The 61,302-nt window shown below is 49.8% G+C and overlaps 2 protein-coding genes across 4 annotated transcripts in view; one reads left to right on the top strand and one right to left on the bottom strand.

Annotated features, from left to right (window-relative positions):
- The window catches only part of NATD1 (N-acetyltransferase domain containing 1), a 6,806-nt gene extending 6,447 nt beyond the window's left edge, over positions 1-359 (bottom strand). The window contains exon 1 of the mRNA XM_075565834.1: positions 194-359. Coding sequence (XP_075421949.1) covers positions 194-287 — 94 coding nt within the window. The 5' untranslated portion in view covers positions 288-359. The remainder of the gene's footprint in view (positions 1-193) is intronic.
- Positions 360-6,306: 5,947 nt separating this feature from the next.
- On the top strand, positions 6,307-47,022 carry MAP2K3 (mitogen-activated protein kinase kinase 3). 3 transcript variants are annotated; one of them, XM_075565832.1, is made up of 14 exons: positions 6,320-6,452; positions 26,881-27,058; positions 30,213-30,245; positions 33,138-33,195; positions 34,006-34,054; positions 35,516-35,629; positions 37,539-37,658; positions 38,731-38,847; positions 39,135-39,186; positions 41,985-42,112; positions 42,494-42,571; positions 42,981-43,120; positions 43,889-43,934; positions 45,119-47,022. In XM_075565832.1, the coding sequence occupies exons 2-14, from the start codon at positions 26,926-26,928 to the stop codon at positions 45,203-45,205; spliced, it is 1,155 nt and encodes a 384-aa protein (XP_075421947.1). In that variant the 5' UTR covers positions 6,320-6,452; positions 26,881-26,925; the 3' UTR covers positions 45,206-47,022. The 3 variants fall into 3 exon arrangements, with proteins under 3 accessions (XP_075421948.1, XP_075421947.1, XP_075421945.1); XM_075565833.1 differs by lacking the exon at positions 26,881-27,058 and having other exon boundaries at positions 6,307-6,452; XM_075565830.1 differs by lacking the exon at positions 6,320-6,452 and having other exon boundaries at positions 26,836-27,058.
- Positions 47,023-61,302: the final 14,280 nt, after the last annotated feature.

Below are 61,302 nucleotides of genomic sequence, written 5' to 3'. Positions count from 1 at the left end.
CCCACATTCTCCTCCCCATTGTCAGTCCCCATCCACTGTCAGTCCCCATCCACTCTCCCCCCCCCCAGGTGTCAGCCCCCCCCCCAGTGTCAGCCCCCCCCCACTCTCTCCCCCTTCTCCAGTGTCAGCCCCCCACTCCAGTGTCAGCCCCCCACTCCAGTGTCGGCCCCCCACTCTCTCCCCCATCTCGTACCGTTGAGCCGCACGGAGAACTGCCTCCTCTTCCTATCGTGCTCCACCCGGATGGGGCCAACCTGCTCCATACTGTCCGGGGCAGAGTGCGCCATGTGCGGGTGCGGGCTCCCCAAACACTGGCAGGATATCAGCTGTGAGCTCACGTGCAGTGCCCGGCCAATCACAGTGGAAGGATCTACATGGCCAATCACTGCGCAGGCTCAGCCAATCACAGCGCGGCATAGACCTGGGCCAACCAATTGCAGAACACAAACTAACCCTGACCAATCATTACGCGCGAGGAATCCAGCACAGCCAATCAGCGATCTGGGATCAGCGCTATACATTTCACCAGGACTTTTAACATGTTACATGTATCTAGTGGAGAGGAATATATTATATTATTGTATCATACTGTATAGTATGAGAGTATATTGTATGATATAGTATGAGATTATATTGTATGGTATGAGAGTATATTGTATGGTATGAGATTATATTATATAGTATGAGATTATATTATATAGTATGAGATTATATTATATAGTATGAGATTATATTGTATGGTATGAGATTATATTATATAGTATGAGATTATATTATATAGTATGAGATTATATTATATAGTATGAGATTATATTGTATTGTATGAGATTACTGTATATTATATTGTATGGTATGATATTATATTATATTGTATGGTATGAGATTATATGGATTGTATCGTATGAGATTATATTGTATGGTATGAGATTATATTATATTGTATGGTATGAGATTATATTATATTGTATGGTATGAGATTATATTATATTGTATGATATGAGATTATATTATATTGTATAGTACGAGATTATATGGATTGTATCGTATGAGATTATATTATATTGTATAGTACGAGATTATATTATATTGTATGGTATGAGATTATATTATATTGTATGGTATGAGATTATATTATATTGTATCGTATGAGATTATATTATATTGTATGGTATGAGATTATATTATATTGTATGGTATGAGATTATATGGTATTGTATGGTATGAGATTATATTATATTGTATGAGATTATATTATACTGTATGGCATGAGATTATATTATATTGTATGGTATGAGATTGTATTGTATTGTATAGTACGAGATTATATTATATTGTATGAGATTATATTATATTGTATAGTATGAGATTATATTATATTGTATGGTATGAGATTATATTGTATTGTATAGTACGAGATTATATTATATCGTATCGTATGAGATTATATTATATTGTAAAGTATGAGATTATATTGTATGGTATGAGAGTATATTATATTGTATGATATTGTGAAGTATGAGATTATATTGTATGGTATGAGATTATATTATATGAGATTATATTGTATGGTATGATATTATATGTTATGAGATTATATTATATGGTATGATATTATATTGTACAGTATGAGATTATATTGTTTGGTATGAGATTATATTGTATGTATAAAATGATATTGTATTGTATGAGATGATATAGTATCAGATTATATTGTTTGGTATAAAATTATATTGTATGGTATGAGATTATATTGTATTGTATGGGATTATATTGTATTGTATGGCATGGGATTATATTATATTGTATGGTGTTACAGTATATCATATTGTATTGTATGTTATGATGTTATAGTATATTATATTGTATGGTGTTATACTATAATATCAGACCATACAATATAGTATATTATCGTGTATGATGTTATAGTATATAATGTTATATGGTGTGATGTTATACTATAATCTATTATATTGTATGGTATATGATTAAAATATAATACACCAATAGTGTATTATATTTTATAATATAGCATTATTTTACATTAGTATAGTATAGTGTATGGTATGAGATCAAATTTACCTTTTCAAGGAAGTGTACCTGTTATATCCCTAACATCTAACACCACTTCCCCCCACACACCCCCAACTCTATTGGGACCAGCTGTGCGTCTGGACCAAACTCCGTGCTAACACCCACTAACATCCATACCCCCAGACCTTAATGGGATCAACTGTGGGGCTGGACCATACTCTAACATAAGACACACTCCATCCCACTATGAGCAGCCATTTTACCTTTTGTTTCAAATTGCCCTTATTCCCTCTAGAGTGTACGGTCCCACGAGCAGGGCCCTCGTTAGCTCACTGTATCTGTTTGGACTTGTTCTTATTTATAGCATGTTCTTATTTGGTATTTGGTATGTCATTCTGTTTATGCAATATAAATCTGTACTCCCATTGTACCGCACAGCTTTAGAAATGAACAATAATAATAATAATAATTAGACCGTGACATTTCCTAATAGTGTATCGTATTACATTATTATATTGCATTGTAGTATATATTTTCACAATACATACCACCCCCCTTGTGGAATCCTCTGAGAATTTCCAGTTTTAAGTGTATTCATTCCAGATAATATTATACGGTGTAAAACACACCCACTTGGTGATAAAGTCTGGCAGGATAAATACTGGTCTATGAAGTGGGAGACTCACAAGTGAGCTTCAGCCTCTTGTGACAACTTTATCTCCCTGCGCCAGAGTTAGGCTGCGTCCATACTCCGCACGACGGCGCTCGGGATGGTGCGAACAAAAGGCCGTACCGCTATGAGGCAGGCCATAGAGCGCAGTACTGCGTGCACGATGGCGCGGCCGATTTTTCGCAAGCCAACATTTTTTGTTTTTGTCGTGTGACGGCCGGGTCCGTGAGCGGTTCAGCCAATGAGGGCGAACCGCTCACATGAAGTCACAGCCACGCCTCCCCATCGCTGGGGATCAGAGGCCACAGATCGCTCGGCCGACAGGCGCACGCGACGCCATGCGCACAGTCGCGCGCTCCTACTATATCCACAGCCCTAAAATTGTAAACTCTTCAGGATTGTATCTTCATCGCGTTTGTTAGCATGATATAGCATTGCCCCTATTTGCCACTCACAGGCATTCTTTCAGCTAATTATTAGCAGCCATTAAAAGTCCAAAACAATTACAGTTTAATAAACATCTCACATTCCTGTCTCCTCCCACGTGTCACATTCCCCGAGGGACTAATACACAATGTGAGTGCCATGTGTCACACTCCTCTATGGGACTAATACACAATCTGAATGACATTTGCGTGACACTCTCCCCCAGTGACGTGTGTGTGTGTGACGTTCCTTGTTTTCATCAAACACATTTAAACAGTTTTATTTCCACTGCCTAGGTGTGCACAGGCTTATAAATTCAATTACCAAGTTTCCTTATTATTTAAACTCTCACAGACCTCCCTCCCTAGTCTGCAGTATATTGCTGGCTCATGTAATCCTGCCTAGGTCAAACCTTACACAGAGATGGGTCCTAGTGAGGGATGGTTAGGCCTTCACCACCCCTGGAATGTGGTTATTTCTGGTTCTGCTGCTGCTGTCCTCATGATTCACTAGGATGAGACCTTCTTATGGAATTTTGTTTACCTTATTATTGTATTACTCACATTAAAACATATGTTATGGTCACTGTTTCCCTCTTTAAACCCGAATTGCTTTGCAATGCTTTGCTCGCCCTTCTGTCAGCTGAGGATTAAATCTTTATCACAATGCATCCCGAGATTTCTATATTAAAGAGAATTCAAGAACATGGTCCATAATGTGTCTTCTCGTCCTGGAAGGGGGTCATATGGAGCAGCACCATTTAGCAAATATGGGCATATTTGTTTCTGCCTGCTCTGACCAGTGCAGAGATTAATATGTATATTGTGGTTCTTTATGCTGGACACAATGGTGAAAGGTGTGATGCGCTCAAGACACGCTCACACACACCCCTTACACCTCTCTCTGCTCCATGATGTTTACTCCTCTCCTTGGCCCCACCCCCAGGTTCCTGATACCTCCTCCTGATTGGTTGCATTGCCCAGCAGCAGCAAATCAGGATGGAGGAAGCTGCCCAGCCCCCTAGCAGCAGCCCTGCTCGGGGAAATCCCGCGGCCCCCCCAAGCTGGTCAGGTCACTGTGTCCAGAGAGGTAATACCGGTATGCACATACATGTCCAGTATTGCCTCTAATGTTTTACTGAACAGGGTCCAAATACAGCACAGTCCGGTTCAATACTGGACACCGGGCAACCCTAGCACTCAGACCCCCAGAAGTAAAAGGGTTAACGCTGCAGGTGGGTGACATTGTAACCTCAGCCTCACACACTCCTCCGTTTCTCATATTCTCTTGTTGCTGGGGAGAAAAAAGTGCAATTAGCCAGGAGCTGTGACCCGCTCTGTAAGCGACTTCATTTAATATTGAAACTCCCTGGTTGTTTGCAGAGGACTGAATTACGGTTATGTGGTCTACTGACCTCAAGTCTGTGGCAGGTTTATAAATCTCCCTGCAAGAAGCTGTCACATTGCCTGGTTTGGCTAAAAGATATCAGATTGCAAGCTCTGCGGGACAGGCTCCCTATGTTGTAAATTTACTGCTCCTCTTATCTGCTCTGTTTCTACTTTATTTTTCCTATAATGTAAGGTAGTAAAGCACTGCGTAAATAATAATACATGTAATAATAACCTTATTTCATATAACTTATATTTCATATAGTGCTTTTTGGCCAATGGAACACAAAGCGCTTCACAATTACAATATAGTGCACGGCCCTGTGCATAAGATTTTTTAGACACAGTCCCTGCCCCGTAGAGCTTAAAATCTATGTCTAATCCCCCTAAATGAGGTTACCAGGTTGCTATGAGAAGGTAATAACTGAGTAGTGTGACTTGGATCCCACCCTGTGTTAGCATGGGGATACTGATGTCAGAAAGGGTATAAAAGATAGGGAGAAGGGTCTTGAGGTCAAGTTCCCGGAGGACAAGAGGAGTGGAGCCTCGGGAGAGTAGATTGAGACGTTCATAAAGTAATAGCACAGACCAGGCTCCCCTGTTTTTATTATGTTGTAGATAGGGACAGTGCCCCTCAAAGAGAGGATCCCAGACGAAAGCTAAGGGAGTCCATCATATCTACGAGACAGGAACACAGCACGCCACAGACAGCCTCAGGAAAGATGGATCCGTGGTGCCGGAGGTTTCCGCTCTAACCGTGGATTCGCATTAATAGTCCTCTCAGTCTGTATGGAAGTGGCAGTTTCCAAACCGGCAAAAGGTATCGTGGTCACTCGTAAAGGACCCACCAGAATTCCTGTATAACCGGGGTAATACCGATAATGATCCCGAAGGAATAAAGGTTACATATATGATTTTGGTGCCTGAGGCACAGGGAGATAAAGTGACTTGGCCAAGGTCACAAGGAGCTGGCCCCAGGATTGCCACCTTCTACTGAAGGCTAACCCGGAGACGTTTTACAATAACGTGACGTCACGGCATCCAGTTGCCATGACAACGAGACGCCTTATGTCATGGCAACTGGGGGTCACGTGATGCTGTGACGTCACATAGCATCCCGCTGTTATGGCAACGCGGCACCATTTGACGTTGCGCAGCCATGTTGACAGGAGTTGCAGGAGGAAATGCCGCCGCCCGGAGATTACTCAGCTAAACCCACAGCCCGGAGATACGCAGCCGAAACCCAAACCCGGAGTCTGACACCAGCTTCCCCTGCGTCAAACTCTGATTCATTTTTTATAGCAGGGGTGCGGTGCAAGATTTTCTGGCGGGGGGCGTTGCTTACAGAGCATGTAAACTAAATGCCGCGGAGCGCGTGCGAGGCCTCTGTAACTTCCCTTACCTGGTCTCCGGCGGCTTCTGGCGACGCAGCGCCAAATGACTATGCAGGGTCACACAGCGCCGCGTTGCCAGAACGCAGGAGACAAGGTAAGGAGGGACGCACTAGAAAAAGTTTTATAGGGTCAGTCTCTACCCATTGAGCAACTTATAATAAAGTTACACATACAACTCCTCTAATAATGCTTCACTGGCTACATATCAATGTTTCAGAGCAGTATGACGTCACTACACAAGGCCGGAAAAGCCGTTGTATGACGTCACTGCACAAGGCCGGAGCAAGCTGCTGATTGGGTGAGTGCTTGCCGTCACTGAGTTCCTAAAGTGTCACTGTTGTCATGGTAACACCAGCAGCTGGGGCCCCACGTGCGCTCAACTTCCGGCACATGATGTCACCACACGACGAGCGGGGGCGCTGCCCCTCCCCGGGCGGGTGACGTCACGGAGTCCCCGCCCGCTCCCGGAAGCAGCGTGCGGTGGCGGAGCTGGGAGACAAGGAGGGGACCGGAGGAACGGAGCCACCATGTCCCTGCCCAGAGGTGAGAGCGGCCGCCGATCACATGCCCCTCTGCACCTTAGCCACACATGTCCCTCTGCACGTGGGCATGCCCCTCACATGTCCGTGTGTAAATTGGCATGCCCCTCACAGGTCTCTCTGCACATTGGCATGTTCCTCTGCACCTTGGCATGAGCCACACATGTCCCTCTGCACCTTGGCATGAGCCACACATGTCCCTCTGCACCTTGGCATGAGCCACACATGTCCCTCTGCACCTTGGCATGAGCCACACATGTCCCTCTGCACCTTGGCATGAGCCTCACATGTCCCTCTGCACCTTGGCATGAGCCACACATGTCCCTCTGCACCTTGGCATGAGCCACACATGTCCCTCTGCACCTTGGCATGCCCCTCACACGTCTCTCTGCACCTTGGCATGCCCCACACATGTCCCTCTGCACCTTGGCATGCCCCTCACATGTCCCTCTGCACCTTGGCATGCCCCTCACATGTCCCTCTGCACCTTGGCATGCCCCTCACATGTCCCTCTGCACCTTGGCATGCCCCACACATGTCCCTCTGCACCTTGGCATGCCCCACACATGTCCCTCTGCACCTTGGCATGCCCCTCACATGTCCCTCGGCACCTTGGCATGCCCCTCACATGTCCCTCTGCACCTTGGCATGCCCCTCACATGTCCCTCTGCACCTTGGCATGTCCCTCACATGCCCCACACATGTCCCTCTGCACCTTGGCATGTCCCTCTGCACCTTGGCATGCCCCTCACATGCCCGTCACATGTCCCTCTGCACCTTGGCATGCCCCACACATGTTCCTCTGCACCTTGGCATGAGCCTGGCATGTCCCTCTGCACCTTGGCATGCCCCACACATGTCCCTCTGCACCTTGGCATGCCCCTCACATGTCCCTCTGCACCTTAGCATGCCCCTCACATGTCCCTCCGCACCTTGGCATGCCCCTCACATGTCCCTCCGCACCTTGGCATGTCCCTCACATGTCCCTCTCCGCACCTTGGCATGCCCCTCACATGTCCCTCCACACCTTGGCATGCCCCACACATGTCCCTCTGCAGCTTGGCATGCCCCTCACATGTCCCTCTGCAACTTGGCATGCCCCACACATGTCCCTCTGCACCTTGGCATGCCCCTCACATGTCCCTCTGCACCTTGGCATGCCCCACACATGTCCCTCTGCACCTTGGCATGAGCCTGGCATGTCCCTCTGCACCTTGGCATGTCCCTCTGCACCTTGGCATGTCCCTCACACGTCCCTTTACATGTCACTGCGCATTGACATGTCAGACAGGATAATGATACAGAATAAGGCCAGACACCAAGATGCGTCAATTATCTACCAATAAAGGGATAAATAGTGCTAGGAACATTTAATTCACAAGCAAATGATCCCCCAACATACAGTATGGCAGAGCAGCCCAACTGTAACTTGCATTGCAGACCCCTTCCTGACAGTTTACTTTACAGTGGAGGTGTATATATGGGACACCCAGCCTGTTTGTGGCATTTAATGTGGGGTTTATCTGCCTTCAAAGAAATGCTTCTACTTCCCCAAAATGGTGATGTCTTTCTATTCTTGGTAATAATTAGCCAGCTTCCCCTCACCTGGTAGGTGCAGACCTGCGTCAGAGATAATCCTTTGTGTGAGATGTGGCGGGGTAATCATATCATTATATAGCTGAATATCTGGAAGTTCCGGGCAGACACTGCAGAATCCCAGGCAGGAAGTGCAGAGTTGGGTGTTTGCAAATAGATTCCTATCTTCTTGACCATTCTTGATGTGTGATCGCCACTTTTCTATGCACAAACGTTCGCTAAAGAAGAAACACTGACTTATTTTAGACTATACTTTTTATTGCATAGATATGACGTATTTCTTTCTCTAGTACGGTCACAATGTTATAGAAAATTAAAATGTTCTGAAAATGGTACCACTGTTTTTTAAATTCACTGGTGACCACTGCAAAAGTGCAAACAGGGGAATCCCCCAGTTCCATGCAAACATTGGGGTAAACAAAATGATGAATGATTTAGGTTGATTAGAGAAACGGCAATTACAATTTTATTGATGCACTTGGGTTGCGCACATCCAAAGGCAGAATATCCCGGATTAACGGTACAATGTCACCTACTATAAAGGAAAGGGACGTGGGAGTCATTATTTCAGCTGACCATGAAGTGGGCTAGCAATGTAACACAGCAATGGGGGAAGCCAGCAGGATGTATAGGGAGAGGTCCAGTATTAGCAGCGGGATGTTGGGTAACGCTTATAGTGCAGGCGATGCGACCGCGTGACGTTAGCTGTCTCCGTTGTAATAGCGATTCCTGCTTATGGTGCTGGAGACGAGAGGGCGACCGGGAGGCGTGGCCGTGAGCGGTTCGCCCTCATTGGCTGAACCGCTCACATGCCGCTGACGTCACGTGGCGATCGCCGGAAAAGTCAAAATTCTTTGACTATCGGCGATCGTGCCGTCACTCAACAGCGCCGTCACGTCCAACATGGGAACCCGTGACCGACTGCATGTACTTGCTACGGCGCTGCGCTACGTCGCAGTCCTTGTAGCCAGCACTGTAAGCGCAGCCTTAGGGTGTGTAGGGAGAGGTATTAGCAGCAGGATGTTAGGGTGTATAGGGAGAGGTATTAGCAGCAGGGTGTTAGGGTATATAGGGAGAGGTATTAGCAGCAGGATGTTAGGGTATATAGGGAGAGGTATTAGCAGCAGGATGTTGGGGTGTATAGGGAGAGGTATTAGTAGCGGGATGTTAGGGTATATAGGGAGAGGTATTAGCAGCAGGATGTTAGGGTGTGTAGGGAGAGGTATTAGCAGCAGGGTGTTAGGGTATATAGGGAGAGGTATTAGCAGTGGGGTGTTAGGGTGTATAGGGAGAGGTATTAGCAGCAGGGTGTTAGGGTGTATAGGGAGAGGTATTAGCAGTGGGGTGTTAGGGTGTATAGGGAGAGGTATTAGCAGCGGGGTGTTAGGGTGTATAGGGAGAGGTATTAGCAGCGGGGTGTTAGGGTGTATAGGGAGAGGTATTAGCAGCAGGATGTTAGGGTGTATAGGGAGAGGTATTAGCAGCGGGGTGTTAGGGTGTATAGGGAGAGGTATTAGCAGCGGGGTGTTAGGGTGTATAGGGAGAGGTATTAGCAGCGGGGTGTTAGGGTGTATAGGGAGAGGTATTAGCAGCGGGGTGTTAGGGTGTATAGGGAGAGGTATTAGCAGCAGGGTGTTAGGATGTATAGGGAGAGGTATTAGCAGCAGGATGTTAGGGTGTATAGGGAGAAGTATTAGCAGTGGGATGTTAGGGTGTATATGGAGAGGTATTAGCAATGGCATGTTGGGGTGTATAGGGAGAGGTATTAGCAGCGGGATGTTGGGGTGTATAGGGAGAGGTATTAGTAGCAGCAGAGAGAAGGGGGGTGGGGATGATGCCATGTTATAGATCATTGGTGAGACCTCCACTAGAGTTCTGTGTTCATTTCTGGAAACCATTTCTCCTGAAGGACGTAAATAAATTGGAGATTTGCTGCAGGTCATGCACACTTATCAGGAAAGACTACGGACCTTAATACATGCAGCTTATAGGAGAGAAAGGAGAAGGGGATATGATACAAACTGTCACATATATAAAGGTTAATATGTGAAGCTTAGGGTGCGGAATATGATAGAGACTTTCACATATATAAAGGGAATCAACAAGGTACAGGATGGAAGCATGTTTTGGAGAGAGAGAAGAGCTAGAGCATGAGGTCATTCTCTGATGCTGGAGGGTGGCAGCTCAGGGGAGATGTGAGGAAGTATTTCACGGATAGGGTGGTGGAGCCGTGGCATAACCTCCCAACAGAGATGGTAGGTGCTAATACATTAAGGGAATTGAAATGATGCTTGGGATAGACATGAAGTTAATCAAAATATAAAAGAGAGACAAGGATCAAACATGGTCTGCGGAAAATGGGCAGACACAGGGGCCACGTGATTCTTATCTGCCGTCAAGTCCATGTTTCATCTCTGTGTCGGTTCTGTGCTGTTGGGCAGGCAGTTAATCAGACTGCTATGGGCGAGGTTATATCTTGGTGGTGCGATGGTAAACGGCTGGCACTGTGCGTAGTGTGAGTTGTTACAGTGAGTTATACGTGTGTGTTGAAATGAATATATATACTGTATTTGCTGTGTTCAGCCCTCGTTCTACATTGCTATATCTGTAACAGGCGATGCACATTTTCCATGAGTGAGGATCCCGCCGATATGTTTAGAGCTGTATATTTCTGTGTACGATCTGTGCAGCTCTGCGGACGCCTTCCTCTTTGTCCGTGTGATTCAGCAGACGGAGCGCTTGCCTCTGATTCACAGGCGGTGTGCAAGTACTCGGGAGTAAATCTTCATATCCTTTCTGTGTAAATCAGGGGGTGCCAACTCCAGTCTTCAAAGGCCACCAACAGGTCAGGTTTTCAGGATATCCCTGCTTCAGCGCAGGGGGTGGCGCACTCAGCCCCTGCTTCAGCACAGGGGGGGCGCACTCAGACCCTGCTTCAGCGCAGGGGGGTGCTCTCAGCCGGTTGGTGGCCCTTGAGGACTGGAGTTGGCCACCCCTGGTGTTAACCCTTCACTGATCGAGCATTGATACTGCTCCTCTGCTCTACTTTATTCTGTTACTCATTTGTAATGAACTGGTACCTGGGGATCTTAAGCAAGTAAAACGGTCTCCGGCCAGCCCTGCAGCCTATTACACAACGGTCAGCGCCACCAAAATACCAGGCACCAGCAGTAGGAAGCAGTAGCTATCCTGAGGAGCTTCCAGTGCAGACCCAGAGTACAGATCGGGATACGGGTTTACAAATGCAGTGATACTGCCACAATGTGGCGTTGGCTGTGCAGCAGTGAGGGGGTAGCGTTGGCTGTGCAGCAGTGAGGGGGTAGCGTTGGCTGTGCAGCAGTCAGGGGGTAGCGTTGGCTGTGCAGCAGTGAGGGGGTAGCGTTGGCTGTGCAGCAGTGAGGGGGTAGCGTTGGCTGTGCAGCAGTGAGGGGGTAGCGTTGGCTGTGCAGCAGTGAGGGGGTAGCGTTGGCTGTGCAGCAGTGAGGGGGTAGCGTTGGCTGTGCAGCAGTGAGGGGGTAGCGTTGGCTGTGCAGCAGTGAGGGGGTAGCGTTGGCTGTGCAGCAGTGAGGGGGTAGCGTTGGCTGTGCAGCAGTGAGGGGGTAGCAATGGCTGTGCAGCAGTGAGGGGGTAGCAATGGCTGTGCAGCAGTGAGGGGGTAGCGTTGGCTGTGCAGCAGTGAGGGGGTAGCGTTGGCTGTGCAGCAGTGAGGGGGTAGCGTTGGCTGTGCAGCAGTGAGGGGGTAGCGTTGGCTGTGCAGCAGTGAGGGGGTAGAGTTGGCTGTGCAGCAGTGAGGGGGTAGCGTTGGCTGTGCAGCAGTGAGGGGGTAGCAATGGCTGTGCAGCAGTGAGGGGGTAGCAATGGCTGTGCAGCAGTGAGGGGGTAGCGTTGGCTGTGCAGCAGTGAGGGGGTAGAGTTGGCTGTGCAGCAGTGAGGGGGTAGAGTTGGCTGTGCAGCAGTGAGGGGGTAGCGTTGGCTGTGCAGCAGTGAGGGGGTAGCGTTGGCTGTGCAGCAGTGAGGGGGTAGAGTTGGCTGTGCAGCAGTGAGGGGGTAGAGTTGGCTGTGCAGCAGTGAGGGGGTAGAGTTGGCTGTGCAGCAGTGAGGGGGTAGCGTTGGCTGTGCAGCAGTGAGGGGGTAGAGTTGGCTGTGCAGCAGTGAGGGGGTAGAGTTGGCTGTGCAGCAGTGAGGGGGTAGAGTTGGCTGTGCAGCAGTGAGGGGGTAGAGTTGGCTGTGCAGCAGTGAGGGGGTAGCGTTGGCTGTGCAGCAGTGAGGGGGTAGCGTTGGCTGTGCAGCAGTGAGGGGGTAGAGTTGGCTGTGCAGCAGTGAGGGGGTAGCGTTGGCTGTGCAGCAGTGAGGGGGTAGCGTTGGCTGTGCAGCAGTGAGGGGGTAGCGTTGGCTGTGCAGCAGTGAGGGGGTAGAGTTGGCTGTGCAGCAGTGAGGGGGTAGCGTTGGCTGTGCAGCAGTGAGGGGGTAGCGTTGGCTGTGCAGTAGTGAGGGGGTAGCGTTGGCTGTGCAGCAGTGAGGGGGTAGCGTTGGCTGTGCAGTAGTGAGGGGGTAGCGTTGGCTGTGCAGCAGTGAGGGGGTAGAGTTGGCTGGGTTGGCCTAATGCTACATTATGCAAGAAAACTCATCAAGATTTGGTGTTGCAACCGGAACAGCCAGTTACGTAATATGTTAGTTACGGAGCCAGAAATACTGGCAGTTATTCACAAGAAATGCACTGAAAACAAACATTCTTTGTGCATATATGGCCTATCTGGCATAACCCTAAAATCTATCACCCCCTCCTCCATCCTGCCCTAATGGAATCAGCTGTGCGGCTGGACCACACTCCACACCAACACCCCGTAACATCTACACCCCCAGACCTTAATGGGATCAGCTGTGGGGCTGGACCATACTCCCCGCTACCTTAATGTATCTATGTCTTTATTTATATAGCGCCATTCATATACACAGCGCGCCACAGCAGTAATACACGTGACAATCATATAAATAACAAATAATACAGATAACACATAATGGGAAGAAGCAAGAATCAAAGTAACATTGTAGAAAAGGAGTCCCTGCTCCGAAGAGCTTACAATCTAATTGGTGGAGAGAACGTACAAAGACAGTAGGAGGGCTGTCAGCTGGGATCAGCTGTGTGGCTGGACCATACTCTAACCCAGGGGGGCGCAAACTTTTTTCCCTGCGCCCCCCTGCCGGCTGTCCCCTCACTCCCGCGCCCCCCTCCCAACCCCAACTTACCCGCGCTCCGGCGTAATGACGTCACGTTGCCATAGCAACGTGACGTCACATGACCTCGCAGCGTCATTTTGACGCCGCGTTGCCATGGCGACACAGGGAGGAAGCCGCCGGAGCCACGGTAAGTTAGGTTTACAGAGGCCCTGCAGCTCCCCCGGCACTTAATTTAAGTGCCTTCGGGAAGCGCGCGGGGCCTTTGTAAACCCCGCGTCCCCCGTCGGCTGTGTCGCGCCCCCCCTGGGGGTCGCGCCCCACAGTTTGCGCACCGCTGCTCTAACCTGAGGCATACTCCGTCCCACTATGAGCAGCCACTTTACCTTTTGGTTCACCATTGTCCCTCATTTCCTCTCGATTGTAAGCTCATATGACGAGCAGGGCCCTCGTTACCTTCTGCACGTGACCATCCTTATGTGGTATGTTATTCTGTATATGTAATATACATTATATACTCTTCTATAACCTTGAATGTTTTCTTCTTTTTTCCTTTATGTAACTTTGAAGCGCTTTGCGTCCCATTGGGAGGGAAAGCGCTATATAAATAAAGCTGTTGTTATTATAACGCTGTACACATATTGTACCGTGCTGTGGCACATGTTTGCGCGTTCAAATAAACGATAATATAAGATCAGTGAGGCAGATTTGGAAATATACGTTTCTGGTGTCATATTGTCATATAGCACAGAGTTGTATATAGATACATTACATATAGCTCTCTATATACTATAGTTCAGGAGCGGCCAACTCCAGTCCTTCAGGGCCACCAACAGGTCAGGTTTTCAGAATATCCCTGCTTCAGCACAGGAAGCTCAAGCAGCGGCTTTCTTTGACTGAGCCACCTGTGCTGAAGCAGGGGTTTCCTGAACCTGACCTATTGGTGGCCCTTTGAGGACCAGAGTTGGCTGCCCCACTATAGATACTATCGATTTATAACCCCCCCACACATGGAGTTACAATGTGGGATTCATTACCCCTGGAGACTGTGATGGCAGATACAATAGATTTATTTAAAAAAAACATTGGACACCTTTTTAGAAAGGAAAGGTATACAGGGATTTACCAAATAAGTAAACATGGGAAGGATGTTGATCCAGTGAGAAATCTGATTGCTAATGTTTGCAGTCAGGAAGGATTTTATTTTCTCCTTATGAGACATTGGATAGTGTCACTGGGGTTTTGTGTTTGCCGTCCTATGCATCAATATACTGTAAATACAAATATAGGATAAGTATCTGTCTACCTTTATCATAGGTTCAACTCAATGGACATACGGGCGGTTCTCGCTTACCGACAGCCCCGTTTCTGAAGGATGCGTTATCCGACGCCGGAGCCCGTTTTCCGACGGTTGCCGCCGATTTAACATGGGACCCGCAATCAGACGGTCCGTTAATCCAGTAGTGCGCAAACTTTTTGAGCTGCGGCCCCCTTCCTGGGAGCCGCAGTGTTTGCGCCCCCCCCCCTTCTCCCAATATCTCCCTGTCAAATGACGTCGTGGGTCATGTGACGTCACGTGGCCCCACCGCGTCATTTGACGCGCGGTCCCATGGCGACACGTGATGTCACATGACCCTATGACGCCGCATTGCCGCGGCGATGAAGACCCGGCTGGCAGCAGGTGAGCTGCAGAGGCCTCACGCCTCCCCCGGCATTTAATTTAAATGCTGTGGGGAAGAGCACGGGTCCTGTGTAATCGCCCTCGCCCCCCCTAGAAATTCTCCTGGGAAGTCAGTCCAAAAATTGATGCAGCAATTTCCAGAATTTCAAGAAAAACAACCATTCCAGTTGAAGATGCAGCATCACTCAAGGATGTAATGGCTAAGAGGATGGATAGTGTTTTGAAGAAGTAATATGTGACAGCAGGGTACAGCATGCAAACCGGCGATATCAACAACATCGGTATCGAGTGCAATGCGGACATGGATTGCTGATATAGAAGAAGCATTGGAAAAAGGAGGCAAGAGAACTTCTATTCTAAAGGCATTGTCAGAAATCAAGTGGGAAGCCGACTACGTAGCTGAAGCGTCGCTGGATGCAGTGAGACGGCAGCCAGATCAATGGCCTATGCAGTAACAGCAAGAAGAGCACTGTGGCGCAGACACTGGACGGCAGACGCAGCATCCAAGAACAGTTTATTTGCCCTTTGAAGGAGAATTTCTATTTGGGAATAAATTAGATGCAAAGCGTCAGGAGGTAAAAGCACATTTTTACCACAAGAAAGTAGAAAAAGAAGATATGTCCCTACATACCATCAGACAGAAGAACGCAGTATAGGGAAGCAAGAACATATCGTCCTGGAAGACCGTTTTCAAGACAGACATTATGGAGAGGCGGACAGAATAAGTTTATTCGTGGCTCCAGAGGGAGAGCGTCATTTCCCAGAGGCAAATTCTCATGAAGGTCAAGGGGTCCAGTGGCTTCCAGTTGGAGGAAGACAGAGCCAATTCGAAGCAGCATGGACTCAATCAATTAAAGACAGGTGGGTACTACAGATCCTTTCTTTCGGGTACCATCTGGAGTTCAAGAACATTCCAAGAAGGGGTATATTCATAAAGACAAGATATCTACACAGACAAAACAGAAAAGAAAACAAATGAGTTTTATCCTGAAAGAGTTATTACAGGCCAACGTAATAACAACGGTTCCTCGAAGACAGAGGAGAACAGGGATCTATTCCAAGATCTTTTTGGTGGAAAAAGCATCACGAGGTTGCAGAGTAGTATTGGACCTAAGGACCGTAAATACCTATTTACAGGTAAGAAAGTTCCAAATAATTTCACTTAACATCATCATCCAAGAAGTAAAACCAAACGATAGGATGATATCAATAGACCTAAAAGATGCCTATATACACATCCCGATAGCAAAGAGACATCAAAAATTCCTCAGATTTCCAATAAATCAGGAACACTACCAATATACGGCGCTGCCATTTGGACTAGCAGCATCGCACAGAACGTTTCCGAAAGTGTTGGCTCCAATGATAGCGGAATTAAGATAAAGGGGCGTAGAAATGTATCCATATCTAGACGATATTCTGATAAAGTCACAAAAAATAAAAACTGCTACAAGACGGAAACATGGTGGTGTCTTTCCTAGAACATCATGGCTGCATCGTAAACACAGACAAAAGCCAACTAGTACCAACACAGTCTTTACAATTATTGGGAGTAGAATGTCACACGGCAGAAGAGGTGCGATTAGCCTCCTCAAGGGTCCAAGACCCTGGAATCCAGACAAGAACGTATGAGACTCTTGGAAAATTTACATCAATGCTAAATGTAGTAAAATGGGCAGGTCTACACACAAGACCATTACAACAACATTTCTCACAGCAGTGGAACGGAGATCCCAAGGATCTAAAACAAGAAATATACATATACCCAGGACATGGGTTACATCAGGTGCAATGGGTAACGATCACCACAGACGCATGCAGTGCAGGTTGGGGAGCCCAGATGGGAGACCTACTGGTACAGGGTACTTGGATAACCAAAGAACAGCAGTTACCATCAAACCTGCTGGAACTCAAGGCAGTGTAGAAAGCACTAGAAGCATTCCAAAGCCAGGTCAAGGATGGAAATATACAAATAAAATCTGACAACAGGACCGTGGTAAAATATATAGCCACGCAAGGAGGAACAAGGAGCTGATGAAATTAACATCAGAGATTCTATTATGGACAGAAGCCTATGTTACAGATATAACAGCCATACATATACCAGGGCCAGAAAATATTACAGCAGATCTTCTCAGTCGCAACCTAATTCACCCGGGAGAATGGTCATTAGACAACCAAGTATTCCGCAAGTTGGTAAAACGTTGGGGGCAACCAGAAATGGATCCGATGGCTACTCGCCAAAACAGGTGGAAAATGATTGTGCAAGGCACACACAGGCCCTCCGTTTCAAGTTACAGTCCAAACTGGCATATCTTTTCCCTCCAATTCCTCTCATTTCAAAGATAGTGAGGAAGATCAGGAGCGATCAAGCAGAGGTGATGCTGGTGGTACCATATTGGCAGAGGAGACCATGGTTTGCCCATCTCATAAACATGGCAATATACACACCGTGGCATCTACCAAATATCCGGGGACTGATACAACAAGGACCAGTATATCACCCAGAGCCCAAACAATTGACTTGGCGGCTTAGAGATGGAGTGGAAGGTATTAAGAGAAAAGGGATGTTCATATAGAACAATAAAAACCCTGTTGGAAGCGAGAGAGAAATCTACATCAACGGTACACTACCGAATTTGGTTATGCTTCAGAGACTGGTGTGTTAAACAAAAACAGAAGTTTTTTTCTCTCCAAATACTGGGACACTATAAAATCCTTCTTGTAGGAATTCTACTAGAGGACTCAGCCTCAGTTCTTTGAAGGTGCAAGTTTCTGCATTGTCAGAATTGTTGGAGAAGAATCTAGCAACTGAAAGCTGTTATGCGGTTCTAGCAAGTGGTCAAGAGGTTAAGACCGCAAATCAAGAATAGAGTGCCAGCATGGGACCTGTCACTAGTACTGGATGTTCTCACCATGCAGCCTTTCGAACCTATAGATCAAATACCCTTGAAGTTATCATGTTAGGTTGCATTCCTGATAGCTATTACATCAGCAAGGAGAGTTACAAGCCTTGTCTTGTAAAGAACCGTTTCTGGTCATCCACCAGGATAAAGCAGTGATGCGACCAGTGTAACTTTTCTTACCGAAAGTAGTTTCTCAATTTCATATCAAACAAGAAATTGTAATTCCCTAATTTTGCCCAAATCCGGGTAATAAGAAGGAAGAAAGGTTGCATAATCTTGACATAGTGAGGTGCGTTAAAGCCTATATCGATAGTGTGTAAGAAATAAGAAAGTCAGGCTGTTTTATCCATCCAGAAGGACCAAAGACAGGGCATTCAGCGTCCCATCAACAATATCCAAATGGGTTGTATCATGTACTGTATCAGAAAATCGTACGAAAACAAAGGACAAAATCCGCCGTTGAACTTAAAGGCACACTCAACGAGAGCCATGGCCACTCTGTGGGCGTTCAAGGCCCAGGCATCACCGGCACAAATCTGCCAAGCAGCAGTGTGGTCTTCATTTAACACATTTATGAAGTGTTGCAGATTGGACATTCAGACATCAGCTGACGCAAGCTTTGGGAGGAAAGTACTACAGTCTGTAATAAAAGGGGTTGAATCTGATATTGGCATTTGCCCACTACCAGGGTGGACAGGAGAAAATGTAACCAACTTAGCGTAATTCTCTTTTCCTGGAACCATGGCAGTGGGCACATAGTTACCCTCCCTATGTATGCCCAATATATCAGTTGTATTTTTCAGCTATGGGAGAATCCAAAGACTATCTGCAGGTAGTGGGAGGGGCCTGCAGGTAGTGGGAGGGGCCTGCAGGTAGTGGGAGGGGCCTGCAGGTAGTGGGAGGGGCCTTTTATGGCTTACCTGCAAGAATTCATTTTCCTGTCCTACTCAGCTGGAGATAGACTTAACCCTACGGTGCCCGCTGCCATGGTTCCAGGAAAAGAAAATGACTGTAAGTTGGTTGCATGTTCTCTGTGTAGCCCGGCTTGTCTCCCGCAGAATCCCAGGGTGCAATGGGATGCAGGATGAAAACCATTGACCTAGAGCAGGGGTGGCCAACTTCAGTCCTCAAGGGCCCACCAACAGGTCGGGTGTTCACGATATCCCTGCTTCAGCACAGGTGACTCAATGTGCTGAAGCAGGGACTGATAGAGCTGCCTGTGCTGAAGCAGGGATATCCTGCAACCCTAACCTTTTGGTGGCCCTTGAGGTCGGGTGTTGGCCACCCCTGACCTAGAAGATGGCAGTCACCGTAGCTGTGAAGCTCTGTTGCACATCAGTGTGTATTTTCTCAGTACAGCGCTGTGTGTATCTGCAGTGCTAGTTACAGGTATACTCCCAGCCCGGGCCTCACGGGGGAAACTGGCAGAGAGCCGCTTCCTGGAATAGATTAAGTGGTCGGAAGCTGGAGAGGAAGCACAGGGGGAAAGGTCCAGGGGCAGATCGGGCGAAAAGAGGAAGGCAAAAATGTATCATGTTGCTCAACCACACATTAAGTTATGGTGGGTAAAAAAGTGCCAAATACCTCCACCGTACAGCAAATAACAATCCCACGTGTGAGCACATAAACGTCTTGGACAGGTCTGACTATTATCTCTTGGCATGTATTGCAGCCAGGGATTCTGGGTAATGGCATGCCAATGAGCACTCCGTGTCACCTTTTGCTTCAAATCCATTTTAAACTGGTTCACCCTATAAGCTTGTGCCTGCCGCACCACACAGCTTTTCAGCACAGACCTGGGTTACTGCACGGCCTGCAACCCTACGTATTGCTCAGAAATGATCTTTACGCTACCGGGCTCTGGAAGCAGTGGCGGGTCTTCAAATCCGCCGCGGTCTGACCGTGATGGCGTCTGTGCAGCGAGTGTCCGCTTACAACGCGGTCGCAAAGTGCCGCGTGGTGTGGCACGTGGTATCAGAGCGGATCATGCAGCCACCTCCGGGATGGAATCGTGATCCGATTGTTTTGCAGCTGTCCTTTTTTTTTTCTTCAAATCCCGAGTGAATCTCCCTGTGCAGAATGTGATGAAACTCGTCAGGGCGTGTCATTAGTGGGGAAATAATGGCACGGATAATTTCCGGCACGCGGCTCTCGCCTGCCGCCTGCAAGCACGCGATCCCAGCGCTACTCTGCTGTTAATGACACATTCCTGCGTGATGGTCTCACTGACTTGGCAGTGAAAGACCAGGCATGGTAGCTGCATAGCATCGTCACCCGCTGCCCTTGGCACAGATTGGGTGGATTTGGACGTCTGTGCCTTTTTCCTGCGCCCCTCTGGGTTTGGTCACGCTGCCACTTTTGCATGGCGGCAGTCTTGCTGTCCTAGTCGCTGTGCTGCAGGGGATGGGCTGTAAGGGGGTTTATAGCGCAGCTTGGTAACTCTGACCCTTGTGTTATGAGTGACGGTTGTCAGTGCATCGTGCCACACTTTTCTTTCAGTATAAAGCAGGGGTGGCCAACGCCAGTGCTCAAAGGCCACCAACAGGTCAGGTTTTCAGGATATCCCTGCCTCAGCAGAGGGAGCTCATCAGTCTCAGCTTCAGCACAGGGGGCTCAGTCTTTGACTGAGCCCCCTGTGCTGAAGCAGGGAGGTCCTAAAAACCTGGCCTGTTGGTGGCCCTTGAGGAGCCACCCCTGTTTTCCGTGCTACTTTTGGAAATGTAAACTTCCCCGCAGCCTGGATACATTGTATCTGTGTTGTGGTGACCGTTGTGTGGCCTCATCACGGTGATACCGAGGGGGGGGGACGGAATCCGATCCCGCTCCACTGACCCAAACCTGACGTCCTTGTCACCTGATGAGCACAGCCTTGTTGCCCCGCTCGCATGCGGGTGTCGGGATATCAATCCTTCCCCCGGAGTTTCCAGCCTCCCCTGCTCAGCAGCTGGCGCTAGGGGGTCTGCGAGGCGGGCTGGGGTGGGGGGGGGGGCCTCCTGTTTCACTTGACGTCATTTGCAGTATTCTGAGCCAGCCAAAAATAGACAGACTTCCTGATATTAACCCCTGCAATGCTGCGTGTCATTATAGTAATTGTATTTTTCTTATATAGTGGTACATTGGATTTTGCACAGTGAGTCTTTGTAAAAAATCCATGTTATTATATAGCATGGGATATATACCCCTGCATGTTATTATATAGCATGGGATATATACCTCTGCATGTTATTATATAGCATGGGATATATACCCCTGCATGTTATTATATAGCATGGAATATATACCCCTGCATGTTATTATATAGCATGGGATATATACCTCTGCATGTTATTATATAGCATGGGATATATACCTCTGCATGTTATATAGCATGGAATATATACCTCTGCATGTTATTATATAGCATGGGATATATACCTCTGCATGTTATATAGCATGGAATATATACCTCTGCATGTTATTATATAGCATGGGATATATACCCCTGCATGTTATTATATAGCAAGGGATATATACCCCTGCATGTTATTATATAGCATGGGATATATACCTCTGCATGATATTATATAGCAAGGGATATATACCCCTGCATGTTATTATATAGCAAGGGATATATACCTCTGCATGTTATTATATAGCATGGGATATATACCTCTGCATGTTATTGTATAGCATGGGATATATACCCCTGAATGTTATTATATAGCAAGGGATATATACCCCTGCATGTTATTATATAGCATGGGATATATACCTCTGCATGATATTATATAGCAAGGGATATATACCCCTGCATGTTATTATATAGCAAGGGATATATACCCCTGCATGTTATTATATAACAAGGGATATATACCTCTGCATGTTATTTTATAGCAAGGGATATATACCCCTGCATGTTATTATATAGCAAGGGATATATACCCCTGCATGTTATTATATAGCAAGGGATATATACCTCTGCATGTTATTTTATAGCATGGGATATATACCTCTGCATGTTATTATATAGCATGGGATATATACCCCTGCATGTTATTATATAGCAAGGGATATATACCCCTGCATGTTATTATATAGCATGGGATATATACCCCTGCATGTTATTATATAGCAAGGGATATATACCCCTGCATGTTATTATATAGCAAGGGATATATACCCCTGCATGTTATTATATAGCAAGGGATATATACCTCTGCATGTTATTTTATAGCATGGAATATATACCTCTGCATGTTATTATATAGCATGGAATATATACCTCTGCATGTTATTATATAGCAAGGGATATATACCCCTGCATGATATTATATAGCAAGGGATATATACCCCTGCATGTTATTATATAGCAAGGGATATATACCTCTGCATGTTATTTTATAGCATGGGATATATACCTCTGCATGATATTATATAGCAAGGGATATATACCCCTGCATGTTATTATATAGCAAGGGATATATACCTCTGCATGTTATTATATAGCATGGGATATATACCTCTGCATGTTATTATATAGCAAGGGATATATACCCCTGCATGTTATTATATAGCATGGGATATATACCTCTGCATGATATTATATAGCAAGGGATATATACCCCTGCATGTTATTATATAGCAAGGGATATATACCTCTGCATGTTATTTTATAGCATGGGATATATACCTCTGCATGATATTATATAGCAAGGGATATATACCTCTGCATGTTATATAGCATGGGATATATACCCCTGCATGTTATTATATAGCATGGGATATATACCTCTGCATGTTATTATATAGCATGGGATATATACCTCTGCATGTTATTGTATAGCATGGGATATATACCTCTGCATGTGATTGTATAGCATGGCATATATACCTCTGCATGTTATTGTATAGCATGGGATATATACCTCTGCATGTTATTGTATAGCATGGGATATATACCTCTGCATGTTATTATATAGCAAGGGATATATACCTCTGCATGTTATTGTATAGCATGGGATATATACCTCTGCATGTTATTATATAGCATGGGATATATACCTCTGCATGTTATTATATAGCATGGCATATATACCTCTGCATGTTATTATATAGCATGGGATATATACCTCTGCATGTTATTTTATAGCATGGGATATATACCTCTGCATGTTATTATATAGCATGGGATATATACCTCTGCATGTTATTGTATAGCATGGGATATATACCTCTGCATGTTATTATATAGCAAGGGATATATACCTCTGCATGTTATTTTATAGCATGGGATATATACCTCTGCATGTTATTATATAGCATGGGATATATACCTCTGCATGTTATTATATAGCAAGGGATATATACCTCTGCATGTTATTATATAGCAAGGGATATATACCTCTGCATGTTATTGTATAGCATGGGATATATACCTCTGCATGTTATTATATAGCAAGGGATATATACCTCTGCATGTTATTATATAGCAAGGGATATATACCTCTGCATGTTATTATATAGTATGGGATATATACCTCTGCATGTTATTATATAGCAAGGGATATATACCTCTGCATGTTATTGTATTGCATGGGATATATACCTCTGCATGTTATTATATAGCAAGGGATATATACTTCTGCATGTTATTGTATAGCATGGGATATATACCTCTGCATGTTATTATATAGCATGGGATATATACCTCTGCATGTTATTATATAGCAAGGGATATATACCTCTGCATGTTATTGTATAGCATGGGATATATACCTCTGCATGTTATTATATAGCAAGGGATATATACCTCTGCATGTTATTGTATAGCATGGGATATATACCTCTGCATGTTATTATATAGCATGGGATATATACCTCTGCATGTTATTGTATAGCATGGGATATATACCTCTGCATGTTATTATATAGCAAGGGATATATACCTCTGCATGTTATTATATAGCAAGGGATATATACCTCTGCATGTTATTATATAGCATGGGATATATACCTCTGCATGTTATTGTATAGTATGGGATATATACCTCTGCATGTTATTATATAGCAAGGGATATATACCTCTTCATGTTATTATATAGCAAGGGATATATACCTCTGCATGTTATTGTATAGCATGGGATATATACCTCTGCATGTTATTATATAGCAAGGGATATATACCTCTGCATGTTATTGTATAGCATGGGATATATACCTCTGCATGTTATTATATAGCAAGGGATATATAACTCTGCATGTTATTGTATAGCATGGGATATATACCTGTGCATGTTATTATATAGCAAGGGATATATACCTCTGCATGTTATTGTATAGCATGGGATATATACCTCTGCATGTTATTATATAGCAAGGGATATATACCTCTGCATGTTATTATATAGCAAGGGATATATACCTCTGCATGTTATTGTATAGCATGGGATATATACCTCTGCATGTTATTATATAGCAAGGGATATATAACTCTGCATGTTATTGTATAGCATGGGATATATACCTCTGCATGTTATTACAGGTATACCCCGCATTAACGTACGCAATGGGACCGGAGCATGTATGTAAAGCGAAAATGTGCTTAAAGTGAAGCACTAGCTTTTTTCCACTTATTGATGCATGTACTGTACTGCAATCGTCATATACGTGCATAACTGATGTAAATAACGCATTTGTAACAGACGCTATAGTCTCCCCGCTTGAGCACAGCTTCTGTACAGGTAGGGAGCCGGTATTGCTGTTCAGGACGTGCTGACAGGCGCATGCGCGAGCTGCTGTTTGCCTATTGGGCGATATGTCCTTACTCGCGAGTGTACTTAAAGTGAGTGTCCTTAAACCGGGGTATGCCTGTATATAGCATGGGATATATACCTCTGCATGTTATTATATAGCATGGGATATATACCTCTGCATGTTATTGTATAGCATGGCATATATACCTCTGCATGTTATTGTATAGCGTGGGATATATACCTCTGCATGTTATTATATAGCAAGGGATATATACCTCTGCATGTTATTATATAGCATGGAATATATACCTCTGCATGTTATTGTATAGCATGGCATATATACCTCTGCATGTTATTATATAGCAAGGGATATATACCTCTGCATGTTATTATATAGCATGGAATATATACCTCTGCATGTTATTGTATAGCATGGAATATATACCTCTGCATGTTATTGTATAGCATGGCATATATACCTCTGCATGTTATTGTATAGTATGGGATATATACCTCTGCATGTTATTGTATAGCATGGGATATATACCTCTGCATGTTATTATATAGCAAGGGATATATACCTCTGCATGTTATTATATAGCAAGGGATATATACCTCTGCATGTTATTGTATAGCATGGGATATATACCTCTGCATGTTATTATATAGCAAGGGATATATACCTCTGCATGTTATTGTATAGCATGGGATATATACCTCTGCATGTTATTATATAGCAAGGGATATATACCTCTGCATGTTATATAGCATGGTATATATACCTCTGCATGTTATTATATAGCATGGGATATATACCTCTGCATGTTATTATATAGCGTGGGATATATACCTCTGCATGTTATTGTATAGCGTGGGATATATACCTCTGCATGTTATTATATAGCATGGAATATATACCTCTGCATGTTATTGTATAGCATGGAATATATACCTCTGCATGTTATTGTATAGCATGGGATATATACCTCTGCATGTTATTGTATAGCATGGGATATATACCTCTGCATGTTATTATATAGCAAGGGATATATACCTCTGCATGTTATATAGCATGGGATATATACCTCTGCATGTTATTATATAGCAAGCGATATATACCTCTGCATGTTATTGTATAGCATGGGATATATACCTCTGCATGTTATTATATAGCAAGGGATATATACCTCTGCATGTTATTATATAGCAAGGGATATATACCTCTGCATGTTATTATATAGCATGGGATATATACCTCTGCATGTTATTGTATAGCGTGGGATATATACTTCTGCATGTTATTGTATAGCGTGGGATATATACCTCTGCATGTTATTGTATAGCATGGAATATATACCTCTGCATGTTATTGTATAGCAAGGGATATATACCTCTGCATGTTATTATATAGCATGGAATATATACCTCTGCATGTTATTGTATAGCAAGGGATATATACCTCTGCATGTTATTATATAGTATGGGATATATAGCTCTGCATGTTATATAGCGTGGAATATATAGCTCTGCATCTTATTATATAGCATGTGATGTATACACCTCTGCATGGGATTATATAGCATGGGATGTATACACCTCTGCATGGGATTATATAGCATGGGATGTATACATCTCTGCATGGGATTATATAGCATGGGATGTATACACCTCTGCATGGGATGTATACACCTCTGCATGTGATGTATATACCGCTGCATTTTACATCACTCTGCTATGTATGGCAGCGCCCCCTAGCAGCGGGAGGGGATACTCTGCATGGCTGACCCTCTTATTATGACCGCTACGATTTAGATTGCCAGACCTTCCCCGGGGCAGGGGTTCCCTTTCCTATCATGCTTTTACGTTTGATGCACTTGTGTAATAATTCGCTGTATATCAATGTCTGGCTTATAAAGCATTTCATGCGCTGTTGGCGCTATTTTTAAAAGACATACGCAGGGAATATATTTAATATGGCCGCCCTCGCAAAACACATTGTTTTCACTCCTTAATAAATTTCCCCGAAGAAATGAGGAAAACGCGAATAAAACGCTGGTGTTCTTGAGTTTGGCGTGTCCGGTGTTAATCTGGTTTCGGAAGGGTTGCCCCAGGCTGGAGCCCTGTGTGTGAAGCATGGGGCAGTTTGCCCCCCCTTGGCGCCCTCCGTGGGAGGTTTAAGCTTCCCCGTGGCTTAGTTCTGTTTCCTGATGTCACTGATGCAGCGCTTTACAACTTGGCTGTAACTGGAGCTGAGAACAGGGGAGGTTCCAGCAGGAGGCAGACGGGGTTAACACTTCCTCCTTTTATTCAGAGTCCCATCTTGCACGGTCTCTCCTCCTGCAGCGGGCTTGGAGCACAGAGAGGCGCCCTGCAGCCTGCAAGGAGCGCATGCCATGCATTCTTCATGAAACAAGTGCTGCTGGTCTGAGACCCCCCTCCCTCTCCCCTGATACGTACCCCCATCCCAGGGGGGGGGTCACTGCTCGGCTTCATTTCTTGGAAATCATGGACAAGAAGCAAGGTACTTTTGCAAGACCCTGCAAGTATGCCGCTGGCGTACCCTTGCAGCACCGTGCAGGCTTGATTGTGCAGCTAGGGTTTAAATGCTATTCTGTTTCTTTGCTGGTGTTGGGGATGTTGCAGTCTTACTCCTAGCTATTAATAGTGAACACGTCGAGTGCTAAGATTAGTTTGTGTTGCAGGATTTTGCAGGGGAAATCTTTGCAGCAAACGTTCTGCTTGCTGTGTGTTCAGGATGCATTGCATTTTCTTACAATCGTAGAAGGGTGCTCTGGGATTCATGCAGAGCTGGGTGCAGTCACTGCAAGATGGCTAAATAACCGCTTGTGTCCGTTTATGTGCGGCGGTGGTTGGGGGGGAGTCCGTGCATGTGCGGCGGTGGTTGGGGGGGAGTCCGTGCATGCGCGGCGGTTGTTGGGGGGAGTCCGTGCATGCGTGGCGGTGCTGGGGGGGAGTCGGTGCATGCGTGGCGGTGGCGGGGGAAGTCGGTGCATGCGTGGCGGTGGCGGGGACGTCGGTGCATGCGTGGCGGTGGCGGGGGAAGTCGGTGCATGTGTGGCGGTGGTGGGGGAAGTCGGTGCATGCGTGACGGCGGTGGTGGGGGAAGTCGGTGCATGCGTGACGGCGGTGGTGGGGGAAGTCGGTGCATGCGTGGCGGCGGTGGTGGGGGAAGTCGGTGCATGCGTGACGGCGGTGGTGGGGGAAGTCGGTGCATGCGTGACGGCGGTGGTGGGGGAAGTCGGTGCATGCGTGGCGGCGGTGGTGGGGGAAGTCGGTGCATGCGTGGCGGCGGTGGTGGGGGAAGTCGGTGCATGCGTGGGGGAGTCGGTGCATGTCTGGCGGCGGTGGTGGGGGAAGTCGGTGCATGCGTGGGGGAGTCGGTGCATGTCTGGCGGCGGTGGTGGGGAGCTGGTGCATGCGTGGTGGTGGGGAGCTGGTGCATGCATGGCGGCGGTGGGGGAGCCGGTGCATGCGTGGCGACGGTGGGGGGCGTGTTAGATCACGCATGTATGCGCGTTGTAGGAGATCACGCATGTATGCGCGGCGTGGGAGATCACTTGTGCACGGCTGCAGCACTTTATTTCCGTGTTATAGTGTGTGCAGTCTTCTCGCTACGGTGCAGCACGGTGTGAATCCTCTTCCCTATCTCACAATGTTCTGACAGGTCACTCACTGCAAAGTCCCTCTTCCAAGAAGTACCCGAGTTGGAGTCGGGAACTTGAATGTGATGATGAGACTTCTATCCTGGGGTTTCCTCCAGTAGTGAAGAGGTTAATCTTTCCCGCCGGTTCTGCGGCTCTTGCATTTTTATTCGAGGGTCCCCACTTTTTCATGGTGTGTGGGAAACGCAGATCTGCCTCCAACTCCTCCTGATCCAAACGCGCGTGTGTGTGTTCTCCTGCGCACGGCGTGCTAAAGGGTTAACACACGGAAACAGCATCTGCTCCCCAAGCCCGGCACGCACGTGCCTGCGACCTGTTTGTACGTCTCATGTTATTCACTATATATAGAAGAGCCTGTGCCCCTGTCCCTTGCAAGTCTTTTATTTTGCAGCGGTATAGGGGTGTCGTTGGTATGTTTATGGGTGTATAAAATGGCTGCCCATTTGTCTCCTACACTATAAGCTTGGCGGGCAATTAACGACGATGATTCCCAGGGAGTGCCGGGTATCGCCGACTGGTTTGACGCGCAGTGCTTTGTCTGGCCCGTATTTCGCATTGAGAATGAAAGTAGAAGTGTAGCAGAGTTTGCGGTCGGTGTGTGAACGCTCTCCTCGCCCCCTCCCATGTTGCTCCCTTTGAGCTGTCAGGGAGCACGTCATGACAGGTGCTTCTGAACAGCATGTGGGGAACACGGAGTGACACAGGGAGGACAGGTGGGAGAGCCAGGGCCGGCTGGGTACGTATATAGTATTAGATTTTAATGGTGATAGGAATTCGGACTCCAAATGAGTTTTGATCAATGGGTGTATATATTTTAGTGATGTGTGTGTGTGTGTGTGTACACACACACACACACACACACACACACACACACACACACACACACACACACACACACACACACACACACACACACACACACCACTTAGATTGTAAGCTCTCCAGGGCAGGGATTTCCTTTGCTATTGTCTGATTTTGCTGATTTTGCTGCACTTATTGTATTAGAATTCCCTGTACTGTGCTCTCTCTCTGCAGGCGCTATATAAATAAAGACCTCCATACACAGAACTCTAATAATTCAGCTACAAAAAGAATGTATCCCCTGCCCAGGAAGTATCCCAGCCCCATTCCCAATAAATCCATAATCACTAGATGGAGTTACTGGTTGATCTAGAATAAAAGGTGCAGCGACTCTGACCTGTATGTGTGTATTGGTATACGGATCTGCCTGTGTATCGCTCTCTTTGGCTAGCACATCTATGTGTGACTGTGTATCTCTCTGTCTAGCACATCTGTGTATGTGTGTCTGGCTAGCACATCTATCTGTGTGTGTGTATATCTGTCTCTAGTACGTGTGTGCAAGTGTATCTCTGTCTAGCACATGTATGTGTGTGTGCCACTGTGCTCTCTCGCAGGATTAAATCTCGCACAGCTATTTATATGGCCTGTTCCCAGCTGACATGACACTGTGAGGGTCAGCAGGTGGCTGCTCTCCGCGCGCTCACTGCCCAAGAAAACTTCTGTTCACTGCTATGTCAGTGTGGGTAGGGAGTACTTGCCCTGCAGAGCTTACAATCTAATTGGTCTAGCGACAGAAAAGAGAAGTGATCATGTGCAGCATGTTAACCCATGAATTGCTGGAATGGTACTGTAGTGTGTTGGAGAGTACGTTATGAGAATAAAATAAATGTTAACCCCGTTGCTGCCAGCACCTCGTTATCAGCTGACATCCTTACCGCAGGTCCAACCCAAAAATGTAAAAAAAAAGTGCAGAATTATTAACCCCTTTGGCCCTGGAGGGCCGTTGGCATGTATGGTTACTCCCTCCGGCACCAACAGGGTTAAAAAGAAAGGGTTGCTAGATTAAAGGCATGTTACAGGAAGCCTTGTAATAGTGTGTCTCTGTGTGTGTCTCTGTGTGTATGTGTGTCAGTTCATCCCAATGACTGCACAGACTTCTTTCTCCTAAACACTTTTTCCGTCTTTTTCTAGATCCCAAAACTGCGCTGGATTCCCGAAAACCAAGTAAGAAATTTGACTTGAATTTCCCCTTCTCTCCTTATTTGTGATCTATTTTAATTTTTTTCCCCTCCCAGTCGGATTCTACCATTTTCAGGGTGATACTTTTATATTTGCACGCATGCGCACACACACACATGTGCGCGCGCACACGCAGTCCCATCAAGCTCAAAACTCAAACCCACTACTTTATTTGTGTCAATAGTGCTACAGGGAGCGTGAACTCCTGTATACAACAAAGGACAAAGAAGGCCCCAATGCTATATCCAATCTGTCCAGTTATACAATTAAATACAGTCTGTTTTTCTTGTAAGTAAGGGTAATTTAGTTGAATCCTTTGGCCGAAGCATTATCGACCTGCACCCTTGCCAAGGTAAAGCCTTTACTGCAGGCCTTGTACTACCTGTAAATGTTCTCTTCACCTCTCCTGGAGGAAGAAATGCCTCAATAGACTGGTCATTCACAAGTAGGGTGACAGGCGGCTTCTCCAAAAATACTGGACACAATGGTGAAAGGTGCAACACGCTTGACACACACACACCTCTCACCTCTCTGCTCCATGCTGTTTCCTCCGCTCCTTGGTCACAGCCCCAGACTTCTGACACAACCACCTGATTGGCTGCATTAGCCAACAGCAGCCAATCAGGATGGAGGAAGCTGCCCAGCCCCCTAGCACCAGCCCTGCTGTCTCCCTGCTTGGAGAAATCCTGCGGCCCCCCAAGCCGGTCAGGTCACTATATCCAGAGAGGTAATACCGGTATACACATACATGTCCAGAGAGGTAATACCGGTATACACATACATGTCCAGAGAGGTGATACCGGTATACACATACATGCCCAGAGAGGTGATACCGGTATACACATACATGCCCAGAGAGGTGATACCGGTATACACATACATGCCCAGAGAGGTAATACCGATATACACATACATGCCCAGAGAGGTAATACCGATATACACATACATGTCCAGAGAGGTAATACCGGTATACACATACATGCCCAGAGAGGTAATACCGATATACACATACATGCCCAGAGAGGTAATACCGGTATACACATACATGTCCAGAGAGGTAATACCGGTATACACATACACTCCCAGAGAGGTAATACCGGTATATACATACACGCCCAGAGAGGTAATACCGGTATACACATACATGCCCAGAGAGGTAATACCGGTATACACATACACGCCCAGAGAGGTAATACCGGTATACACATACACGCCCAGAGAGGTGATACCGGTATACACATACATGCCCAGAGAGCAAATACCGGTATACACATACATGCCCAGAGAGGTAATACCGGTATACACATACATGCCCAGAGAGGTAATACCGGTATACGCATACACGCCCAGAGAGGTAATACCGGTATACACATACATGTCCAGAGAGGTGATACCGGTATACACATACATGTCCAGAGAGGTAATACCGGTATACACATACACGCCCAGAGAGGTAATACCGGTATACACATACATGCCCAGAGAGGTAATACCGGTATAGACATACATGTCCTGAGAGGTGATACCGGGCACATATATGTCCAGTATTACATGGACAGAGTGCCCAAATACAAAACAGTCCGGTTCAATACTGGACACCTGGTAACCCTAAAAGTCTCTACCGGGACCTGCTACTTAAACATGGGCTGGGTGAGCTTAAAACCAAGGAGACCTTCCAGCAATTGTTACCAATTGAAATTTTAAAATACATTCCCAGCGAGCTCCAAACCCCACTGCATATATACAGTATATTTGTGTTAATAGGAGTGCTGCTGGGGAGTGACCACATGTTTACAACAAAAGACCAAAAAGCCCCAATGCTACATCCAGACGGGCACGTCTATTAACCGTGTAAATCTGGGAGTGATGCAGTGCACAGAAAATGGTGACAAGCGTGCAGACGTGTGACAGAGAGGGAAATGAGCAGATTTCATTGTGCCGCTGACTTGCGGGAAGCACTTTAATCAGGAAGAAAGCAGGCGACATAGTGACATAGTGACATAGTGACATAGTGACATAGTGACATAGTGACATAGTGACATAGTGACATAGTGACATAGTGACATAGTGACATAGTAGATGAGGTTGAAAAAAGACATACAATATGTCCATGTAGTTCAACCTATGCTACATGTAGACGACAGATACTTTACACTATATCTGTACTTACAGAATATTGATCTAGAGCAGCAGTGCACAAACTTTTTGCCCATTGCCATGGAGATGTGGCATCAAATGACGCTGTGGGTCATGTGACGTTACGTCACATGCCACAGGGGGAGAGCAGGGGGGGGGCGGTGCAGCATATGAAGTTTGTGCACCCCTGATCTAGAGGAAGGCAAACAAAAAACCCCAGTGTCATATCATCCAATGATGTCTCCTAAGGGAAAAAATAAATTCCTTCCTTACTCCAGTAATGGCAATCGGATTACTCCCTGGATCAACATCCTTCCCATTTTTACTTATTTGGTATATCTAAAAAGATGTCCAAACTTTTTTTTTTTAAATCTATTGTATCTGCCATCACAGTCTCCATGGGTAATGAATCCCACAGTGTAACTGCCCTTACTGTAAAGAAACCTTTCCTTTGTTGCTGGTGAAATCTCCTTTCCCCCAACCTAAAGGGATTTCCCAGAGTCCTTTGTACTGCCCTTGGGAAGTTATTTCTCTGACATTTTGTCGCTGTGATCACTAGTCTGAATACAGAGCATGTCTTCTTCATGCAAAGCAGCGCAGGCGTTTTCTGGTTCTCTTGCATGTATTATGTCAGAATTTTACATGTTGCAGGTTTAAAGCTGGCACACAGATGAATTCTTTGTGTGTATAAAGTCTGTCCTGTGTGCTCCCGTCTTATATCCAAACCCTCTCCCCTTTCAGGGAAAAAGAAAAAGCATGAGCTGAAGATGCCCGTCATCGCACCCACAGCGAACCCAACGTAAGTGCCGCTTTCTGACCCGTCCTGCAGAGATCTCTGACCTTGCGCTGACCGGCTGACCGTTAGCTCAGCAGTTGAGGTAACAGAGAAGCGTCACGGCATACGCCGCTCCATGGAGAGAGATCACTTTGTGTCCTTGATGTCGGGGTGCAGAATAAGGCCTCGGCCAGGCTCCCTGCTGGCGCGCTGAGGCTCAGGGAAAGCGGGTGCTTTCCCTGGCCTTGCGGTTGCTTACCACACGCGCCGTCAGGGGGCGGGCCGGGGGCGGGCACGTCACTGGCCGGGGGCTGGCCAGTGACGTCACGGAGCTGGTTCGCCCTCATTGGGCGAACCGCTCACGTGACCGGCCTGTCTCCCCGGCAAGCGGGGGAATTTTAAATTCCCCCAAGACCTGCGCTTCCGCGCGCTTGCGGAAGCGCAGGTGAGCCCCTACTAAAGCCGCTCTAATTGCGGCTGTAGGGGCTCAGTGCTGAGCGGGAGCAAGCAGGGAACATGGCCGAGGCCTAAGAGAGTGTAAGCTCTTCAGGCAAAGAGGAGCCTCTGTGATGAGGATATAATTAGTGGTGCTCTTTTCCGTCGGTGTGTGACTGTTAGACAGGGCAGGTCCACTCACATGACTCCAACTCCTCCTTATACTGGGTCGAGGTTCCCTATAGTGTGACAGTATAATGAAATAAAGTATTTCAATGTGTATTTATACCGTCCCTGTCTCTCTCGCTGCTGTTTCTCTGCAGAGCGAGCAGACGCCCGATACTTAAAGATAAAATAACACTTTATTTTTTGTTTTTTTTTCCCCCTCTTCCAAATCAGACCTCCCCGGAACCTGGACTCCCGCACATTTATAACGATCGGCGAGAAGGTACGCGGCTCGCTGTGTGCGCTGTGCATGCGTTACGCTGGTTCTGTGTCCCTCCCGCCTACGGGAACTCTGCAGAAACATTTTATTGAAACGAAAACCAGGAAAACTGCATCGGTTTATTCCCCCCCCCCCCTGTTTTTGGAAAAAAGTTACTTTTTCTATTTTTAAAGAGGATTTTACATTAATTCTGCAAAGTTTTAGGTTATTTTCTTATTTTTCAGGGTAATAGAACCTTAGTATCAATTGACAGGCTAATGAAACCTAGATGATGTTTATTGGTCCTGAGCAGCGTTTAGGCTGGGGAATAAGATCTTCTGTGGGTTTTAATGGATACAATACACAAGCCATCTAAAAAGGAAGATGGGGTCCTCGCATTGCTCACACCGGAAATCCCCTCTGTCCTAACCCAGCATTTCTTTTCTGCCAAACACACTCTTAGCATGCAATGCATCCACCTGCAGCCAGGATTCTGGGTAGTGACATGCAAATGAGCACTCGCAGTACATGTACGGGAGGGGGGGGGGGGGAGGTTATTGTGACACTTTTTTTTTTTTTTTTTACCTACCATAACTTTTTTTTTAAATGTCTGGTTATACCCACGTACCAGCTTCACATTGCAGAGCCAGCAACCCGCCTCGCACTGATGTGACCCAAACGGTCGAAACAACGGTCTGTGAGTAGGGTTACTGGCTCTGCACTTCTGTAACCCAGGCTGTGCTGTTAAAGCCATGTAATATGACAGGCAGACGCTTATAGGAGTCCTTGTTTAAAATGATTTGAAGCAAAGGTGAGTGTGTGCTCATTTGCATGTCATTACCCAGAATCCCTGACTGCAGCGGAAGCCCTGTATGCTAAGAGATAATGGGGAAAGGCGGGACCGTAGGCCTGTCTGAGAAGAGGGAAGGTGCTCACATCGTGGAGATTTAATTGCTGCAAAATGTGTGGAATTCACCCTACGGAGGAAACGGTCACAAAGGGGGGCGGGATGAGGGGCACACTGCGACAGCAACCAAGGGGTTACTTACCAGACTCCTCCAGCTGTCCTCTTTAACCCTTTCACACCTGACCTTTCAGTCTTGGTTCACTGCAGGAGTTTTAAACGGAAGCTGCTTTAACCCTTTCACTTGCCAGTTGGGGCCGGTGGATTGCTGGTCAGTGAAAAGGTTACTGCAGCAGCGTCCCGTAACCTCTTACAAGTGCCCCCCCCCTCCCTGCTGTACGTGTTAAATATGCAATCAAGTGAATGCACTCAGCCATGTAACACCTTCTGCTCCGAGCAACCGTCGTACATTGTGCAGCGAAGAAACGCGTGCAGAATATTTGTGCCCCTGTACCTCTGTTCTCGTTCCCCGTGTTTCGGCGTACATCCTATTACTCGGGGTGGCGCTGCGTAGTATTGTGTGTCCTAACAGGGAAATAATGCGCAAAATTGTGGTCCGTTTTGGGTGTTTTCCCCCCCAGAATTTTGAGGTGGCCGCTGATGACCTGGTGACCCTTTCGGAGCTGGGGCGCGGAGCGTACGGGGTGGTGGAGAAAGTGCGTCACGCGCAGAGCGGAACCATCATGGCGGTGAAGGTGAGTCCGGGACTGTCTGCCCTCGCTTCCTGGCGGTGTTGGGAGTGGCGCGGGGGGAGGGGTTGCAGAGTGGGTTCAGTAATGGAAGGTCTTCGGACTTGTGGGCCCAACTGGTGCTGATACAGAAATATTTTCTATAGAGAGAGAGGAAAATATTTTCTATAGAGAGAGAGGAGGCATCGAATGACATGAACTAACCGCTCATCCTCTGGGTTTGCGCACTAGTAACTACGTGTGACGTGCCTGGGGATTTAGGTGGGAGGGAACTGATGAGAGAGGGACCCTTAGAGGCAGTTACATGATCGAGCCCCCCTCTCTTTTTCTCCCATCCCTCACACTATCATCCTCCTCATCTCCTCTCCCCCCTCGCTCCTCATCTCCTCTCTCCCCCTCCGCTCCTCATCTCCTCTCTCCCCCTCCGCTCCTCATCTCCTCTCTCCCCCTCCGCTCCTCATCTCCTCTCTCCCCCTCCGCTCCTCATCTCTCTCCCCTTCCGCTCCTCATCTCCGCTCTCTCCCCCTCCGCTCCTCTCTCCCCTTCCGCTCCTCATCTCCGCTCTCTCCCCCTCCGCTCCTCATCTCCGCTCTCTCCCCCTCCGCTCCTCTCTCCCCTTCCGCTCCTCATCTCCGCTCTCTCCCCCTCCGCTCCTCATCTCCGCTCTCTCCCCCCCCGCTCCTCATCTCCGCTCTCTCCCCCTCCGCTCCTCATCTCCGCTCTCTCCCCCTCCGCTCCTCATCTCCGCTCTCTCCCCCTCCGCTCCTCATCTCCGCTCTCTCCCCCTCCGCTCCTCATCTCCTCTCTCCCCCTCCGCTCCTCATCTCCTCTCTCCCCCTCCGCTCCTCGTCTCCTCTCTCCCCTTCTGCTCCTCGTCTCCTCTCTCCCCTCCGCTCCTCGTCTCCTCTCTCCCCCCCCCCGCTCCTCGTCTCCTCTCTCCCCCTCCGCTCCTCGTCTCCTCTCTCCCCCTCCGCTCCTCGTCTCCTCTCTCCCCCCCCCCGCTCCTCGTCTCCTCTCTCCCCCTCCGCTCCTCGTCTCCTCTCTCCCCCTCCGCTCCTCGTCTCCTCTCTCCCCCTCCGCTCCTCATCTCCTCTCTCCCCCTCCGCTCCTCATCTCCGCTCTCTCCCCCTCCGCTCCTCATCTCCGCTCTCTCCCCCTCCGCACCTCATCTCCGCTCTCTCCCCCTCCGCTCCTCATCTCCGCTCTCTCTCCCCCTCCGCTCCTCATCTCCGCTCTCTCTCCCCCTCCGCTCCTCATCTCCGCTCTCTCTCCCCCTCCGCTCCCCATCTCCGCTCTCTCTCCCCCTCCGCTCCTCATCTCCGCTCTCTCTCCCCCTCCGCTCCTCATCTCCGCTCTCTCTCCCCCTCCGCTCCTCATCTCCGCTCTCTCTCCCCCTCCGCTCCTCATCTCCGCACTCTCTCCCCCTCCGCTCCTCATCTCCGCTCTCTCTCCCCCTCCGCTCCTCATCTCCGCTCTCTCTCCCCCTCCGCTCCTCATCTCCGCTCTCTCCCCCTCCGCTCCTCATCTCCGCTCTCTCCCCCTCCGCTCCTCATCTCCGCTCTCTCTCCCCCTCCGCTCCTCATCTCCGCTCTCTCTCCCCCTCCGCGCCTCATCTCCGCTCTCTCCCCCTCCGCTCCTCATCTCCGCTCTCTCTCCTCCTCCGCTCCTCATCTCCGCTCTCTCTCCCCCTCCGCTCCTCATCTCCGCTCTCTCTCCCCCTCCGCTCCTCATCTCCGCTCTCTCTCCCCCTCCGCTCCTCATCTCCGCTCTCTCTCCCCCTCCGCTCCTCATCTCCGCTCTCTCTCCCCCTCCGCTCCTCATCTCCGCTCTCTCTCCCCCTCCGCTCCTCATCTCCGCTCTCTCTCCCCCTCCGCTCCTCATCTGTTCCCCCTGTCTCTCTTCCCTCCCCCCGCAGAGAATCCGTGCGACGGTGAACACGCAGGAGCAGAAGCGGCTGCTGATGGATCTGGATATCTCCATGAGGACTGTGGATTGTTTCTACACGGTCACTTTCTACGGAGCTCTCTTCAGAGAGGTGACCGCCCTGCCACCCCCAGCATGGAGGGGTGGGGAGAGCATCGGATTCCCTGCAGGGACGGAAGAGGCGGACTTATAAATGGGAGACAGTATGGGGTGCCCCCCTGAGCCAAACCCCACATTCCCAGCTCCGGGACACACCGTTTAAATCTCCCTCCGGGGAAACAGAATAGCTGCTAAATCTTAGACCAATGGGAAGACGCAGCGTGAGCGGGGGCTTTCTATCGGACGGCCATTTAAATCCCCTTTAAAAAACAGGAAGTAAGACCAGTAACTTCACTAGTAAGTATCGCAGGGACCAGGGGGTCCCTGAAAATAGTGCGGTTCAGCGTTGGAGGACCTCCAGTTCCAGGCCTGTTAAACCCCTCCTCTCCCCCGTCCCCCCCCAATGCAGAGGTTAGTTTAGGTGGATGGCTGTGTTAGGAGGAGAAATACTTCTACAATTGGAAGTGGCACCCATCATCTGAAAGTCAATTTACCAGAAAAATGTGTTCCCCCCCTCCCTCTCTGCGCTTCCCTCCCCCCCTCCCTGTCTGCGCTTCCCTCCCCCCTCCCCCCTCCCTGTCTGCGCTTCCCTCCCCCCTCCCTGTCTGCGCTTCCCTCCCCCCTCCCTGTCTGCGCTTCCCTCCCCCTCCCTGTCTGCGCTTCCCTCCCCCCTCCCTGTCTGCGCTTCCCTCCCCCCTCCCTGTCTGCGCTTCCCTCCCCCCTCCCTGTCTGCGCTTCCCTCCCCCCTCCCTGTCTGCGCTTCCCTCCCCCCTCCCTGTCTGCGCTTCCCTCCCCCCTCCCTGTCTGCGCTTCCCTCCCCCCTCCCTGTCTGCGCTTCCCTCCCCCCTCCCTGTCTGCGCTTCCCTCCCCCCTCCCTGTCTGCGCTTCCCTCCCCCCTCCCTGTCTGCGCTTCCCTCCCCCCTCCCTGTCTGTGCTTCCCTCCCCCCTCCCTGTCTGCGCTTCCCTCCCCCCTCCCTCTCTGCGCTTCCCTCCCCCCCCCCTCTCTGCGCTTCCCTCCCCCCCTCCTTCCGGCCCACACTGTACCTGTGTGTCCCCTAACCTCTCCCCCTCCCCGCCATTATTAGGGGGATGTGTGGATCTGCATGGAGCTGATGGACACTTCGCTGGATAAATTCTACAAGAATGTGGCAGAGAGGGGCCGGACGATCCCAGAGGACATTCTGGGGAAGATGACCGTCTCTGTAAGTGAGAGGGACAGCTCTGTAGCTTGTGGCCCAACCTGATATTCTCACAGAGGTGCAGCTGCGAATACGCGGTGATCTGAATAATCAGACGATGTGTCTGCGTTACAATGTAACGTGTTATCTGTGTGCCAGTGTGCCAGGCCTCAGCAGCAGGCGTCATGCACACACAGGAAGTGCCTGTGCGCCTCTGCCTGTCTGCATATATAAATGATGGAGAGGTGTGAGCTTTTTCTGCATTATTGGTCGCACAGCAGGTTCTGAACTTTAACCTTCGTCTGTTTCAGATTGTGAAGGCGCTAGAGCATTTGCACAGTAAATTATCAGTGATCCACAGAGGTAAGTGCTGCCCTCCAGTGGCTGATTACAGAAGGCCCAGATAGAATTATCTATGTGATGAGGTTATACTGTAGAGTGTAGACCAATACAGATATACCTCAGAAGTCTCCCCCCCAGCTTACACAATGGTGTGCTTTGGAAAACTCGGGACATTATATTATTCAGATAGCAATAGAGAGATATTATTAATTATGAAACGTAACATTTGATTGAAAATGTAATAAATTCTACAGCACAGCTGCTTTATTCCCAGAGCTTTATAGCTGCTGGGGCTTTAATACTGAAAACATGTTTGTGCTCCCTGTGTCTGTCTGTCCGGTGCTCCCTGTGTCTGTCTGTCCGGTGCTCCCTGTGTCTGTCTGTCCGGTGCTCCCTGTGTCTGTCTGTCCGGTGCTCCCTGTGTCTGTCTGTCCGGTGCTCCCCGTGTCTGTCTGTCCGGTGCTCCCCGTGTCTGTCTGTCCGGTGCTCCCCGTGTCTGTCTGTCCGGTGCTCCCCGTGTCTGTCTGTCCGGTGCTCCCCGTGTCTGTCTGTCCGGTGCTCCCCGTGTCTGTCTGTCCGGTGTTCCCCGTGTCTGTCTGTCCGGTGCTCCCCGTGTCTGTCTGTCTGTCTGTCCGGTGCTCCCTGTGTCTGTCTGTCCGGTGCTCCCTGTGTCTGTCTCTGTCCGGTGCTCCCTGTGTCTGTCTCTGTCCGGTGTTCCCCGTGTCTGTCTGTCCGGTGTTCCCTGTGTCTGTTTGTCCGGTGTTCCCTGTGTCTGTTTGTCCGGTGCTCCCTGTGTCTGTCCGGTGTTCCCAGTGTCTGTCTGTCTGTCTGTCCGGTGCTCCCTGTGTCTGTCTGTCCGGTGCTCCCTGTGTCTGTCTCTGTCCGGTGCTCCCTGTGTCTGTCTCTGTCCGGTGTTCCCCGTGTCTGTCTGTCCGGTGTTCCCTGTGTCTGTTTGTCCGGTGTTCCCTGTGTCTGTTTGTCCGGTGCTCCCTGTGTCTGTCTGGTGCTCCCTGTGTCTGTCTGGTGCTCCCTGTGTCTGTCTGGTGCTCCCTGTGTCTGTCTGGTGCTCCCTGTGTCTGTCTGTCCGGTGCTCGCTGTGTCTGTCTGTCCGGTGCTCGCTTTGTCTGTGTGTCTGTCCGGTCGGTGCTCCCCGTGTCTGTCTGTCCGGTGCTCGCTGTGTCTGTCTGTCGGGTGCTCGCTGTGTCTTTCTGTCCGGTGCTCGCTGTGTCTGTCTGTCCGGTGCTCCCTGTGTCTGTCTGTCCGGTGCTCGCTGTGTCTTTCTGTCCGGTGCTCGCTGTGTCTGTCTGTCCGGTGCTCCCTGTGTCTGTCTGTCCGGTGCTCCCTGTGTCTGTCTGTCCGGTGCTCCCTGTGTCTGTCTGTCCGGTGCTCCCTGTGTCTGTCTGTCCGGTGCTCCCTGTGTCTGTCTGTCCGGTGCTCCCCGTGTCTGTCTGTCCGGTGCTCCCCGTGTCTGTCTGTCCGGTGCTCCCCGTGTCTGTCTGTCCGGTGCTCCCCGTGTCTGTCTGTCCGGTGCTCCCCGTGTCTGTCTGTCCGGTGCTCCCCGTGTCTGTCTGTCCGGTGCTCCCCGTGTCTGTCTGTCCGGTGCTCCCCGTGTCTGTCTGTCCGGTGCTCCCCGTGTCTGTCTGTCCTGTGCTCCCCGTGTCTGTCTGTCCTGTGCTCCCCGTGTCTGTCTGTCCGGTGCTCCCCGTGTCTGTCTGTCCGGTGCTCCCTGTGTCTGTCTGTCCGGTGCTCCCTGTGTCTGTCTGTCCGGTGTTCCCCGTCTGTCTGTCCGTCCGGTGCAACCCGTCTCTGTCTGTCTGTCCGGTGCAACCCGTGTCTGTCTGTCTGTCCGGTGCTCCCTGTGTCTGTCTGTCTGTCCGGTGCTCCCTGTGTCTGTCTGTCTGTCCGGTGTTCCCTGTGTCTGTCTCTGTCCGGTGCTCCCTGTGTCTGTCTGTCCGGTGCTCCCTGTGTCTGTCTGTCCAGTGCTCCCTGTGTCTGTCTGTCCGGTGCTCCCTGTGTCTGTCTGTCCGGTGCTCCCCGTGTCTGTCTGTCCGGTGTTCCCCGTGTCTGTCTGTCCGGTGTTCCCCGTCTCTGTCTGTCTGTCCGGTGTTCCCCGTCTCTGTCTGTCTGTCCGGTGTTCCCCGTCTCTGTCTGTCTGTCCGGTGCTCGCTGTGTCTGTCTGTCCGGTGTTCACCGTGTCTGTCCGGTGTTCCCCGTGTCTGTCTGTTCGGTGCTCCCTGTCTCTGTCTGTCTGTCCGGTGTTCCCTGTGTCTGTCTCTGTCCGGTGTTCCCTGTGTCTGTCTGTACGGTGTTCCCCGTCTCTATCTGTCTGTCCGGTGTTCCCCGTCTCTGTCTGTCTGTCCGGTGTTCCCCGTCTCTGTCTGTCTGTCCGGTGCTTGCTGTGTCTGTCTGTCCGGTGCTCGCTGTGTCTGTCTGTCCGGTGCTCGCTTTGTCTGTGTGTCTGTCCGGTCGGTGCTCCCCGTGTCTGTCTGTCCGGTGCTCGCTGTGTCTGTCTGTCGGGTGCTCGCTGTGTCTGTCTGTCCGGTGCTCGCTGTGTCTTTCTGTCCGGTGCTCGCTGTGTCTGTCTGTCCGGTGCTCGCTGTGTCTGTCTGTCCGGTGCTCGCTGTGTCTGTCTGTCCGGTGCTCCCTGTGTCTGTCTGTCCGGTGCTCCCTGTGTCTGTCTGTCCGGTGCTCCCTGTGTCTGTCTGTCCGGTGCTCCCTGTGTCTGTCTGTCCGGTGTTCCCCGTCTCTGTCTGTCTGTCCGGTGCTCGCTGTGTCTGTGTGTCTGTCCGGTGCTCACTGTCCCTGTCTCTGTCCTGCAGATGTGAAGCCGTCCAATGTTCTCATTAATAAGGAGGGACATGTCAAGATGTGTGATTTCGGCATTAGTGGCTATTTAGTGGACTCTGTGGCTAAAACGATGGATGCCGGCTGCAAACCGTACATGGCGGTGAGTCTTGTTGGGGGGGGGGGGGTTCCAGACTGTGGGGCTAAATGAGGGGTCTCCTGGTGTTGTTCAAAACAATAACACTTTTGAATGATAAGAAAGGAGAAATTCCATTAAAGGCGACACGCAGAGAGGGGAGGGAGCGTCTCACTGGGGTGGGGGCGGGAAAGAGAGGAGGGGGCGTCCTGCGGGAGAGGGGACATGCAAGAAGACAAGCTGGTGTCTGCATTGCTCGGATGCACAGGCCGGATGTGCAAAGTGTCGCTGAGGGATGTCGGGTGGTGGACCGTGGATTCATGACTCGGACAAGCAGAGCCGCTTGTGGTCTGTAGAGAAGATGTTCTCGCTGCACATTATAACGCTGCCTCTCCCTGCTCATTTCAGCCGGAGAGAATTAACCCAGAGCTGAGCCAGAAAGGCTACAATGTCAAGTCTGACGTGTGGAGTTTGGGGATCACTATGGTAAGAAGAGATTACTGCTAGATTCGGGGCGCAGTGGCTTACACCTGGTGTTACATTGAGTAGATCTGCAGTGCATGGATACCAGACAATATACTCTCAAGGAGGGGTACGCGCGCCTCCCCAATGAGTCACAGCCCAAAATACTCGTGGAGATTCCCCCAAATACATACACCCCCCAAACACACGCATGCAGTGCTGCTGTCTTTAGCGGTCCCAGATTGTGCGCGGGGGAGAACTCTCCGCATCTTACATACACATTGCCACTATTTCCCCCTCTGGTTCGTGTAACGCCGATGCCGCAGTTAGTGGCCGGAGATGGAGGTAAGTCGGTATCTGCTGAAGACAATGTAGCGGTTAGCGCGTGCGTGGCCGGCAGCGCAGGCCGTGACGCTCCCCGTCTCGCACACAGATCGAGATGTCGATCCTCCGCTTCCCGTACGAGTCCTGGGGGACCCCCTTCCAGCAGCTCAAACAGGTGGTGGAGGAGCCGTCCCCGCAGCTGCCCTCTGACCGCTTCTCACCGGAGTTCGTGGATTTCACCGCTCACTGGTGAGTAGCCACCGACCGCCGGAGAGACCGCTGCGCAGGTTACACAGACGGTGATAACACACGCTGCTGGCAAAGGAAGCAAAAGCCGTTTAAACTCTGGTTCAGCACAGAACACATAACCCAGCATCCATAAGGACCGCGTGCCTGGAAAAACTGCTCCGGTGATTCCAAGGCCGCGGTGATCAGAATTTGGTTAGAACACAGATGGGCGTTTTACTAACCAGGCACCAAATCTTAGTTTATATCGGAATTTGGGGATTTTTTTAAATTTTTTTTTTTTTTTACCCCCGATCGCTTAAAGCAAATAATAAATACAACAGATTTGAAAATAAATCCTGTGCGTCGTCAGCCATCACGATTTCATCAACTGATTTGTGTAATTGATCCCTAAATACCGCCCGGGAACGGGCCGGCTCCTGCCAGTGAGGCTGAGAAGATTTAATAGGGGAATGTTTTCCTTTCCTTTATTATCTTGCTTTGCGTTAAACCCAGCTCCTGTCCTCAAGGGCCACCCACAGGTCAGGTTCCCAGGATATCCCTGCTTCAGCACAGGTGGCTCAGTCAAATACTGCACCACCTGTGCTGAAGCAGGGTTATATTGAAAACCTGACCTGTTTGGGAGGGTTCTTGAGGACTGGAGTTAAAGTGTTTTTTTTGTTTTTTTCTGAGATGCACCTGGGAACTTTGTATCCGTCACGGAGCGTTCTGAGCACAGGAGAGGAGGGGATTATCTGGCTGCGAGTTAACACACTTGTTGTTGATTTGCAGTTTACGGAAGAACCCAGCAGAGAGGATGAGCTACCTGGAATTAATGGTGAGTGTGTGTATAGTTAGAACGAGGTGGGACACCATGTCCCACCTGCCGTGTATGTACCGCCACTGTCCCGCAGTGCAGATGTGTGCACACTGGGAGCTGTAGGAGGAGTGTCTTGTAAATCGCGGGTGCTCACTTCTAGTCCTCAAGACCCCCTCAACAGGACAGGTTTTCAGGATATCCCAGCTTCAGGACAGGTGGTTCAATCAGTCCCAGCTTCAGTAGAGGTGGCTAAATGACAAAACAAGCTCCTTCATTGGATCAGGCCCATTAGAACTGCTTTCTGTAGGTCTCCGGTCGCTCATTCCTTCTTAAAAAGTAATTAAGTCAAACGGGTTTAAGTATTTTTTTTTCTTCTTTTTTTTTTAATGCCAAAAATATGTCCTATGTTTTTAATTTTACCAAGAGCTCTGATCTGTGAGGGGGGCGAGAGAGACTTGTTTGCTCCCTTCCATTCTGAAGGTCACCAGATGAATGGGTCTTTACCTAATGTCAGAAAGCTGGCTTGGAAAAGGAACGATAAGGGAGAGATCGGCAGATCTAAGGGCAGCAAAACCCACTGCGATCTTTAGGTTTGCAAACATTCAGCAGGAACGTGAACAAAATGTGTGTTTCCCAAAGCTGACGTGTGTGTGTGTGTGTGTGTGTGTGTGTCTTTATTTGTATAGCGCTTCACAGCAGATAACACTTCATATGATACGTGATAATCATATAAATAATACAAAATAACAAATAAAACAAATAACACATAATGGGAAGAAGTGCTTCAGACATTAAAGTTACATTTAGGAAAAGGAGTCCCTGCTCCAAAGAGCTTACAATCTAATTATAATAATTATGTCTGTTGTCTTGTATAGCTCTGACAGTGTACATATCACTGCACATAGCATTTTTGCAGGCACAGGTCCCTGCCCCGTGGAGCTTACAATCTGTGCTGTTGGTGCCTGAGGCACAGGGAGATAAAGTGACTTGCCCAAGGTCACAAGGAGCTGACACCGGGAATTGAACCAGGTTCCCCTGCTTCACACTCAGTGCCAGTCAGTGTATTTTACTCACTGAGCCGCCCCATAGTAAAATGTGAAGCACCTACTCTTAACCTGTTAATCCTTTCACTGCCTTTAGTGTAGCGCGGACCTATGTGGGACTGACCCGCTGACGTCTGTGTTTTTATTTTTATTTTTAAGGATCACCCGTTCTTCATCCTGCACAGTACCAAAGAGACCGACGTGGCTTCGTTCGTGACCGAACTCCTGGGAGAGGATTCCAACTGATCCTCTCTCCTGCGTCCCAAACGGATTCCGCTTTTAAATGAAAACACAATAGACATGTATTCTTGTTTTTTATAAGCCACTGGGCATCGCAGGTCCCTGCCACTGCCGGAGCCTCAGAGAAATGCTCTGCTCTGTGTGGCTTTCTAAATGAACCCTTTCACTGCCCCTTTCCCTTCTGGCAGGGAAGGGGTTATATGGGTAAGCAGTATCTACTGTTCTTATTACACAAGGGGCCTCAACCCGCTGTATGATGGAAAGGAGAAATGTACGTGTTTGGCATTAACACGTGAGCCGCCCCCCCGCCCCCCGCCCTGTACCCCTTCCCCCGCCCTGTACCCCTTCCCCCGCCCCGTACCCCTTCCCCCGCCCCGTACCCCTTCCCGCCCCTCCCCGTACCCCTCCCCGGGTTATAGGAATATTCTAAGGCTCAGAGAGGGATTCTTGGGCCAGCCTGAGCCAATCAGAGTGCTCCGTTGCTGGAAGTTCTATGTAGTGCAAAATGATAGGGTTGGAGATTTTCTGGGTGGGGTGTTGTGATTGCTCAGTGCCTGCCCTGGATTATTATACTTGACCCCTTCAGCACCAGAGTGTCTCAAAGCAGTATGTATCTGTGACACGCAAAGCAATGTATTTAAAGTACCCCCATGGCACTGAAGGGGTTAAACTGGCATTTTGGGGTCTGAACTCTCCCTATTGCTCTTTAAAGACCTTCCAAGCAGCTTAAAAAAATAAAATCTATTTTTCTTTCTCTTGTTTTAATATATGCAGCCTTTGCTTACCTTTATTGAAAACTAATTACCTAAGCTGCCGATCGATTAGTTTTCCCGTGATCGATCAGCAAAGATCCTGCTTCCCAGGGATCACTAAATGGCCGCCTTTCTGTTTCAATCAATTCTTCAGTCAGTGTAACTCAGCAGCTACAATGTATTCTTTTATTACTAAGGTAACATTATCTGTTACAGTTTGCAGCTCACACTGCTGGGAATATTGCTAACAAATGATCACAAACAGGAAAGTGTTACAAAGATCTTGCACTGCTGGGGAGGTGGGATAAACCCTGCTATAGACATCAGGCGAAGCTCAGTGTATTAAAGCTCATTAAAAATGGCATTAAGATTTGAATTTTAAAATAATACAAAGTAATAAGTATCTAATACTACAGAACTGATTTATTTAAAAAGAAAAACAACAAAAAAAAGAACCCCCCCCTAAAGCACATATAGGATATTGCAGGGATTGCTCCGTAAACGACCGGGTTCCACTGATTTAGGTCACATTGTTATAATGGAAAGAAGCGGTGGCGTCCCGCAGCCGCGCGAGAGAGAAGCCGGCGTCCCGCGCGAGAGAGAAGCTGGCGTCCCGCCGTGTACAGCGCATTTGTAAAGAAACATATTTTCAGCTGATGCATTTCTACGAGTGTTTGTAACTTGGAATAGCCCTGCGCTCTAGGTTTGAACGTGCCCTGATACCACAGAGTATTTGGGACCCTTCTTACTCCCAATGCCAGATAGTTTTCTTTCTGTGTACGTGTAACTGTTGCGGTGTTCCTACTTCCGGTGTGTTTCTATGTTTTAATGTAACATGAGTTTCATAGGTCTGTTTTCTATTTCTGGCTGGAAGACGCACGTGAAATAATGAGCTGTGTTGCAATAAATCCTTTTATTCGGCGCCTCGACAGAACTGAAACAGGAGAGCGCGTGACGGAGGCGCTAGCAATATTTCCCCGGGTAACTACGCTTCCGGGTTTCAGAGTTCTTCCTTTGTATTCAACACCCAATTATTATTTCTTTGTCAATAAAATGATGTGAAACCTGGAACTGCCTCTCTTCTGATCCCTGCACCCTGATCCCTGCACCCTGATCCCTTCACCCTGATCCCTTCACCCTGATCCCTTCACCCTGATCCCTTCACCCTGATCCCTGCACCCTGATCCCTGCACCCTGATCCCTGCACCCTGATCCCTGCACCCTGATCCCTGCACCCTGATCCCTGCACCCTGATCCCTGCACCCTGATCCCTGCACCCTGATCCCTGCACCCTGATCCCTGCACCCTGATCCCTGCACCCTGATCCCTGCACCCTGATCCCTGATCCCTGCACCCTGATCCCATAAGTGCTAGGGATGTTCTAATGATGTAGAGCAGTGGTTAAGGAACCCGATAATTATATTGTGAAATTCTGCGGAACCCCAACCCACTCTGTAAATAGCGCGTCTGAGATCAGATGCATTGTAAGGAACCCCAACCCTCTCTAATAGCGTGTTTGAGATCAGATACATTGTAAAGAACCCCAACCCTCTCTAATAGCGCGTCTGAGATCAGATGCATTGTAAGGAACCCCAACCCTCTCTAATAGCGCGTCTGAGATCAGATGCATTGTAAGGAACACTAACCCTCTCTAATAGCGCGTCTGAGATCAGATGCATTGTAAGGAACCCCGACCCTCTCTAATAGCGCGTCTGAGATCAGGTGCATTGTAAGGAACCCCAGCCCTCTCTAATAGCATGACTGAGATCAGATGCATTGTAAGGAACCCCAACCCTCTCTAATAGCATGTCTGAGATCAGATGCATTGTAAGGAACCCCAACCCTCTCTAATAGCGCGTCTGAGAATTTTGAGACTGACGATCCCTAAAGAATAGTTCATCTCAGATTCTCTGGATTTTTTTAATGTGACTGGTCTCTAGTTAAAACCAAACGATCAGTGAGAGCCTCTGCCTTTTCTGTTGCAAAATATAGAGTTGTGGTTAAAACCTTGGGCAGCAGACACCTCTTCTAAATATAAATTGGTATCACTTCCCTTTTTGAGCAAGACTCTTTGAACCAGAACTAGTCAATCGCAGGAGACAATGGGGATTTTTTACCGCAAGCACGATGTCCAAGATTCCCCGTACCATCCACAAGTCATAAGCCATTCTTTCAGAAAAGATCTTTTAAGGGTTCTTGTTTCTCCATCAGACAACTGCCTTCATCCAGCCGGACTTTCAGGCAGCGGAAGAATTAAATCTGCGAAAGGTTGTCCAGCATCCAAGGTAACACAGTTCTGAAGGTCAACAGATCCTCTTCCCCCCCCCCCCCCATCTCCTTGGAAACTGTAACAGTCTCGCAGGATTACAAGGAAAGAGAGATCCAGACAGGTTATTCATCAAGAATATTCCTTAGTTTGCTCAGACCAGATTCCTTCCTTCAGAGCTGCAGACCCTCAATTGCTATATCACAACAATTCTTCAGCAAAAGGTGGTGAGCAAAGTTCCCTCGAATCAGAGGCAGTGGCTAATATTTAAACCACAAAAGGGGCACAAAGCTACTCTGGGGAAGAAGGCCATCTAAGATCACTATAATTGTAGACCCCCCCCGGAGAGTGTTCTCTGAATCAAGTGATTTTATTTAGTTGAGTGGAGAAAAAGGGTCACTGTCACCATTAGATCTAATGGCAGCCAGTCACAGGGCCAAAACGCCCCATTCACAGCTCAAAAGTTCCCCCTGTTTATAACAAAAAATGTAAATAATGAGATCTATATCTATCACCCACACCCACTCACTCCATTAAGACTGGTATACTGCCCGGGTGCATTAACTGCGAAAGGATTAGGAATACAAGCAAGTGATAACAGGCACTCCAGGTGTTGTGTAACGCACAAATAGCAACAGTTTAATGTAAAAAGGTCAACAATTCCGCTCTCCAACGAGCCTTTCTCAAGACGTTGCCTTGGAGAGACGAGACGAGACGTTAACCTTTTTGCATTGAGAGATTTTTCTTCCAGAAGATGAGCCTGCCTGGGGTTTAAAAGTTTGTTCCAAATGTTCGACTCAGACAAACTTTGTAGGTCGTAAAGTTCTAATTTCGAACCTGTCCACCCTTCATATGCGTACATGCATACATACAGCATCTGTACGTGCAGGTAAAGATATCTACTATATATTTCTGAAAGCACTGTATGTCTGCGTCCCTAGCGGCAATCTCATTGGTCCCTTGGCCTGCCCGCCCCCGCACCTCTCATTGGCCTGAGGCAGAGTGACGGGCAAAAAAAAAAAAAAACACACACACACACACACCCCTCACACACACACACACACCCCCCTCACACACACACACACACACACACACCCTCACTCTCCCCCGTCAGTTGGACCGCAGCTCACCTTCCACACACCCCCCCCCCTCCTCCTCTCCCGGTGCCCCTCACTCTCTCACCTCACCCAAATCTCCCCCTCACGTGCGCCGCTACCGGAGAGGGGAAGCGCGGGCCGGGCCTCCTGCTCTCCCCCTCACGTGCGCCGCTACCGGAGAGGGGAAGCGCGGGCCGGGCCTCCTGCTCTCCCCCTCACGTGCGCCGCTACCGGAGAGGGGAAGCGCGGCGCGGGACTCTCCCTCACGTGCGCCGCTACCGGAGAGGGGAAGCGCGGCGCGGGACTCCCCCTCACGTGCGCCGCTACCGGAGAGGGGAAGCGCGGCGCGGGACTCCCCCTCACGTGCGTCGGCTCCCGGACGGAGGGGAAGCGCGGCGTGAGACTCCCCATCACGTGCGCCGGCTCCCGGACGGAGGGGAAGCGCGGCGCGGGTCTCCTGCCACTCTTGCCCCCCCCACAGCTTCCCGAACTCACCTCCTGCCCCAGCCAGATGCCACGGGGTCAAGGTAAGTCACCCACCGTCTCCCACCCACGCACTGTCACCCAGTCACCCACCCAGTCACCCACACACCCACCCAGTCACTTTCACCCAGTCACCCACCCACCCAGTCACCCACCCACTCAGTCACCCACCCACCCACTCAGTCACCCACCCACCCACCCACTCAGTCACCCACCCAGTCACTTTCACCCAGTCACCCACCCACTCTCTGTCACCCACCCACTCAGTCACCCACCCACTCAGTAACCCACCCACCCACTCACTTAGTCACCCACCCACCCACTCACTTAGTCACCCAAAAACTCACTTAGTCAAGTCACCCACCCACCCAGTCACCCACCCAGTCACCCACCCACTGAGTCACCCACCCACCGAGTCAAAAACCACCCACCGAGTCAACCACCCACCCACCCACCCACCCACCGGGTCAACCCCACCCACCAAGTCACCCAAACCCACCGATTCACCCACCCAGTCAGTCAGTCAGTCACCCACCCACCCAGTCACCCACCCACCCAGTCACTTTCACCCAGTCACCCACCCACTCAGTCAACCCACCCACCCAGTCAACTCAGTCACCCACCCACTCAGTCACCCACCCAGTCACTGTCACCCACCCAGTCACTCAGTCACCCACCCATTCAGTCACCCATTCAGTCAGTCACCCAGTCACCCATTCAGTCAGTCACCCATTCACCCACCCAGTCAGTCACCCACTCACCCACCCAGTCAGTCACCCACTCACCCAGTCAGTCAGTCACCCACTCACCCAGTCAGTCAGTCACCCACTCACCCAGTCAGTCAGTCACCCACTCACCCAGTCAGTCAGTCAGTCACCCACTCACCCAGTCAGTCAGTCACCCACCCACCCAGTCAGTCTCCCACTCACCCACCCAGTCAGTCTCCCACTCACCCACCCAGTCAGTCTCCCACTCACCCACCCAGTCAGTCTCCCACTCACCCACCCAGTCAGTCTCCCACTTACCCACCCAGTCAGTCTCCCACTCACCCACCCAGTCAGTCTCCCACTCACCCACCCAGTCAGTCTCCCACTCACCCACCCAGTCAGTCTCCCACTCACCCACCCAGTCAGTCTCCCACTCACCCACCCAGTCAGTCTCCCACTCACCCACCCAGTCAGTCTCCCACTCACCCACCCAGTCAGTCTCCCACTCACCCACCCAGTCAGTCTCCCACTCACCCACCCAGTCAGTCTCCCACTCACCCACCCAGTCAGTCTCCCACTCACCCACCCAGTCAGTCTCCCACTCACCCACCCAGTCAGTCTCCCACTCACCCACCCAGTCAGTCTCCCACCCAGTCAGTCTCCCACCCACCCACCCAGTCAGTCTCCCACCCAGTCAGTCTCCCACCCAGTCAGTCTCCCACCCAGTCAGTCTCCCACCCAGTCAGTCTCCCACCCAGTCAGTCTCCCACCCAGTCAGTCTCCCACCCAGTCAGTCTCCCACTCACCCACCCAGTCAGTCTCCCACTCACCCACCCAGTCAGTCTCCCACTCACCCACCCAGTCAGTCTCCCACTCACCCACCCAGTCAGTCTCCCACTCACCCACCCAGTCAGTCTCCCACTCACCCACCCAGTCAGTCTCCCACTCACCCACCCAGTCAGTCTCCCACTCACCCACCCAGTCAGTCTCCCACTCACCCACCCAGTCAGTCTCCCACTCACCCACCCAGTCAGTCTCCCACTCACCCACCCAGTCAGTCTCCCACTCACCCACCCAGTCAGTCTCCCACTCACCCACCCAGTCACTGACCCCACCTACCCACTCACTGACCCACCCAGTCACCGACCCACCCACCGACCCAGAGTCACCCACCCACCCACCGACCCAAAGTCATCCACAACCCGACCCAACTCACCCACCCAACCACCGACCCAAAGTCACCCACCGACCCAAAGTCACCAACCCACCGACCCAAAGTCACTCACCCACCCACCGACCCAAAGTCACCCACCCACCCACCGACCCAAAGTCACCCACCCACCAACCCAAAGTCACCCACCCACCCACCGACCCAAAGTCACCCACCCACCCACCGACCCAAAGTCACCCACCCACCCACCGACCCAAAGTCACCCACCCACCGACCCAAAGTCAAACCGACCCAAAGTCACCCACCCAGTCACCGACCCAAAGTCACCCACTCAGTCACCAACCCACCCACCCACTCAGTCAAGTGTCACCCACCCACCCACACAGTCACCCACACACTCAGTCAACTCAGTCACCCACCTAGCTGTCAAGGGGGGGGGGAGGCCTAACCCTGTCGTACGCCCCCCCAAAATTACATCCCGGGCAACGCCGGGTCTCTCAGCTAATATATATATATATATATATATATATATATATATATATATATAATCATGCCAACCACAAACACTCCTTTCTGCTTATCTTGCAGCAAAGGCCTCATCTTTTTTTTTTTTTTTTTTTTATTCCTCTTGAAGAAAGAGCTTCTGCGGAACTGAAAGTATACAGCAATACTCCTTGTATAGTGCGGAATATTTATTCAGGGTCACAGGCTCTTCCAATCTGTCCCTTAACCAGCTGGTGTGCAGGGTTTGTGAAGAGGTGGTTTTACGGGGCTTTTGGTTTTCTATTTGTCATTCCCACAGTGATGAGACTGTTCTCATTGTTGCCAGGCAGGAGTGTAGGAACAGTTTTTTGGGGTGGAGGTGCTGTACAGTACATACAAAATCAGATGCACACATTTTCAATAATGTACAAACCCAGTGGGGGCTGTAGCACCCCCAAACTCCTACTTCCAGCTTTATTTTAAGTGAAACTTCTTTGCGCACCTCCAGTAGCGCATGAGAAACATTCCCTGGCAGCAAATGAACTGCAGGGTGACGGAAGTGACGTCACTGCTGGCAGAAGAGGCCATCAGCGACGTCGGCTTCCAACAGCAACGTTCACCGGAGAGGAGGAAGGCGGTGCGGATTTCTCGTGTTAATTTGCATTCTCATTCTCTCGGTATAACAGGGATGACACACACACACACACACCTCCGTGTCCCCATAGCAGTGATGCCAGCTTGCACCAGTGAGGGGGAAGGCAGGGCTGGATCCATTGGGGAGAGAAAAGAGGACACACAATCTGGCCGCCGTGTCCGCAGCTCCACCAGGGGGAGAGATATGGGGGCTTCGGGCCGGGGGACTCAGACAGGGACAGCTCGTCCTACCTGTCCAGTGAAGAGGAACGCGGCGGGTCTGGATCCGTGGGCCGTGTCCCCGCACCTCCGCCGGGGGGGAGAAGGGAGGCTGGCTCCGGCTGGGCGCAGAAGGCACCGGCACCCTAGCAGCAGGACATGGAGAAGACTGACTGACTATAAAACACACATTCAAAGTGAAACTCCTTTGCGTTCTGGCACTGAAGTTGTGTTTTTATTTTTAATTAAAAACATCACCATCAGAAATACAATTTCTGTGACCAAAACGGTGACAAAAGACACAGAAGTTTCACTTAAAATGCGCTTGCTCGGCCCGCACACACACTTATTTTTTGGTGTATGTAACCTGTACAGTTATCAGTTCTCATCCGCTGCGTGGTTTGAACACTGTGTAGCTGTGCTGCTGATGTGCAACACAGTTTTCACTTTGTATCTGCAGGTCTCCTGTTGGCCACAAGATGGTGCTGTTGTCTTTCTAATCCTTATGACTGGCAACACCATGCTTAAAGAAGCAAAAGGCGACACGGTGCGCTCATTTGCATGCCATTGCCCACAATCCCTTGCTGCAGTTGAAGCATTGTATGCAAAGAGATAATGGGGAAAGGCAGGGTTGCAGACATGTCAGAGACGAGCTATTTTTTATTTACAGAGCCTTCAAAGAAATGTTTGTCCCGTGTCCTGCAGCGAAGCAATGATTCCGAATTAACCCTTTCACGGCCGCAGAGGCAATAAAATCATCGCTGCGCCCAGATACAGAAGTACAAACCACTGTTATAAAGATGCACATGTTTTATTATGATGATTTATTGATAAAGCTCCAACATAATCTGCAGCGCAGTACAAGGCAGGAGCAACATCGAAAGAAAGGAACGGAAACACGTGAAATAGATTTGAGGGCCCTGCGGGGGAGACGGGAGAGGGGTGTGGGTTTCAGGGGGCGTCAGGTTTCCTTACAGAGCTGAGTTTTTAGGAAGCTTTTCAAATGATTTTTAAAAAAATACCTATATTTTCTTTAACGTGTAAATCCCTCATTCAGATAAGGGTGTGAGTGCAGGGAACATATGGCTATATATAGGTGTATACTGGTATACAGACGTGCTGCTTTCCAAGAACTGTAGTTTTATAGAATGACATCTCTGCAGAGCAGAAGGGGTTAATGTGACTGTGATGTGCGCGCTTTGTACTTCAGTTTCCTCTGTGAGGGATTAACTCAAATGCTTCATCTACAGAGGGGCAGAGTCCCACACGTGTTCCATGCACCCCGAAATCCACGTTTCACACGTGTCCCACCCTTGTCGAGCGCCACACGTGTCCCACTCACCCCGAGCCCCACACCCGAGCCCCACACACGCGCCCCACCCCCACACGTGTCCGACTCACGCTGAATCCTACAGATGTCCCACTCACCCTGAGTCCCACTCACCCGTGTCCCACACCAACCCTGAGCATCACACGTGTTCCACTCACCCCGAGCCCCACACGGCCTGAGCTCCACACGTGTCCCACTCACCCCGAGCCCCACTCACCCCACACGTGTCCCACATACCCTGAGCCGCTCAAATATAATTGTTTGTTCTTGTATAGAACAAAAATGTGCACTGCCCTGTGGAGCTTATAATCTACTTTTTGGTGTCCGAGGCACAGGGAGATAAAGTGACTTGCCCAAGGTCACAAGGCGCTGACGCCGGGAATTGAACCAGGCTCCCCTGCATCACACTCAGTGCCAGTCAGTGTCTTTACTCACTGAGCCGCTCCTTCTCCCTGAGTTGGGTTTCTTGAAGAGAAGGTTTAGCTGGAGAGTTGGGGAGGACTGATAATTAAAGCACCATCTTTCACAGCTCACGTACCCTCTGTCCTACACTGAGATCATCCTTAGGCTGACCATCATAGAGGACCATCCCCGGTGGTCACGGCGGTGCACGCTAAGGCGTGTGCGCCACATACCACAGCACAACCCTCTGTGGGGCAGGCCCCAGTGGCCGTGTGGGGGTGCGCAAAGCGCTGTGAAGCGTACGCTGGCAGGCAATACAACAATTTTGTCTTCCCGTGCCACGACGCGTTTACATGGCCGCAAGCAGCCAATGCAGGGCAGATATGCCCCGTCATGGCTGCGCCCCCATCACGGCCCCGCCCCCGCGCTCTCCCTAGATCTCCCCTACAGACTGCCAATCACGGCTGCGTCCCTGCACGCGCCGCCAGGCGCAAGTGCAGCAGGGAGGGCTCGAGCCGTAGCCATATACAGCACACTTAAATAATAATGACCCTGTGTGTTTTCCATCGCGAGAAACGGATTGCAAGCTCTTGGAACAATGATGTCCTGCTCAATGCCTTTCTATGACCGCCTCTTTTATCTTGTGTCGTGTTTGTGTTTATACAGGAAAGGGCCAAGCTCAGGAAATAGTAAATAATGACATTAGAATGACACAGGGGGGGTGCGTCCGAGTCCCAGGCAAACGCAAAGGAAGATTTCTCTTTTTAAATTACAACTTTAATGGGCCACTGAGAAGCATTAAAAATGTATCATCACCTCGAGACCGAGGAAGCCAAAGGTTCTATTTTTAGAATGGTCCGTATTGATCACAGAAAGCTGGAATCAGAAGCTGGCAGGTTTCATGGAGTTTGATAAATAAACCCAAAAGCGTGGACAGGAGCAGAACGCAGAACGCAGAACGCACCGGGACAGGGACATTATTATTATTATTATTCCAAAGTAGCGACTGTTCATTATCACAAAGATTCAAGAGCTCCCAAACCAGAATAAACTTTAATCAATGTTTCTCTAAAATAGAAAACCGGAATTGATGGGACCAGGCAGGAGGATGCCTGTAATATAATCTATCAAATAACACGGTATTGAGAGTGTCCCTTTGAGTCAGGGTTTGTCTGTGGATACTGAGACAGAACATTACAGCCTGGGGACGTTGCTAATGTTCTATTGCTGGGACTCACAATTAGATGGTCAGCTCTTCAGCACAGAGATTCCCCTTTGCTGGTATATCTGGGGAAGGGATATTGGGCTGTTTGTATTGTATTTGTAATGTATGTCTTTATTTATATAGCACCAAAAGTGTACTCGGCGCTTATCAAAGAATACAGCACAGGGAATTATAATAATACAATAAGTGCAGCAAAATCAGACAGTATGGAAGGAAATCCCTGCCCCGGAGAGCTTACAATCTAAGGTTTGAGGGGAACTTACAGAGACAGCAGGTGAGGGAATAAGTGCAGTAGATGGCAGTGTTTGGTCACAATGGCTGGTAGGAGTGACTGGGTGTGGGACAATAGCCATGAGTGCAGGCTATTGGGATGCTTGATTCGTGGGGCGAGTTTTAAGGTTAGTCAGTATTAAATGAAAAGGTTGACACCATTTGCATGGGAGGAGATGGCAGGGAGGCATGAATGGGAGCAAGTGTGTATGTCTGGCTTCAGGGAGATCCCCAGCAGCAGGAAGGAGTAGATAAAGGGTGTGAATAGAGGATTTGTGTGGGTGTTTTTTATTGAGGGGTAAAGAAGTTGTTGGGAGAGAGGTGTATAAATAATGGTGCAGTGGGGAGTTGGGAAGTTGGAGAGAACAGAGACATTCACAAAGGAGTGAGGAAACAGTAAACAGTTAAGGCAGTAGGGAGGGCATAATGAGATGCAGGAGGAGAGACTTCCCAGGTACTGGAGGATAGGAAGAGTACAAATAATCACAGCGTTTACAAAGCAAAGTTCTCACAGTGGCAAAGTTGTTGTGTGGAGTCCACATCTTCCTCAATCTTCACCTCCAATTTCAACTCCAATGTTACCTCTGCCCAACACTTAAATGACACTATAAGATGGGACTTACAGCCATTATAGCTGGTCTTAAATACTCTAAAACACAGTCACTTGAATAACAATTAAGGGAGGGGTCTGCCTAATCAACTCACAGATACATACCAAATGGTTAATTACATTTTAAGAAGGGCTCTTGCAAATTGATTTAAGGAAACATACCAACGACATTTTAAATTCTGTAGCCAATTGATGATAGGATTCAGCTCAGAAATCTACCTGTTTTAAGAGATAAAGATAAGAGATGTTTGCAGGTTTTAGTAAATAAAACGCAGCATGGCAGCGTTCTGTAAGATGCTCTGAAACTCACGTTTAACAACGAGCGGCATTATAAAACTGAAACTCCAAAACTAGGTATCATGGGGGTTAGAATGTAACATGAAAAGTGAGGACATGCCACGGGAAGTGAGGACATGCCACGGGAAGTCAGGACATGCCACGGGAAGTGAGGACATGCCACGGGAAGTGAGGACATGCCACGGGAAGTGAGGACATGCCACGGGAAGTCAGGACATGCCACGGGAAGTCAGGACATGCAACAAAAAGTCGGGGCATGCCACGGGAAGTCAGGACATGCCCCGGGAAGTCAGGACATGCCACAGGAAGTGAGGACATGCCACGGGAAGTGAGGACATGCCACGGGAAGTCAGGACATGCCACGGGAAGTCAGGATATGCCACGGGAAGTCAGGGCATGCCACGGGAAGTTTCCTGGTTTCAGAATCGAGGCGGCTGCACAGAGACTCAGCATCGCACATCAGAGGCGGCTGCACAGAGACTCAGCATCGCACATCCGAGGCGGCTGCACAGACTCAGCATCGCACATCCGAGGCGGCTGCACAGAGACTCAGCATCGCACATCCGAGGCGGCTGCACAGACTCAGCATAGGACATCCGAGGCGGCTGCACAGAGACTCAGCATCGCACATCCGAGGTGGCTGCACAGACTCCGCATCGCACATCCGAGGTGGCTGCACAGACTCCGCATCGCACATCCGAGGCGGCTGCACAGAGACTCAGCATCGCACATCCGAGGCGGCTGCACAGAGACTCAGCATCGCACATCCGAGGTGGCTGCACAGACTCAGCATCGCACATCCGAGGTGGCTGCACAGACTCCGCATCGCACATCCGAGGCGGCTGCACAGAGACTCAGCATCGCACATCCGAGGCGGCTGCACAGAGACTCAGCATCGCACATCCGAGGCGGCTGCACAGACTCAGCATCGCACATCCGAGGCGGCTGCACAGACTCAGCATCGCACATCCGAGGCGGCTGCACAGACTCAGCAGCGCATATCCGAGGCGGCTGCACAGAGACTCAGCATCGCACATCCGAGGCGGCTGCACAGAGACTCAGCATCGCACATCCGAGGCGGCTGCACAGACTCAGCATAGGACATCCGAGGCGGCTGCACAGAGACTCAGCATCGCACATCCGAGGCGGCTGCACAGAGACTCAGCATCGCACATCCGGGGTGGCTGCACAGAGACTCAGCATCGCACATCCGAGGTGGCTACACAGAGACTCAGCATCGCACATCCGAGGCGGCTGCACAGACTCAGCATCGCACATCCGAGGCGGCTGCACAGACTCAGCATCGCACATCCGAGGTGGCTGCACAGAGACAGCATCGCACATCCGAGGTGGCTGCACAGAGACTCAGCATCGCACATCCGAGGCGGCTGCACAGACTCCGCATCGCACATCTGAGGCGGCTGCACAGACTCAGCATCGCACATCCGAGGTGGCTGCACAGAGACTCAGCATCGCACATCCGAGGTGGCTGCACAGACTCCACATCGCACATCCGAGGCGGCTGCACAGACTCCGCATCGCACATCCGAGGTGGCTGCACAGAGACTCAGCATCGCACATCCGAGGCGGCTGCACAGACTCAGCATCGCACATCCGAGGTGGCTGCACAGAGACTCAGCATCGCACATCCGAGGTGGCTGCACAGACTCCGCATCGGACATCCGAGGCGGCTGCACAGAGATTCAGCATCGCACATCCGAGGCGGCTGCACAGACTCCGCATCGCACACCCGAGGTGGCTGCACAGAGACTCAGCATCGCACATCCGAGGCGGCTGCACAGACTCCGCATCGCACACCCGAGGTGGCTGCACAGACTCAGCATCGCACATCCGAGGTGGCTGCACAGAGACTCAGCATCGCACATCCGAGGTGGCTGCACAGACTCCGCATCGCACATCCGAGGTGGCTGCACAGAGACTCAGCATCGCACATCCGAGGCGGCTGCACAGACTCCGCATCGCACATCTGAGGCGGCTGCATAGAGACTCAGCATCGCACATCCAAGGCGGCTGCACAGACTCCGCATCGCACATCCGAGGCGGCTGCATAGAGACTCAGCATCGCACATCCAAGGCGGCTGCACAGACTCCGCATCGCACATCAGAGGCGGCTGCACAGAGACTCAGCATCGCACATCCGAGGCGGCTGCACAGACTCAGCATCGCACATCCGAGGCGGCTGCACAGACTCAGCATCGCACATCCGAGGCGGCTGCACAGACTCAGCATCGCACATCCGAGGCGGCTGCACAGACTCAGCATCGCACATCCGAGGCGGCTGCATAGAGACTCAGCATCGCACATCCAAGGCGGCTGCACAGACTCCGCATCGCACATCAGAGGCGGCTGCACTGACTCAGCATCGCACATCCGAGGCGGCTGCACAGAGACTCAGCATCGCACATCCGAGGCGGCTGCACAGACTCAGCATCGCACATCCGAGGCGGCTGCACTGACTCAGCATCGCACATCCGAGGCGGCTGCACAGACTCAGCATCGCACATCCGAGGCGGCTGCACAGAGACTCAGCATCGCACATCCGAGGCGGCTGCACAGACTCAGCATCGCACATCCGAGGCGGCTGCATAGAGACTCAGCATCGCACATCCGAGGCGGCTGCACAGAGACTCAGCATCGCACATCCGAGGCGGCTGCACAGAGACTCAGCATCGCACATCCGAGGCAGCTGCACAGACTCCGCATCGCACATCCGAGGCGGCTGCACAGACTCAGCATCGCACATCCGAGGTGGCTGCACAGAGACTCAGCATCGCACATCCGAGGCAGCTGCACAGACTCAGCATCGCACATCCGAGGTGGCTGCACAGAGACTCAGCATCGCACATCCGAGGCGTCTGCACAGACTCAGCATCGCACATCCGAGGTGGCTGCACAGAGACTCAGCATCGCACATCTGAGGCGGCTGCACAGACTCCGCATCGCACATCCGCGGCAGCTGCACAGACTCCGCATCGCACATCCGAGGCGGCTGCACAGACTCCGCATCGCACATCCGAGGCAGCTGCACAGACTCCGCATCGCACATCCGAGGCGGCTGCACAGACTCAGCATCGCACATCCGAGGTGGCTGCACAGACTCCGCATCGCACATCCGAGGCGGCTGCACAGACTCAGCATCGCACATCCGAGGTGGCTGCACAGAGACTCAGCATCGCACATCTGAGGCGGCTGCACAGACTCCGCATCGCACATCCGAGGCAGCTGCACAGACTCCGCATCGCACATCTGAGGCGGCTGCACAGACTCCGCATCGCACATCCGAGGCAGCTGCACAGACTCCGCATCGCACATCCGAGGTGGCTGCACAGACTCAGCATCGCACATCCGAGGTGGCTGCACAGACTCCGCATCGCACATCCGAGGCGGCTGCACAGACTCAGCATCGCACATCCGAGGTGGCTGCACAGAGACTCAGCATCGCACATCCGAGGCGGCTGCACAGAGACTCAGCATCGCACATCCGAGGCGTCTGCACAGACTCCGCATCGCACATCCGAGGCGGCTGCACAGAGACTCAGCATCGCACATCCGAGGCGGCTGCACAGAGACTCAGCATCGCACATCCGAGGCGTCTGCACAGACTCCGCATCGCACATCCGAGGCGGCTGCACAGAGACTCCGCCTCTATACAGGAAAACACCGTGATACCTTCCTATTTACTTAGCTGTTTCAAGCTGACGAAGAGCAACTTGGATTCTTCTTAACCCTTTCACTGCCAGAAGGACGGACAATGCTTTGCTGTGTATTACAGGCACTTCTGGAAGCCCAGGGGTTAACGTATTTATCTGAAGATACAATGTTACAGGAAAGGGTACCACGCTGGGAGGTGAGTCTTACACATTGGCACAAAGAGATGACGGGACTGACTCAAGGTCACAAGCGGCTGGAGACGGGTCCTCGGCGGGTTTCTCCCACTTCGCGGCTGCTTCTCCATTAGCTGGGCCACGTTACAAGAAGTTCTCCAGGAGAACACATTTCCAGTCTCAGAAGCCAATGGGTTAATGACGTCTCCGCAGATTTCTGCTCTCCTATCCTGCAAAACGTTCTCATTAATTAAAAATGTTAATCAAGCCAAACGGCAGCGCTCCCCCCTGCGGCTCCCGCGGGCAGGTGTGG

The sequence above is a fragment of the Ascaphus truei genome, chromosome 11 (genome assembly GCF_040206685.1).
Source record: "Ascaphus truei isolate aAscTru1 chromosome 11, aAscTru1.hap1, whole genome shotgun sequence".
Classification (NCBI taxonomy): domain Eukaryota; kingdom Metazoa; phylum Chordata; class Amphibia; order Anura; family Ascaphidae; genus Ascaphus; species Ascaphus truei.
Note: the sequence above shows the minus strand (reverse complement) of the source record. Positions and strands in the feature narration are given on the sequence as shown.

Bases quoted from the DNA above. Each gene is read 5' to 3' on its own strand.
- MAP2K3 (XM_075565832.1), top strand. From the start codon at position 26,926: ATGCCATGCATTCTTCATGAAACAAGTGCTGCTGGTCTGAGACCCCCC. The intron at 37,659-38,730 runs GTGACCGCCCTG...CGCCATTATTAG, and splicing joins ACGGAGCTCTCTTCAGAGAG to GGGGATGTGTGGATCTGCAT. The intron at 42,113-42,493 runs GTGAGTCTTGTT...TGCTCATTTCAG, and splicing joins GCTGCAAACCGTACATGGCG to CCGGAGAGAATTAACCCAGA.